This window comes from Phyllostomus discolor, chromosome 5, assembly GCF_004126475.2.
Source record: "Phyllostomus discolor isolate MPI-MPIP mPhyDis1 chromosome 5, mPhyDis1.pri.v3, whole genome shotgun sequence".
Taxonomy (NCBI): Eukaryota; Metazoa; Chordata; class Mammalia; order Chiroptera; family Phyllostomidae; genus Phyllostomus; species Phyllostomus discolor.
The window spans coordinates 79130663-79202751 of NC_040907.2; the positions used below are offsets into that span (position 1 = coordinate 79130663).

At 38.2% G+C, this 72089-nt stretch overlaps 1 protein-coding gene across 1 annotated transcript; it reads right to left on the reverse strand.

Moving 5' to 3' along the window:
• Positions 1-2840: 2840 nt before the first annotated feature.
• Positions 2841-13072, reverse strand: RBM24 (RNA binding motif protein 24). The gene is made up of 4 exons (XM_028513289.2): positions 12770-13072; positions 11486-11609; positions 10002-10056; positions 2841-3463 (listed from the first exon to the last, which is right to left on the reverse strand). Exons 1-4 carry the CDS (start codon positions 12935-12937, stop codon positions 3103-3105), a joined length of 708 nt encoding a protein of 235 aa, XP_028369090.1. The 5' UTR covers positions 12938-13072; the 3' UTR covers positions 2841-3102.
• Positions 13073-72089: the final 59017 nt, after the last annotated feature.

The following is a 72089-nucleotide window of genomic DNA, read 5'->3' on the forward strand; positions in this document are numbered from 1 at the left end:
GCCCTTCTCCCCTCTTTATTAGATATTAAGAACTTTTATTTATTTACTTTCAGAAATATATGTGTTAGTATCATAAAGTAAAAAAGTTCCCCTCTCTACAACTGCTAATATTGATATTATATAGATCAGAATTTTTTTTTTTTAAGGTACAGCCTTCTGGCTTTCCTGAGTATGGCTATTTTTGACAAGCTTTTCCCAGAACTGTGTGACCTATTTTTAATTGATAAATCAAATAATGTTTCATTTTAAAGTTCAGCAATCAATGTATGGCTTATTGAGAGCAAAAGTGACCTTGCATAAATCTGAAAAGTTAAATGTAGAACATATCCTTTGAAATAAAATAATCATTGATGCATTGAATGAATTAAATAGCTTAGATATCATTTTACTGATCCAAGATGATACCTTGGGATACAATAATATCTCTCCCTAGAAATAAGCTGGTGTCTATTTTTTGTTGGTAAGTAAAGGCAATTAAGTTTAAGACTGTGATGGCTCTAAATAGGATACGAGTTCTCATAAAGCAGAAAGTGTGATAGAATCTGTTATCAAAATTTCCTGCTGTTAATAATTTAAAAAAAATAATGGAGTTAATTAAAGATATCATGTTACAGATTTGGGCAATATTAAGACCAACAAACAATCCATTCCATAATTAACATAATATATACACTTCAAGACAATATGACATTCATTTGATGTTCTCATACACACCTTATTAGGATGCTGCCAGGTCATTGTGGCAAAACATTAAAAAATGACAACATCTTACTAGGTGACTTCTTTTTTTGCTAGCTTTCACTATTGGGCATTATAACAACTGCTACCAGTGATCATTTATCAAAGACTTACTAAATATTTAGCTCTGTGCCAAGTAGTTGATATACTCTAATATTCAAAGAACCATGTGAGATAGGTGTTATTGTCCCAATATTATAAATTAGAAATCAATAAAAACCTCACCCCAAAAGTGGATTACGAAAACAACTTGTTCCATTCACATTGCTAGAACGTGGTATAGTCTGGTGCCAAACCAGTTCCCCTGACCCCAGCATCACCACGCCACTCCACCTGCAGATCGACCAGCCCCTTCTGTAGCCCACTCCTTCCAGTCTGCGGTGACATGAAGAGTCTTCTAGGGTGCACTGTCAGGGAGGGCCCTTATCATTTGCTACATATAAGCTATATACTGAGTTAATGAAATTTACTTAGAAGGTACAAAAACAGCATGTCCAGGAAGTTTTCTGTTTACCGAAATTGTTATAAGTAAATCATGACCATTAATTTTAGTTAAAAAGAGAAATCACTCTACCATTATGACAAAATTAGAAACAATGCAACAGGAGTTTTTAAAAATTATATTTAATACAAGTGAATAGATTAGAAGATCTGAAATGTTATAAAGCAATGTACATAATGAATAAATAATCTGCACAGGAGAGTCATGTCTACATTACATAACACTGTCTAGGATGGGAATACTTAAAGTAAATCCAGTGATAATGGAGAAAGTCCATAAAAATGCTAACCTGTCTTCCCTTGTATGAAATTGTTCAAGTATAAAAATCCAATACAGTGTAAAATAGTATTCAATTTAGTTTAAGAATAAAAATTACAAGTATTGCAGTTTCAGAAGAAAAATGTAAAGCAGCATTTAAAAACTACATAAGAATAGTGTTATACTAATGAAGTACCAATAAATGAGATCTACACAAGCAAAAATTAGAGAAGCATGAAACTAGCACTATATCCTGTTTTTAAAAACCTAAAAGCTAAAATAAACTAAAATGTGTTAATGTAAGAGTACTCTCTTATACAGTGCACATATGAATTTAAATAAATCCAACTCAACATCTTTAGCTGAACAGGTTAATATTTAATATGCTACATCTAGACCTACTAAATAATTTATGCCATGAGATGAATACATAATTTTACAGTGTCACATCTAAAGTTCCTTTCTTTAGAGTGCAGCATAGTAAAACTTAAAAATAAATATCTTAAATAGCATACTATTAAGGCACAGTATAAACCACATTATCATTACCTCTGAAGAACTGTAATCTCAGTAACTCTGTTGTCTCATGTACTGTATTCACTAATAAATAGTTTTAAATAGGACTCTGAAATAGATACTAAAAAGTGTAAAATTATTCAAAAAGGGAAAAAAATAAATGTCCTTAAGACAATTCTTAAGGGTTTAGAGTCTGCAAACTTTGCCTGCCTTTAATCATAAGCCACAAGTCGACACAATAAATAGAAAGAGAAGGCTGTTGTAGTAAAAGCCTGATCCTATTTCAGAATCAGAATTGCTGACACCAGCAGATACAAGTTTCCCAAAATTGAAACAGGATGGGGAGAGGGATTAGAATGTGACAAGCTCATCAAACAAGCACAAGTGATGTGTTCTTTCCAGAACTGTGTGTGTTACTGATTGTCTGTACAGCTGTTGCACCCATCAATTCCACATCACTTGTTCCACAGTCCAGCTCATCCACAGGATAAGATGAGAAAATAGCTTTGGTGCCTGTCCACCATTTCACCCACTGCCACGTTCCTAGATTGATTGTTCGATGCCCATTTCTGAGAGAGTAAGAACATTACCTTCTTACTTGAAAAAGTTCTATAGGCCATAGCAACTTAAAAACGACAATCAGTGCTTTCACCATTTTTTAAAAATCTGCTTTTAAATGTAATTCAAGCTACATATTGCTCACTCTGTATTCCCTGGTTCAACTAGATTCAAATAACGTTTTCTAACTTGTAAAGGCAGTTTGCTTCCCTGATACTATAAAAAGAGCAAAAATAAAAACCCCATTATAAAAGTGAAGTTCCATAGTTACTCCTGCCATCATTTCCTAGCGGCCTTTCATTTACTCAGGCTCTTTGGGATTAGTTTCCAAAACTGCGCCCACTTCCCTCTCGCTTACCTCATTCTCACCTAGAACACTATTGGAGTATAAAAATAATAATAATTCTGCTTCACAACAGCATAGCATTTTTTTAAAGCTGTTTAAGTCAATGTTAACTCTGATTAGCTACTAAAAATCGGGAAATCGGGAGGGAAAGAGAAAACAATTCAACGTTGATCAGATGGCTGGTCTACTGCATTCGGTCTGTTTGCAGTTGCTGAGGCTGGTACTGGCCAAACGCGGCTGCAGCGGCGGCTGCAGCGGCGGCAGCTGCAGCTGTCCCAGGTGCGGCGGCGAGCGGCTGCTGCACCGCATAGCCGTAGCCGCCCGCGGTGACGTAGCCCGCCGCAGCTGGCGAGGCTGCGTAGGGGTACTGGTCGTAGGCGGCTGCTGCGGCGGCAGCGGCTGCGGCGGCGGAGTATTGCGCGTACGCGGCTCCAGTGTAATCAATGTAAGGTGCGGTGGAGGCCGCCGCTGCGGTCGGCTGCACGTGCGGAATGACCACTCCAGGCTGCACGAAGGCCTGAGGGTAGACATAGTGGGCAGGTATCCTGTTGAGAAACGAAAAACAAAGTCAGGCAGCAGTTGCCTCTTAGCTGTAGCACTGCTTGCTCAGAGATATGACAAACTCAAATTTAGTGGTTATTATGAGCATAGGGTTGCCACAATATCTGCTTTCCAGGGGCACGTGACAGGACTCTGGCAGTAGCCAAAGTGACAGAATGCCCCCAGAGGAATTCAACAACAAAAATGTGATACCCTCTCTGCTAGAATTTTTGTGAATGATCATTTTGAACCAGTAATTATCATTTAGCAAAACTTTGGAGAATAAATCAAGGTTCATGAGGGCTATGAACATAAGAGGTATTTAATAAATGCTTAATTGATGAAGCCTTTAGGAACTTGTGATGAGTTCATAAAACAAAACTGTTTAGCAGATAGAAAAGATTCTCAGCTGTGAGTAGAGGACTCAAAAAGTAATCCATGATCATTCAGTTCCAAGGGGTGATGGCTGGTTTGTCAAAGCTAAAAGTTCAACAAAATCCATGTTTGTTATCATGGCAACCCTACTTGAAGTTGCTATGCAGACTCAGCACACATTAATCCCTCTGCAACCTCAGTCACCCTTATTAAAAAATAATAATAAAAAAGAAGCAGGCGACAAAATAAAAAAGGAGTTTAAATAAAAGTTCACAAGTGTGGTAAACACAGCAGAATCACACTTCTCAAACGAACTGTAGTGCAGCTCACTCTATCACAAGAGGCTGTTGTGGGAAGCTACAGAAACGCTATCAACACTCATGGCAGTGACTCCCAAAGAGAGGTGCAGCACGCTTTTTGCCTTTCTTTCTTTATTTTTCTCCATAAAATTCATAAGGACACAAGGGTCAATCAAACCTGTTTGACTATCAGGCAACTGAAGGTCAGCCAGCTTGTTTATCTCTATGCAAGACAGACAGAAGGGGTTTTGGGGAAATGATGAGGTTGAGGGAAAAGGTAGGGACAGGGAAATACAACTAAATATTACTAAAATTAATAAAACTCAAAAGGTTTACATAATAGAATAAGGAAACATTTTTTGCGCATCTACTAACTCTTATTTTAGTATCCGAATCAACAGAAATAAATTAGCATATCTGCTTTAAATCTGCCTACAAATAGATATTTTATATGGATCATCTATTGTTATATATTATCCTGCAAAAGTTCAAGAAACTGAAACACAAACAAGTACCTTTTAAAATTATACATTCAGAGATCACATACAAGACACACTCCAATGACTGAACTTACACATTAAATTTGTTAAAAATGAAATCACAAGAGGTATTTTTAAAAACCCATGCATCTCAGTTCTCACTCTTGGGATTCATTACTGTCCACTTAAAACACTACCATGAACATCTGGTTTATTTCATCTTTCTTTAAAATAATCTCCAAAAACCCTTTATATTTTTAAAAATATGACACTACTGTATAATGCCATCTGGGTGTTGGCAAAGCCAACTTACAAGAAGTACAAACAACAACCTTCAAATTTTAAAACACTGAAAACAGAAAAATTCACATCTAGATATCCAAAACCAGATTTTGCTTTGCCTTTTCAGAGTTTTACTGAAAATACTCATTAATGAACATCCATGAAAAAGATGTATTTATCACAGAGGGTAATGAACTTTGACCCCAATGATAAAAATACATCCAATTTTACTAGACTTGCAGATCTTTCCCAGTGCCAGGAGAAACCACGTCATCGAGGGTTTCTCAGGACACTCAGCAATGTTCTTAATTGCTTGTTAGAAACCAGACGCATGGTCACGCACACACTCAAAGCTTCTCTGCAGGTCAGGTGACTGGTTCACTCACAGCGACAGGTGTGGCTTTATGAAGTGCTGTCCCTGGAGGCCACTGTGTCCACAATGTGCGGACATGCCTAAGAGAGCCTACACTCATGCCAGTTTACATGTGGTGATGGACAGCAGGGGCTGCAGCAGGGCTATTTTTGATCCTGTCATGCGACAAGGGTTTCCAGCGGGTAAAATGTCTTTATAAGGCCAAAGTAAAACATCTATCAGCTGCAAAGGCCAGCCAGTATGAAGCTCACTGATATGGAAATATTAACCCTTGTACTCCCAAAGTTTTAAAGACAACACCATGTTTGCTAGGTTCTTATCTTCAAAGAAAGGTGTTAAGTGAAAATAATTTCAGCCTACAACAAGGCTGATTAAAACTGTGTTTGTGTGTGGGCACATGAGGAATGCAGTAAAAGATAGGCAGGGTTGCTAACATGACTCTTGATTCTTCATTTATTTTACATTAATAGTTTTCATTGGATAATGTCAACTTATGAGAGTATAAAGTTCCTGGGACTGTTGGAATCCTACATGAAGTTTAGTGAGGGTTAGGAAGATATGTGGAAGACAAGTAAGACCCTGGAGTCCTTTAAGGCTTAGAGAAAGGAGAACCCAGAAAACAATGGAGAGCCTATAATATCTCAGTAAAGGGAGGAGGGCAGAACTGGACTAAAACATAAGGTTGCACTTCTGAAGGAATTCCTGTATTAGGAGTTCTTTCAATAGTCTAAGAAACCCATTAAGGCAGTTTGAGACTCTCCCTCCTACTAATATCTTCAGTATTCTTTCCCTCAAGTAATCACAGAATGCATACACCTAGCAGTTATAAAAGCACAAGAACATGGCAGACACTCTGGGCAATTTCCAAAGAAAATTTACTATGTTTTCCTATTCTTCCTATCTCTTCAGGTCCCTCTGTCATCTCTCTGTGATTTCTGGCATCCTAACTGGTTTCCTCTTCCAATCTATCACAAAACTACCATGCTTCATCTCGTTTGCTTGCCCAAGTAATTTATGGCCCCTGACATCTTTCTAAACTAAGTACAAATTTCCTAAACTTTAGTATGCTAGATCTTTAATGATTCTGGCTCCAAAATACTTGCTCCAATATTACTCCCCATCTTTCCTTGAACCCAAATCAGCTGGGCTCCTCAGTATTTCTGGGCTATCCCACACATTCCAATGCACTCATCTTCACTTGTGCCGTCCTTTTGCTGGTGAAGCCAGTCTTCATTCCATGTGCACCAGTTGAAATCCAAATCCCACTCACCCTAGGTCCCGCACTCACTCCGTATGGAGCCTTTAGGAATTTGCTTCAACCTTTTGCCCTCATACATTCACCATATGTGAAATAAACCTAATATTTCTAACCCTGAATTGTTGTGCATTAAATAAAAGTATGCAAAGAGCCTACAATGACGAACATAGGTAAGCACTCAATACAAGACTTCCTTATCATCTACCATACTTTAAAATCTAGGTCAACGTCTACCTCCATTCTGGATCCCGCCAAACTGATATCTCTCCCCCTTATCTGAAGATTCAGGAACAGCCATTCTGGGTGCTTTTCAGTTTTCTTATGGAATCACGAGAGTGGAGTTGTGTCTTATTAGCTACAGCTCGACACAGAGGCAAGAACATGAATTCTGAGGTTGGGCAGAACATGATGATGAACTTAGAATGAGACTCTACCACTTAGTAGCCCTGTGGTAAGTTCATTCACCTCTCTTCATCTCAGTTTCTTCACTCAATGGAAAGATCATTAACAGTGTCTTCATCAAATAATTATTGTGAGAATTAAATTATATAATTTATTTAAATCTCTTATCAGTAGCAGATGTTCAGTTAATGCTAGTTATTGTCCCTCCTGTCCTTTATAGCAGACAGTATAGTACCTAGTACAGTGTTAACACAACGAGCCTAAAATTTAGCACTTAAACGTATACTGATTAAGTGTTTAAGTGTATTTCAACTTGATCTAAACTAGCCTAGAAACTTTTACTCACAGATCTGCATTCTCTCTTCTCCAAGATTTTAATAAAATGCTTCTTTCAGACATAAAACACTTACGACATATTGTTCGGCACAATCACAAGTTTGTACACATCTACCCACTGTTACATCACAAATTCCTCTAGGCCAAGGTTTTCTCTTTAAAGCAACTTGGGGGCCATTTAAGGACCACGTTTTAAAAAAATAGTTCTGTTACCAGAATTTAAAACAAGTCAAATAAAACAAAAAATTCTCAGGCTTTTTTTCCAGGCCTAAAATAAGAACACATAGCATTCAAATAGAATTTAGGATGACCAGGTGTGATTTGTTAGGTACAGACTCTGGGAACCAGAGCAGTGTTGAGAACCCCTTAAAAAAGAAAGAGAAAGCTTGTTTGGTTCATTTGGAATGCTATCTATTTTTAATAAGAATCTCAAGTTCAAACAATTTATGCAAGCAGTAATAATCACCATCCTTTATAAAGACAGCTAATTTAAAAGAGATGAAAAACAAAAGGTTACTATCCAAACATGCTTGATTTAAAAATTCCATATGACACAATTTACTTTGGTTGTTCTTATTTTCCTCGTGCTGCTTTCTTTCTCAAAGACCTATAAGGACTCTGACAACTACTCCATATTTTTATGTCTAGCTTGCAAGACCCTCCATAAACATTCTTTGCACACTGAGTCTTTTCTCCTTTGTGCCTTTGCTTATGCTTACCTCATCCTACACCCTCGACACATGTCCATTCTTCCTTTTACCTGCCTAGGATACAGCTGTTGGTTCAAGTCTAGTTCAAGTCCCCACAAAGCCTCATTCACCTTCTCCAACTCACCTATTTTTTTGCTGTTGTGAATTCCTTTTGTACTGAAAATTATATCAAGTGATTTAGCAACCAAGTTCCCAATGGGTTTGTTTTAGTTCTGAAACTAAAGTGCAATGTCCTTATTTTGTATCACCCCTAACACAGAGAACAATAAACACGCTAATACCTGTTGATCGATTCGGTTGTATCACTATTTCAAGATTAGTGTGAGATCATGACCAAGTTCACCATCACTTCCTAAAATGTAGGTTTTCCTTCCCAATCCCTCCTTCAACAAAGTCAAGACCAATGAGAGGGGTGGGGCCCACCGAAGTAGTTGGACAGATAAAACCACTAATTGTTGTCGGCATCCAGGATAGTTTGGATGGGGCATTGATAAATAGCTATGGATGTGAAAGCCCTTTTAATGATATTGGACAGAAGACCATTCCATGATTTAAAAAAAAAAGCAAAAGTTGGCAGTAAGAGTGAAGTATTGATATGTTAAAGGGAAGATTAAAGAAGGTATTCATGCAATATATAACTTAAATCTTCCAAGTGAACATAGTATTACTTTTTTTGAGGGGGGGGATTCTATTTTCAAGACACATAAGGTAGGTATCGATATAGATAGAATCCAGCTACATTCACATGGAGATGTTTAGGTGTTAAGCTAAAGAAGAAACTATTGGTGAGGATAAAACACTCTTGAACAGCTGAAATATTTGAAAAGGAAGTTTAACTCTGGCATTAGAGTTACAGCAATGCTGATATGTAGAATTCAGCCAAAACAGACTCTCGGTATTCAGAATAAATGTAGGTGTTAGGGGATCGCCCCCGCATATCATGTCTGAATGGAAAGAAAATAAGGGGGCTCAGATGAGGAAAACTGGTGATCACAGAACCCAGAGATAACACAAACATGAGCAGGCTGTTCACCTGAGTTAGGTCTGAAAGATGAAAGTTAGTGCTCCTCTACTGAACAACTTGGCTAGTGTTAACAAAATCTGATGAGAGTTGTTGAACCTTTAAATTAGAAAGTCTAAAAGTGGATACACATTGCAAAAGAAAGAACCCCATTCCCAGAAAACTCCCCAGTAAAACAGAAACTTAGGACATGCAAGCAATGTATCTGTATTCTTACAGAGGGAAATCACACAATTTAGCACTCACTACAAAAGTATGGTTAAATGGAAGTCACAGGCTACAGCTTAAAAGCAAGGAAAAAAAAAAGAGGCCCTTTGCTTCCCATGGCAAAGTCAAAAGTCAACACTCCTCAACACCACCACCAAAACCAAAACACAAAGAGCCCCTTCCCCCGAGGAAAAGAAAACACTTTCACTACAGCTCTTTTCAATTAAGTAAAAAGCACACAGTTTAGCTATCAACACCACTTCATTACTGTAATAAATAAAATAAAGCACACGGAGGTCTATTGACTATTGTGAAAAATAAAACAACACCAACATCCATGCATCGTTAATCACCATCTGAGCTTGTGTGTCTGAGTCTACTGGTTACAGTTTAATTCCAAACAGAACTATTCCACCTCTTATCATCGTATCCTTCTGATCAGTTAGCTTAACTGTATACGAGCCCTGTCAGGTTAGAAAGAGATAAATAAAATTGAGTCAAGTTGAACAGTAGTAATGGTGTTGGGACACAATTGTCTTGTACACAAGTCATACCTGGTATTTTTGTTTTGTTTTGTTAATCATAATCTCAAAATCTGTCTGGCTTGAAGACTGCATACTTGATCAGATACCTTGACTCATCTAAAAATATTTATATTATCAGCATTAAAAATACACAAACATATATGAGTATGTATAACCAGGAACATTCTGTGACATGATGGTCTTGTCTGTACATAAGAAGCAGGTTAACAAATGAAGGCCATATTGAAAGTTAGGAGGGCATGGTTAACTGACTTACCCAAAAGGTCTTTGTATAAGGGCTGGATGAAGTTGTTGAACACCAAAGGCAAAACCTAACAACAAAGCATACCACATTCTCTATTTGTGCATGATTAGACAATTGTAACTCCAAAATGTAAAGAGTAATCACAACTTTTGCTTAGAAAAGAGAAGCATCCTCTTGATATTTTAGAGAAAATATATTTATTGTAAAAGTCAGCTTGATTAATGTTAACTTGTTGATCTAAATAAAAGCTTTAACAGGCTAAAGGTGGAAACTAAAAATTATCTGCAAAGTTTAGTTGACAGATATGGAATTCGACCTTAGAAAATTGGTCCAGGGAAAAATTCTCATGGACTAAAACCAAGAACCAAAGGACTTGATAATGAAGTTCCATGTCACAAGTATTCCTATAATTCTGAATCATGATCTATAAAAAGTCTTTGTAATTTGGAATATTCTGGAACACTCTGAACAATGCTTTGGAAGATTATGGATTTTACAGATTACAGTATAAAAATTCAGAAAATCAAACTCTCCTTTTTTGAATAGTATATACACACATTTAAAAAAATGTTCATGGATATTTGCACATACACCCACTTTCTTGTCAACCTAGTTTTCCAGTAAATTCATTTGGATGAAGGTATCAACCTCTTTCCAAAGTTTCAGATGGAAAGACTCCAGAATGAAGAATACATTATTTAATCAAAGTTGCTTACCGAAGAAAAGATTACATTTGTTCGATAGTTAACTCTCAATTATTTGTGCCAATGCAAAGGGCAGTGTTGTAAATAATGCAAAAGGTCATGTTTTCACACAGACAAAACTGTGTTCCCTCTTGGTGATTAATAACTGTGTGACTTTGGAGTAAACCACTTCTCATCTCTAAACATCAGTTTCTTCATCTGTAACATGAGAGTCTGGAGTATGTGAAATCACTCTATTTTCTTTCACTACTAATATTCGGTGACCTTACGTTAAACATGTATCATCTAGGTGCCTCCGCCTGTACCCTATGCTTTTCTGGGGTCAGTGTTCAAGTCTGCATGCTTGCTTTGAGCCCAGGGCAGCTGGTGGTGAAAGGAGAGACAACACTATGTTGGGAAGCGTAACCAGCTGAAGTTGACAAATGTGGCCCATATAATAATCCACATCCGAGTTTCTACAGGTGGCTGAAAACTGGAAAGTAGAGAGTGCACTCTGACTATGTCATAAAGAAAACAGGTGAGTCAAGCCCAAGTCTGGGTGTGTACAAACTCTCCAGACCTACAAGATCTATTTTTCTATGCAGGAACATTTCAAGTCCTCAAAGGAGTGTTTACAACTCTCATTTATTTATCTTGAATGACTTGGTAGAATAACCAGCCATGGTTTAACTTTACTAAACACATCTACAGGTTCTCGTAGAACCAGTGTATTTTAAATCAGGGATTCATTCTATGCAGTAGTGGGTGTCTCTAGTGGGGTGGGGCAGTAACCAAGGGACCCCTGTTTCTCACCTGGTTGCATTATCCTTGGTTTTGCTCCCAAGTATGCCAGATTCACGTTGGCTTTCCGGCCGTCAATGATGGGGTTGGGATCCTTGCAGGCTCTTTCCGCAGCAGCCCGGTCAGCCATGGTGACCTTAGCAACATACACACACAGACATACATACAAAGCTCTAAATCAACCCTTGAAGAAAACCAGAATGGCACTGGAAAAATTATTCATGATAAAACTAGGGGGGGGGGCTCTTAAACTTTTTCTTTCTTTTTTTATTTTTCTTCCTGGAACTTAACTCCTTGATCCCCCGTCCAACAAAAAAAGGGGGAAAAAGAAAAGAAGAAAACAGAAAAGAAGAAAGAAAACCACATCCTCCCACCCTCCGGGCACACACACACTCCAAATTCTTAAGGGTGCTAGTAGGGCCTGGGAAAAATTTGGAAGCCTGAATTCTGTCTTAGAACTCCTGTAGGTCCTCCTCATCCGTCCCCCTCTCGACCTGGGCCCGGGCCCCTAGATCTCTACCCCGCCTAAGAGGCGCTGTTAGGTAAAAAAAAAAAAAAAAAAAAAAGTCCAGCTTTACATCCGCCGGTGCTCCCAACCACCCGCAAACACTCCCCAACGACAATAGCTATTGTCCTACTCTGGGGCTCCCTGCTCTTGAGCAGCTGAATTCACACGCTTAAATCTCCAGGAAGCTTAATATGTTCTCTTTCAGGTCTGCAAAGGGCCGTAGGATCATCTTTTTAAAAAACCCATTTACAATTAAAAGGAAAGGGGAGGAGCAACCTGGCTTGAGAGAGGAGCCCCAAACCTCCCGGGCTGTCCCCTCCAGGCCCCAGCCGACAGCCAGAAGACACACGCAATTTTACAAAGCAACAGCGTGCTTAACTACCGGTCTCCAACCCGGAGTGCAATACCGTGGGATTGCGCCCCCTCCCTCTAAACCCTCCGCATGCCCCAATCCAATAATCCTTACAGCTCTCCCTTTCCACTCCTGCTCCGCCAGTCCCCTGACACCGCAAGGCGCTCGGTCTCCTCGGAACCCCCTGTGGCAGAGCTGGCCCTCCCTCCCCAGCTCCGCCGCGCACCAGCTTTCCTTTCAGCCCGGAGCTTGGGGGCAGCGTTGCTCACGCCCCAGGGGTTCCTCGCACGGCCTCGCCGAGCCCCAAACAACGATCTCCCGGACTAACCTACTCAGTGGCTCCGTACCCCGCGGTCATCGGTTTCGTAGCCAGGCTCTTAGTCGACCCCCACACCCCATTCTGCCACCGCCACCCCCTCTCAGCCGCGCAACTTACAAATCCGTAGCCCCGGGACTTGCCCGTCTGCCGGTCGGTGATGACGACCGCCTCCTCGATCTCGCCGAAAACCTCGAAGTACTTGCGCAGGCTGGCGTCGGTGGTGTGGTAGGGCAGCCCCCCGACGAAGATCTTGGTGTACGTGGTGTCCTTCTGAGTGGTGTGCATCTTCGCGCCCGCCCCGCGGCTCGGGCTCCGGCTCCGGCTCCGGCTGCGCCTCCTCCTCCGGCTCCGCGTCTCCCGCACCCTTTCGCGGCCGCCGTGGGCCGAGAGCGAGTCCGGGGGTGAGGGCGGCGGCGCGGCGGGGGCGGGCGGCCCGGGGCGGCCGAGGGCACCGGGCGCGCTGCTGCCGAAGTCTCCAGCAGCCCTGGAGACTGGACTTGTCTCTCTCCTCCCGCCCCCCCTGCCGGTCACGGTACAAATTCTCCGGATCGTCTGGGTTAGGATCCGGTTCAATAGAATGTGCAAGCGGTTTCCACTCACCCGGCAGAGAGGCCAAAAAATGAAAAGAAGGGTAGTCCTCAAGCGAAGAACAGGGTGCGTTTAGAGGTAGATTTCTCTTTCTTAGAAACTAGATGTCTCGGGTGGGGCGCTGGTAGGGTCGGTGGGGTGCACGGACGGGCGCGGAGGTGGGTGGGTGGGCGCGGCGGTAGGGTTGGGGGTGGGGGACTCCGCTCGGCTTCGGTTCCCGTTCCGTCCCTTCCGCCGCGGAAGCTGGAAGACAAGTGGCAAAGACGGCTCTCCCCTTCTCTGCTCCCTTCCCCGGCGGGCCGGGGGTCGGCGCCCGGCTGGGAGGGGGCGGGCCGGACGCCTGCGATTGGCCACGGCCGCACCTGGGGCGCCTGGCGCCGCCGCCCCCCAGCTGTTGAGAACAGCTGCTTCTCTCCCGGCGCAGCGACGCGCTGGGCAGCCTGGCTAGGGCTCTGGAGTCAAAGCTAGGGTAGGGCTGGGGACGGCTGGAGGCGGCCTTGCTCTGCGTCGCCTGCTCTAACCCATCATAGTCCCAGGATCCCGGCGCGGCCCCAGCCGGGACGGAGGGTACGGGGTCTGCTCCAGAGGAGGGAGCTGCGTAGCTTTTCAAAATGAAAATGCGAGCTCTTTGCGCTTGGCCGCAGTGACAGAGCCGGCCACCTGGACATCTGAGCTGGGAGCCCCGGGGCCTGGGGAGGTTCGCCGAGAGGCCAATGCGCACTCTGGCGCGGAGGGCCGCGAAGCTCGGGCAAGGATACCCGAGTTGGGTTACCTGTGGTCTGGAGAGTGAGAAGGAGGGCCCCCAACCTTCACTGACCCCAAAGAGCCAGTGCTGGGGACAACTGGCTGGGCAGACCCAGAAGGGAAAAAAAGGTCTAAGCTTGGGTGTGCTGGGGAGAACCATTAGCTTTAATTGCTCAAGTCCCAGCCAAGCTAAGTAACTGTAGACACCTAAATTTATCAGGCACCGCCTTCTGTTTCAGAGGATCATAAATTAGTACTTTAGCCCCCACAGAAACCAAATTTGTGTTTCCTCCCTAACTTATTCCTCCCTAACTATTGGGGAAGATTGGTACACATTTCTCATTATAAATCATCTTTTTTTCTTCCTAAGCAAAGAATGTATTTCCTTCTACTTGAACTGCGAGAATGTTTAGTGACTTCAGCTCAACTGTTTTATCAGGATGTAACTGTAAAAAGGTGCAGTCTTTTGAAATAGACTTGTTGCATAACCACTGGTTTATACCAGCAGACCTTTAATTTGTTGAAAATACACTCATGGGGTTTAGTGCACCCCGTGTATATTTATTTTTTTATATCAGGTTTTTGCAACTTCTTTTTATTAAGAATACATTCAATTAGGCTGAAATCATTGTCATTTGAGGTTTGGATGAAGATATTTAATGAGAGCTGAATGTTTCACCCACCACTGATGGCAGACAATTTGCTTATAAGTCATTTCCACCAGGAGTGTCCACTGAAGTCCATACACTAATTGCCCCTGGGCCATACCATTTATCCCCTTAACGTTGTTTAGTATGTTAACCTATTAGAGAGACACATACTAGTTCTGCTTCCCCTCCTAGGGAACCTTTACAGACAGCCCAAAAGGATGAGATGTATTGCACTTGCAAAAACTAATGGGAATGCAACTAATCTTGTATAAAATGTTAAATTCTGCTTTTCATCATGCTGACTTTGGCATAAAGTTGGCCTTTTAAGGTCACCATTTCTTTACATTTGAACTCCCAGTAGGATATATAGACAAATAAGAAATCTAAAGATTTTTAGAAAAATGTTTTTAAAACCCAATTGAAGAAAAATAAAGCATTTTGCAGGCATATGAGAACCAGCAAGTGAAGTTGTAAACACCCTCTCTTTGTTGTTCAAGTACTGGTATGAAAGAGACTGTGTGTACTACTATGATGAAGGATAATTTTTAAAAATTAGAAAACCAAAGCAGGCGGTGAAACAGAGGAGACATGTTTTTAAATATTCAACAGCCATCTTACAATGTCACTTAAGAATTGCTGTATTTGGATGAGGCTCAGGCAAAAACCCTTTTGTGAGGGGAAGCTGCTTACAGAGAAGCCTTAAAGAGAAGAGTAGCTTTGGCAGTTTCACCTCTTTTCTTACCTTGATGGGGAGCCCACCAGGAGGGGGAGGGGACTGTGATAACATCAAGGAGGGAGAGTGTCTGGGAGTGCAGCCAGCTCCTTGGATATTCACTAGGTACAGATCTACAAGGGTGGTGAGGGTGGTGAGATCTACAAGGAAATTTTGATCCCAGGTTGGAATACCTGTGTTGTAAAAGTCCGCTTCTGGAAATTAAATGCTTTGCTGCCATAGTCCCAGAGAAAATAATGGAGCCACTCTGACTGGTGTGCTTTTAGTAAAAGTCAATAGTTAATAAATAGCTTTGTTTGAAACTTCGTTCATTTGGTAGGAAATGCCTGAATATTCCTGATTTTGAATTCCAGATGTAATTAAAGCATCACTGATGATCTGATGTTTTGTGGTTCTCTCAAACAAAGGTTAAGAGGAATGGAGATTCCTTATTTCCCAAACCATTTTAAGTAGAAGGCATAATTCATGCCCAGTTCAGCTTGATGAACTATCCAGCGCCCCCAACAGGCAGGCACTGTGTTAGGACAAGACATTATTGACACTGGGTTTTGTTTTATATCAGCACAAAGGTGGGTACAGTTACAATAGCCAGACACATTCTTGGTGGATTTATGAACCTGAGCCATCAGGCCATGTAGCCTTAGAGCCATAAAAATCTTTTTGAATTCAAAGTTTCAAGGCTATTAAGTACCAAATATTTCTGTACAATTACCCATTGCAAATTCAGGTTGGAAAAACAATAGTGGGGTAATCCTTTTGCTTTCTCAGCTGCTTTTGGCAGAGAAGAGCACTTGTGTATTTACAGACCTTGTGCAATATGATGTGTGCTTCTTTGCAAAGAAAGAACCATAACATGCTTTAAAAATTATAAATAGGTTTTACGTTTGTCATGTCCAAATTAGTACATATGGATGGCCCTGAATCCTTGTTTCCTATTCCATGGCAAGATCGATATTATTTTATTACTCACAATAAATTACTGTCTACTTTGTTCAAGACCTTAATCTGACTATTAAAGGCCAGAACCAAACTTACAGTCTCACATTCGTTTATCTATTTTCTCCCTTTCTCGTAAATTAATCATGAAAATTAACTTCAGGTCCAAGGTTTATGAGGAATTTTGAGAAAAGAGAGTAATATTTTATGAAGGCAGAGAAGCACTACTCCTGCTCCTAATGTGCCTGCTCCAGGGCCAGCATTATTTGGACCTCAGGACCTCAACCCGGCAGGGTTGATCTCTCAGGGGTTACTGGATCTCCTGCAGGTCAGTTAGATCCTCTGCAGTGTTCTACACCCATGAACACTGAAGAAGTATTTACTGAAGAGATATGATATTTTAAAGATATCTACCTACAAGTTTGATGGGAAAAAAACATACTTTCTTGATTAGAACTGACCACTTGAAGAGTATGTAGGCCAGGCCCTCTTTTTTTTTCCTTAAATAAAAATATATCTTTGATGAAGTCTTTTGTTTTGGTTGTTTGGGAACATTTACCTTGTTTTGAGAGTGTGTGAGCATTTTAATGTAAACCAACAGGTTTTCTGCCCTTTGGAGAAGTCTCATGATCAGCTGTATTTCTGTGGGTTGGTAATTTTCTCTTAGTAACAGATAACAAATACATGCATACATGTAAGAGGTAATGCTGCTATTTTAATGTGCAGAAGAGTTGGCAGTCAGAAGCCTCATCAGTTCAGCTCAGATCCACCTCTGGGAGAATTCTATTCATGCTTCATTAAACCACATCTGAGCTGCTAAGCAAAGTGAAATGGAAATTTATAACTGTTATTCAATCACTGAAGTCATAATGTCTCTTTTGCATCAAACATCCAGAAAATAGAAAGCAGAATAGGGTTTCCTGGAGAATGAGGAAAGGGCAAACATGAAAGTAAGGGGGGACAAAACAGGTTCACGGTCAACTTCTCCCTACCAACAGTTCCACTCTGCCCATGTAGAGGCAGCTTTAGTGTATGCACGCTTTAAATTCTATTTTATACATTTGAAAGGCAAGGAAGAGAATGAAAATATTTTAAACCTATTCTGTGTTTCTTTACATTTTGAAGTCAGTGTGTACTTTGGTTTTAAGTCTTTAAATAATGATCTTCAGAGCTGCCAAGCTATTTTTGATGTGCTCAAAAAGTATTGCATGACTGTTGATGACAGTTTCATCCTAACGGTGTTGCTTGTGTGCTGGGCAGAGGACAGTGTGGTGGAAATAGCGCTGGATCCCAAGACAAGAGACCTGGGGCCTGGCCCAGGCAGTCATTAACCAGGTCCAAGGCTTGTTTGCTTTATTCCATTAAAAAGTTGGAAGGTGGTAAGAAAAACCGTGACAGTCTTCCCTGAGTAGACAGAACCTAGAAGGGAGGATGCCAGCTCGACACTTTATTTACAGATGTGTTTACATCGCCATCCTGGATTAATGAGACAGCACAATGTCAGTTAACACTCAAGTGTTGTTTATTTACTTTTTAATTTAAACTACTTGGGATCATTCTGTAAGATTGATATTTTTCTGCTAATAAAGGGAAAGCATTTGATAACAGAAATTATTAAAAAGCATAAAGATGTACTAAGAAGAAAATCAGAAGCACCCACAGTTTTACTCAGAATAATGTAACATTTTAGAGTGTCTAATAGGTGTTTCTTGTACATAAATATACACTTGTAAGCACACAAACATGAGTTACCCTTTGCATTCTTACTACCAGCTTTTTAACCTAATAGTATATGGCAAATATGTTTTCCTACTATTAAGTAGTTTCTATAATTCATTTTAAATACCTAAATAGCATTTCATTATGCCAATGCTGCCAAATTTAGTTAAGCAATCACCTTTTGTTGGGTATGTATATTATTTCTAATTGTTCTCTATTATGAAGGGCTGTGAGATTAACCTTCTTGTAGATAAATCTTTTTACACATTCATGATGACTTCTTAAAGCTGGTTTCATGAAGGACTCCTAGAATAATGTTTGGTAAATAAAAAGTGCTTAAGTATTTATTTAATGAATGAATAATTTCTTACAAGTTTATATATTATGTTAAAGGGTATGCTCATACTTAGATTTTTTGATACACATTATCAAATTACATTTCAAAAGGTAGCATCAGATTTTATTTCTACCAGCAGCATATTGATATCAGTTTTCCAGAAGCCTCATTGATGCTGCTAAGATAAAAATAATTTCGTTTGCAAGTAAGAAAAATCCTAACTCACAGTGAGTTAAGTAATAAAAAGGAATTTTTGGTCCCCTCTAATTGAAAAGCCCAGAGGCGGAAAGGCTTCCAATGTGGTTAGACCACAAGGGTCATGTCACCAAGACTCGGACTCCATTTGCTGAGGTCGTCTTGCCTCCCCGTCCTCTTCTGCTGCTTGGCTTTGTTCGCTCCCTCAAGGTAACAAGGTGGCTGCCAGCAGCCCCCAGAGCCATGAACCTCCTTGTTCACACACAGAGGAAAATAGATTTTTTCCCCCAACTATCAAAAGAAAGTCCAATCTTCCTTTAGGTTGTATCATCTTAGGTTGCAAGCTCACCTTTGAACTAATCTTAGGGCCAAGGAATGTGACTTGCAGGTTTGCTTAGGCCTGTTTGATTCCGTTTTCCTATGATGGACAAATCACTAGGGCCCAGCGATGATGACACTCTGACTTGCTCAGACCCAGTATGGCCCATTCCTGGAACTGGGGAACCCTACTGAATGTGGACAGGGGATTCTGAGTTCTTTGGGGAAGAAGAAATGGTAGAGTGAATGCTTTGGAAACAACACATAGCTACACTGAACATTAGTATTTAATTTTTAGAATGTGTATTCTCTAGGGTAAAAATGCTCTCTTGTCAATTTTTTTCCATAAGACTATAGACCATTTGTTTTTCTTGTGAGAATTGTCCTTTAAAAAAAAGATGGTGTTTGTTTTTTTTCTTTCAATTTTTAAGAACACTTTAAGGAGCTATTTTGGTAGACCCATGCCAGTAACTCAGATCATCCAGCCCAGCCCCTCATTTTGGAGTTCAGAAAACTGAGGCCTAAAGCGAATATGGCTTCTAAAAGGTCATACATCTAGCACAAGACTCAACTAGGATTCCAATTAATTATGTTTTACCTTTGGAGAAAAATTTGTTAAATTTAGACATAACTTAGATCTACTCAATTACACAAATCTAAATGTGTACATGTGTTCGCCCATGTAACCACTACCCAGATCAAGATATTGAACATTTCCATCAACTCAGAAGATTCCACTGGGAGCCCTTTCCCAATCAATAACAGTCCTCCCCTCACACACACTCACACACACACACACACACACACACACACAATTATAACCATGACTCTAACTTTCATTATCTGGATTAGTTTTGCCTGTTCTTGACTTTCATATATATGTAAATGAAATCATAGAGTACTTATTTACTCTTTTGTGTCTGGCTTCTTTTGCTTCAATCACAATCGTAGCTGAAGATGGTAACACCTCTTCCTCAGTTACTGAAGGGAGAAGTTGAGCTGCAGAGTTTTCAGCCATCCCTGAAGGAGGTTCAGTGATAGGTCACTGGATGAGGACTGCCTGGGGCTGACAGCTGGAGGCTTTCTGCAGGTAGCCCTTACAGCCCCTGGGGAAACAAGCCCTTCATCCCTGGAGGGATCACAAGCAGTGCATCACGGGGTCCTTCACAGTGCAGCCCTTTTGCCTCTTGGATTTGCTTTTCATATAAGTTATGGGAACAGCTCCTCCAGGATGCTGGTGCTACTTTTCTTGAAAGAACTTAGAAGTGGAAGGTCAGTGGGATAATCTACAGCCTCCATGGTTCCCAGAGGCTTAGGGGACGCAACTGATAACTCACCACCTTCTTCACTATACTAGATTCCATTCATCTTCACCATCACCTTCTTCATTACTCTAGATTCCATTCATCCTCAGCTAAAATGCTGCTTAGTCTTGGTAGTTTGCCTCCTAGAGTTCTCCAGAGAAACAGAATGATTAGGATATATAAGAATCATATAAATGGTTGGATGGACAGATAGGTTGATTTTAAGGAATTGGCTCATGCAAATGGAAGGCTGGAAACTCAGGCGGGACTTCTACGTTACAGTCTTGAGGCAGAATTCCTTCTTCTCTGGGAAACCTCAGAGCTTGCTCTCAAGCCTTTCAACTCCTTAAGGTCCACCCACAATGTTGAGAATAATTTCCTTTACTTAAAGTCAACTGACTGTAAATGTTAATCACTCTACAAAATACCTTTACTGTAACAAGTAAGCTAGCATTTGGCTAAAAACTGGGGACCAGAACTTAGCCAAGTTAACATATAAAGTTAACCATTACAAGCTGTGTTCAAGACCCTCAACTCTGAGGGTTTGAGTTCCTGGTCACCATGCTCTCTCACGATGTGGTTGCTGCACTTGTCCATTTATTATCAAAATAGGACAAGGAAGTACCAAGAAGCATCCAAGTGGATCACATGAGTGCCAAACTTATTCCTGTCCCTATAGTATACATGAGCCCTATTTCTTCCTGACAATTGTGGTCAAATATCTCTGTCAGGATGGAGACTCGTTTTCTTGTCAGTTGGTCACTGGACATAAGGAGCTTGAAGTGCTGAGGTGCCAGCTGTGGCTTTTAGTTCCATGTGACTAGGTGTGTCTTCTGGCACAGGAATTCTCTCTGTAACTCCATTTACCCGCTACATGTTTTTTTTAAAATATATACTTATTTATTTATTTTTCGAGAGAGGGGAAGGGAGGAAGAAAGGGAGGGAGAGAAACATTGATGTGAGAGAGGAACATTGATCAATTACCTCCTGCAGGTACCCCAACTGGGGACTGAGTCCACAAGCCAGTCATGTGCCCTGACCAGGAACCGAACCTGTGACCTTTCATTTGCAAGATGATGCTCAACCTACTCAGCCACACTGATCAGGGCTTTGCTAATTTTTTAAAAAATATTTTACCTTGACATATACCTTAAACCACAAAAAAGTTACTTTTTTAGGTCTTTGGGCTTTTGTATTTACCATACATTTACCCTTACTTGATGTTTTTTATTGCTTCTTGCATGTCTGTGCTCTGATTTTCAATAATTGTTTTTGCTTATCTCAATGAACTTCCTTAAATATTTTTTGTAAGACTGGTCTGTCCATGATGTACTTACTCTAAACTTTTGTCTTTATATTATTTTCATTTGTTAGGCATATTTTCTCTAATATAATCTGTAATTCAAGTTTGACATTATTTTTTTTCTTTTGGTGTTTTAATGATGTCTCCTGGCATCCATAGTTTATGTGGAGACATCAGCTCTTATTCTTGTTACTTTTCTTTGAAAGTAATGCATATACTTTAAAAACTGCTTTTAAAATTTTATTTCTGTTCATTTATTTCTGTTTTTCAATAGTTTGACTATGAAGTAAATGCCTAGTTTTCTTTGTATTTCTCCTGTTTAGGTTTTGTTGAACTTCTAAAATTTATGACTTTCATCACAGCTGGAAAATAGTTTGAGTATTATCTCCTCAAATATGCCTCCTATGTCATTCTCTCTTCTCCACTGAGAAAACACCACATTTTCTCTTAAATAGCATATATCTTAGATGCTTTAATCATGTCCTTGAACTTTCTTCTTCTCTGTTTTGTTTTTCTTCTTTTTTTATTCTGTGCTCTGGTTGTATTATTTCTAGAAACCTGTCTTTGGTTTCATGAAGCTTGTCTTCTGCTGTGTCCAGACTTCTGTTAAACACATCAAGTGACTTTTAATTTTAGGTATTGCACTTTAAGTTCTGGAATATTTACTTAACATTCTTATCAATTATAAAATTTTCTGCTAAAAGAGTTCATATTTTATTCTACTAGTCTATAATTTCCTTTTTTCTTTAACTTATTATTTGTAATTATTTTGAAGTTCTTGTAAGCTAACTCTAATATTTGGATATTTTTTAATGTCTGCTTCTATTGATTGTCTTTTCTCTTGATTATTATTCTCTTTTTTCTGCTTCTTCACATGCCTAGTAATATTTTATTGTGTGCTGGACTGCATTAGAGAAGCTCTGCTTTTTGTGATTTTCCTCTGAATTATGTTGAATTTTTAACCAGTAGACATTTAAATTGCTGGCAGATCACTTAGATTCTGTCAAAATTTGATTTAGAATTTTTAGGGTTAGTCATCTTCAATTATTTTCTTATGCCTAGAAAGTAGACCTCATTTTTAAGCATGAGCTTTCTGGAGTCTCAACTAAATGAGTGGAGTGTTCATCAAGATTGCAGTTTGAATGGGCTGGAATTTTAAGATCTTCGTAGCATTTTGCAACCCCTGAAATCTTTCTCATTAGCTAGCCTCCCAACAGCTGTATTTTCTTATCTTTTTTTTAAAATATGGGCTTTTCTCCTTTAAAAAGCATATTCTAATTGGGATAAAATCCCAGAAGAACTTGTATACTTTTTTTCTTTGCTCCTTATCTTTAGTTCTTCCTCACCTGATACCTGCCCCCTAGTCCCAGCATTCTTAGCATGTATAAGCTATGATCTCTGTTTCTGTTACCCAATGAAACTAACACTTTGTGCTTTAGCCCTATTTCCTGGGTCAAGGATTTAAAAATAACTTCAGAAAAAAATCTGGAGTGAATGTAGGACTCATCTTATATACTTCCATTCTTTTTAAGAAGTATACTCCTGAATTGCTAGCTGTCTGATGCACTTCAACAATTGTTTGATGTATTGTACTCAGCCTTATAGTTCATATTTAATGATAGGAGTTTGATTCCAGCTACTTCATCACAGTCTGAACCAGAATTCCTTTAGGTCCAATTATGTATATGGATATTTTGGTAAAAACTTCTTTACACTAAAAATATTAATGTATTTCTTAATTTTAAAAATTCATCTTTAGGCTTACTGTGGAGCAACTAGTGTTAGTTGCTACAAAACAACCAACACTTGGATTGTCAGCACACTTTTACCAAAAGTGCAGATTTTTCTTTGTTTGTAAGGTACATTTTCTTGTGGAGAAATGTGTTAGAGTAAATAAATATCTTCTTCACACTCAACTTTTGCCTTAGCCAAAAGACAAATAAACTGTTCATTTTTAATAACAGGATTTTGGAATACAGAAGAGTTTTTAAAATCATGGGTTCATCAAAGTTAGCTTCCACATTGATTTCCTTATCCATCAATTTTTGGGCAAATTGTATAAAATATCTTTAAGTTTAGCCTGGAAAACGTTTATGTTAATCACAATGCTTAGAAACAGTGTAAATAAACTAAGATCAACATAAAGAAACAAAATTACAACTCAAATAGTTTTTTCAAGAGATCCACAGGCTCAATGCATAAATCTTCACTTCCTCAGAATTCTTTCTCCTTCTTCATAGATATTGTGGGTTTCTTCTTTGCAAATGTAATTTTTGGCTTCCAAGTACAGAAATTTTATGCTTATTGATATAAGCACTTACAATCATTGTCTAGATGTACGTATGTGGTTTTCTTTTTTTACAAAGGCATGTGAGGGAGGGGGGAACAAGTGTTTGGCAAGACCATGCACAACCACTGGACAGAGAAGGGACATGAAAATGGGGAAATGGAGATATCTCTGTTTCTAGATGTGTTGATTGCCAGAAAGTCATAGTGCTTTATACTGGCTTGGTTTTCTCTTTCTAGGTAAAAATTTCTGGACCTGAAAATGTCATTCCGGTTGTTTCTCTGATACTGGAATATTGATTTTTCCTCACCCAGCAATATTTTTGCATAACAGCAGGTATATGTACTTGTTGTGAAAGGCAGCTCAAGACATTCGGAACATGGAAGGGAGAAACAGAAGAGACAGCATACGACCAGTTGATGGAGTGCAGGAGTGCCAATTAAGGAAGGCAGGCAGTCTATCTCTGTACTTCAAGTATTCCAATTAGAAAGTAATTCATCAGACTTTGCCAAAAGACAAGTGCCAATAAATTAGCTACACTGCAATCTGTGGAGTCGAGCACAGTCAGGGTATCTCAGAGTCTGGCAAAGATCCTGAGGGGAACTTTGTGTACATCAAGAATCCTTTTTGTACAGTATTTTAAATCACATAAATAGCGGGAAAGTAATGTTACGAAGATTAATATACATGTACATGTGTATAATTATTAAGACACCTATTTCTTTCTCTTTACAAAGCAAAATGATTTATGTAATTACACCCAGACAAACACAGTAAAACAAGCCAAAGATTTTATGAAAATAATTTATTTGGGTTTATCTGTTCTGTTTTTATTTATGCTACACTTTGTGAAAGTACTTAGCCCACATTTGCATATGGAAGTGTCATTTTCAGTTTGCATCCAAAATCCATTTCAATACTGATTATCATAATTAAAGCAGTTTTCTTTTAACTTAAAACAATCAAACAGATGAATTCAGTGGCACAAAAGTTATTTAATTTAAGTATCTAGCTGTACAGTTGGTTAAAAACATTTATAAAATATTTTTACTCACAACATTAAAAACAGATTTTTGCCAGCTGTATTTTTCTTCCAATGTATCTTTCCTTTTCTTTGTCTTGCATACTTACAAGGAAAAAAAGTTATCATTTTTTCCTTAGAAAAATAAGACCAGCAAATATTTCACATGAAAAAAGCAAATAAACAGTTTCTTTGGGTGCCTTATTTTTTGAAAGAAATATCATAATACTAGGTACCAAATAAATTAGAACAGCTCCAAATATTAAATACATAGATGGACATTAAATATTTACTTTTTCTTGAAAATATGTTTATGTATGTGTGTGTATATTTTTTCCCTGTCAATGTTGAGATGCCATCATCTCAGCCATATTGGTAAATTTGGAAAGAATAAAATGTTTATAACTAGTAAAATATTGTAGGTTTCGAGATGTTTTGAAATGTTAGAAAACCCAAATCTCATTATTTTCCAGGAACCATCTTGGATACTTCTTTCACAAATCCCTCTAAATGCCAAAATTTACTAGTTAAAGATTTTTAAAACTATACTCAGATCATATTGATGTATATAAAAGATGAGTTGAAAAATAGATTAGTCTATTTTATTTCTTTTTGTTTTAGGGCAGAGAAGAACTTTTCTGAGAAATAATTGTGTGTCTGACACGCATCAGTATCCTGACTTCTCTGCCACTCTTTTATTAATCTTAGGTGGACATACCTGAGCTATTTTATACCTCAGCAAAACCTTACTGAACTACATAACCAGGAGGACTGAGGGAGAATATTAGTTCAGAAAGAAATAATATTTTAATGAACTATAAATAGCAGCTAAAATGTAAGAAGGAAGGACTGCTTTTTCCTCAGCCGGAAAACGATAACCTGCTCAGCATTATCCATTTGCACATGCCAAACCATAGGATGGATCTGCCATGACATGATTCTGTCTGGAGAAGTTGCCTATGACAGTGTAAACTCTATAAAATGTTCCATGTATTAAAACAAATGAACAGAACTTCTAAAATGTGATCTATTTTTGAGGGAGAGGGGGTTAATAGGAATCAAAGAGTCTAAACATCTAGTTTAGGAACATATCAATTTTGGTTTTTCATGAACAAAGGTTGACTAAGAAACCATTCTGCATTTTTGCTTTTAGTGTTGGAGACCTTTCTAAAATGCCCTAGCCCACCCCCAATCTCCCAGAAGCAGCCTTGAGCAAACACCAGCAACTCCTTCGGTGATGATTCAGGACTTTTCAGTGTCCTGTCATCATCCTGCTAAAGATGAATGTCCACAGGGCTGGGCTGCTGACGTTGAAAGATGCCGGTTGTTGAAGTGATGTACATCAAGCCTGTGGTTTTCCCCAGGCATTCTGTTTTACTATGAGTCAGCCCACAAACTGATGCCTACATTTTTTCTTTTACACATGAGTACAAATAGCAAAACTATAAAAGATAAACATTTAGGCCACTCAGCACCAACCTCTTTATATAAGTTAGTTTTTTGTAGCATCAGAATGACCCATTGCAAAAAGAGGAATTAACGTCTTTAGACTCAGCTAGAGCAGAAAGCTTTTAAGCCTATTTTTAACCAGTGCTTCTTGTTTCAAGATACTAACAGAATGTGGGGAGACCCCCCTCCCTTCTAGATAACCACAAATATATTAGAATACCATTTCATGTATTGTTAAACCTTTCTTTCCTAAATTATTTGTACATTTTAAAGATGTTGGAAAATAGACTAAATCTATAATCAGATTGAATATTTTAAACAAGAGAACATACTAGAAGAGAAGTACTTCAGGAATGGCAGAATATGGACCTTTGACAATTTGTTCTTACATAAGAGCAGTGAGAACATTGGTAAAAGAAAATTGTCAAAATCAGTGTTTTCAGAATTCTGGAAATTGAACACTTGCAAAAATTTGAGCCCTGTTTATAAAAACAACAACAACAACAACAAATGAATCTTGATAAGAACAATTAGCTTTGTGGCATTCTACCTTACCTGATTTCCATCTTCTTCCCCATTTACAGTAGTCTTGGAAACCTATAGCCTTGTGATCACAGTAGGCATGAAAAACAGCAGCCTAGCATCCATTGGAGGGGGATTAAGGGGGTTGGAGCATCTCCAAAAAGCACACTTCCCAGAGAATTATCATTATTTGACCTGCCTGACAGCTCCCTGAAAATCTCCACTCATACAGCTTGTCTTTATTTGACCTCACACATAACTCAGTGGAAGCAGCCTTTTTCCTGGGGCACTTGTCAAAAACTTTAAGTGGCAATTGTTTAATGTTGTAGTTGCCCGAGGTCATGATAATCAGTGACGACTAAGAGACTTAAAAGAAAGATCTGAGAATAAGATGGTCACAGGGAGCTTTGAAAAATTCTGTCATATTCCTGAGAATGCAGGAGGCCACAGTGCATATGTAAGGCTAATGCACATGCCCAGGAGAGGCCTGAGAAGACCCTAATCTCTCGCCATAAGGCTTTGTGTAAGCAGGAAGTAAAGGCTAAATAGAATTTTAAACTGTTGGAGCACTGAATGTGTATTTGTTCAAGGCATTATGGGAAATCTATGCCCAATTGTTAGATGACAAATAAGCTAACCAGGCAGAGACTTTAGTGGCTACACACAACAAATGAAATACACTTTACAGAAATCATTCAGCAAGTCACCAAACAAACAGTAGTAACAACAGCAACACTGAGGAATGGGAAAATAAGAATTCCAGAGTTGCCACATTATATTATCTTAAAAGTCCAGTTTCAGCAAATTTCTAGCAAAAAAAATATGTCATTAAAAAAAAAGAAAGCTCATGCACAGGAGTAAAAGTATTCAAAATAAACTGTCTCTGAGAAAGCCCACAAGTTGAACTCACTAGACAGGTACTTAAAATCAGCTATTATAAATATGTTCAGAGAACTAAAAGCAGCTGTAACTAAGAAAATAAGGTATAAGAATGATGTCTTACCACATAACAGATTTTCAATAAAGGGATAGAAATTATTTTAGAAGCATCAAATAAAAATTATGAAGTTGAGAATTGCAGTAATGGCAACAAAAATTTGCTAAGGGACTCAGCAGCAGAATCCACTGAACTTGAGGCTAAAAGCAAGATTATTCAGTTTGGGAGGCAGAAGGAATCATGAAATAAGAAAAGTAAACAGAGACTCAGAGACTCAGAGACCCATGGATACCACAAGTATACAAATGTATACATAATATAAATCCCAGAAAAAAGAGAGACATAAAAGAATAGATAGAATATTTTTTAAAGTTATAGCTAAAAACTTCCCAAATGTAATGAAAAATACTAATCTACACATTTAAGAAACTCAATACACTTCAAGTAGGAACTCAGTGAGATTCACACCTATCCATATTTCATAAACTGCAAAGCCAAAGCCAATTGTAATAGAGTATAAATACAATACAAAGGCAATGACAATGAACAGTCTAAAAATAAAATTAAGAAAACAATTTTATTCAAAGTCATATCAAAATAAAGTACTTATGAATAAATTTAACAAAACTACTGCAAGAGCTATACATTGAAAGCTATAAAACATCATTGATGGAGCTTAAAAGAAAATTGCATAAATGGAAACACATCTTATGTGCATAAATTGGGAAACTTAATTAGTGGCAATGCTTTTTTAATTGATCTACAAATTCAGCACAATCTCTTAAAAAATTCCAGCTGTCTTTTTTGCATAAGTCATTGATAAGCTGATTTTAAAATTCATATGGAATTGCAAAAGACCCAGCATATCCAAAACTATATTGAAAAAGAAAACAAAGTAGGAGGGCTCATATTTCCTGATTTTAAAACTTACTACAAAACTATATTAATCAAGACAGTGTGGAATTGGCATAAAGCTAGATATATAGATCAATAGACTAGAATTCAGAGTTCAGAAATAAACACATACATCTACAGTCAATTGATTTTTGACAAGTGTGCCAATAAAATTAAATGGGAAAAGTACAGTCTTTTCACAAATATGCTGAGAAAACTGAACAGCAAAATGCAAAAAAAAAAAAAAAAGAATTCCTATCCCATACCATATACTAAAATCAACTCAAAATATGTTATAGCCCTAAGCATAAAAAGAAAAGAATAAAACTCTTAGAAGAAAACATAGGAGTAAATCTTCATGATCTTAGATTAGGAAACACTTTCTTAGATATGACATGAAATTTACAAGTACCGAAAGGAAATATAGGTAAATTGGACTTCATCAAAATTAAAAACCTTTATGCTTCAAAGAATACAGTCAAGAGAGTAAAAAGACAACTCACAGAATGGGGAAAAAATTTGCAAATTGCATAGTTATAAAAAATTGTATGGAAAATATATAAAGAACTCTTAAAACTGAACAATAAAAAGACAAATAACCCAACTTTAAAAATGGGAGGACTTAGACATTTCTCAAAAAAATATATACAAATGACAAATAAGCACATGAATAAAGGTTCACTGTTAGTCCTTAGAAGATGCACTCAAAACAACAATAAGATATCACTTTGAATTCATTAAGGTGGCTAAAATAAAAAAGACAGACAATGACAAGTGTAAACAAAGATGTAGAGAAACTTAAACTCTCAGACATTGCCAGTGGTAATATAAAACAAAGCAGCCAATTTAGAAAAGTTGATAGTTCTTCAAAAGTTAAACATAGAGTTACTATATGATCCAGCAATTTCACACTTAAGCATATATTCAAGAGGTCTGAAAATATAAGTGCTAAGAGAAAACCTGTACCTGCATACTTTCGACAGCATTATTCGTAATAGCTAAGACATGGAAATGATTCACATGTCTATCAACTAAGTGAACAATAAAGAAATGTTGTATTTGTATATAATTGGAAATATTTAGCAGTAAAATGGAATGAACTGCCCTGACCAAGTGGTTCAGTTGGTTGGGGTATCATCCCATACACCAAGAGGTTGTGGGTTTGATTCCCATTAGGGCAAATACCTAGGTTTCCAGTCTGATCCCAGGTCAGGGCATGTAAGGTAGGCAACTGTTCAATGTTTCTCTCTCATATTGATGTTTCTCTCTCTCTCTCTCTCTCTCTCTCTCTCTCTCTCTCTCTCTCTCTCTCTCTCTCTCTCCCCCCACCCTTAAAATCAATAAAAACACACCCTCAGGTAAGGATTAAAAAAAATTTGTTAATGGAATAAACTGCCGATACATGCTATAACATGGATAAACCTTGAATACATTAAACTAAGTGAAAGAAGTCAGCTGTAAAAGTTTACATGTTATACAATTCCCTTCATATGAAATGGGCAGAAGAGACAAATCCACAGAAACAGAAAGTACATTAGAGGTTGCTAGCAGGAAGGAAATGGGGAATGATTGCTAATGGTCTTAAGGTTCCTTTTGTGTAAAAAATAGTATTCACAAATGTGATGATGATGATGGTTGTACAACTCTGTGAATATACTAAAAACAATTTCATTGTGCACTTTGAAAAGGTGAATTGTATGGTATGTAAATTATGCCTTAATCTGTTATTTAAATATATTATATTGAGAGAGTGATATGTTCATGAGCATGGGCACTGTTTGGAAGGGATCCACTTGGGTTATTGAGCATCAGATGGCAATCAGAATTGACAGTCTCAAATGACTCTTTTAAACAAAAAAGCAAAAAAACTTACGGAAAATAATGTATTATCCCCACAGACACCTTTATCAGTCCAAGTTCTCCAGAGCACTAGAACCAATAATAGATACTTTTATAAAAATGTTGCTGCATGAAACATCTGAGATTTTCCTGCATATGTTATCTTCTAGGACTTTAGTGATGTCATGGCTTATATTTAACTCTTTTATCCACCTTGAATTTATTTTTTGTATGGTGTAAGTTGGTGCTTGAGTTTCATTTTTTTTGCATGTAGCTGTCCAGTTCTCCCAACACCATTTGTTGAAGAGGCTATTTTTACTCCATTTTATGTTGCTGCCCCCTTTGTCAAATATTAATTGACCATAGAGACTTGTGTTTATTTCTGGGCTCTCTGTTTTGTTTCATTGGTCCATGTGCCTGTTTTTATGCCAGTATCAGGCTATTTTGATTACAGTGGCCTTGTAATATAGTTTAGAATCAGGTATTGTGATCCCTCCTACTTTATTCTTCTTTCTCAAAATTGCAGCAGCTATTGGGGGTCGATTATGGCTCCATATAAATTTTTGAAGTGTTTGTTCTACGTCTGTGAAATATGTCATTGGTACTTTAATAGGTATTGCATTGAATGTGTAAATTGTTTTGGTTAGTATGGACATTTTAATGCTGTTAATTCTTCCAATCCATGAACATGGTATATGTTTCCATTTGTTTGTGTCTTCCTTGATTTCTTTCTTCAGTGTTATGTAGTTTCCTGAATAGAGGTCTTTTACCTCTTTGGTTGGGTTTATTCCTAGGTATTTTATTTTTCTTTTTGCTATATCAAATGGGATTTTTTTCTTGATTTCTGCTTCTGCTGTTTCATTGTTGGTGTACACAAATGCATTTGATTTCTGGATATTGACTTTGTATCCCGCTGTTTTGCCAAATTCATTTATTTGGTAGAGTTTATAGGATTTTCTATGTACACTATCATGTCATCTGCATGTTTTGTTTCCTCCTTTCCAATTTAGATGCCTTTTATTTCTTTTTCTTGTCTGATCACTGTGGCTAAAACTTCCAATACTATATTGAATAGAATTGGTGAAAGTGGACAACCTTGTCTTGTTCCTGATCTTAGTGGAAAAGATTTTTGGTTTTGCCCATTGAGTATGATGTTGGCTGTAGGTCTCTCATATATGGCCTTTATTATGTTGAGGAATGCTCCCTCTATTCCCACTTTGCCGAGTGTTTTTATCATGAATGGGTGCTGTACCTTATCAAATGCTTTTTCTGCATCTAATAATATGATCATGCGATTTTTGTCTTTGCTTTTGTTTATATGATGTATTACATTTACTGATTTGTGACTATTGAACCATCCTTGCATCCCTGGGATGAATCCCACTTGGTCATGGTGCACTGATATGTCCCCTAGAGCAAGGGACACAAAGGAAAGAATAAACAAATGGGACCTCATCAAAATAAAAAGCTTCTGCATGGCTAAAGAAAACAGTATTAAAATAAAAAGAGAACCAATTGTATGGGGAAACATATTTGCCAATGATACCTCAGACAAGGGTTTAATCTCTAAAATATATAAAGAACTCACACAACTCCACTCTAAGAAGACAAGCAACCCAATTGAAAAATGGGCAAAGGACTTGAACAGACACTTCTCCAAGAAGGACATACAGAGGATCCAGAGACACATGAAAAGATGCTCAATATCGCTAGTTATCAGAAAGATGCAAATTAAAACCACAAGGAAATACCACTTCACACCAGTGAGAATGGCTGTCATTAGCAAAGCAACAAACAACAAGTATTGGAGAGGTTGTGGAGAAAAGGGGACCCTAGTGCACTGTTGGTGGGATTGCAGACTGGTACAACCACTGTGGAAATCAGTATGGAATTTTCTCAGAAAACTAAAAATAGAACTGTCTTTTGACCCAGCAGTTCCACTGCTAGCATTATATCTTAAGAACCTGGAAAATCAATCCAAAAGAAACTATGAACCCAATGTTCTAGCAGCACAATTTACAATAGCCAAGTGTTGGAAGGAACCTAGGTGCCCATCAGTAAATGAATGGATAAAAAAACTGGTACATTTACACAATGGAATTCTATGCAGCAAAAAGAAGGAGTTCCTACCCTTTGCGACAGCATGGATGGAACTGGAAAGCATTATTACTAAGCAAAATAAACCATGTGGTGAAAGACAAATACCATATAATCTCACCTTTAACAGGAACCTAAACAACAAAACAAACAAACAAGCAAAATATAACCCAAGACACTGAAATAGAGAACAGGCTGACAGTGACCAGAGGGGAGAGGGGAGGGAATTTCAGGGGAAAAGGGGAAGGGTTTACAAGAACAAGTATAAAGGACACATGGACAAAAACTAGGGTGGGTGGAAATGGGAGGGAGGTGGGGAGCTCTCAGTGGGGGTGGGCTGGGATGGGAGTAAAAGACAGAAACCTGTACTTGAACAACAATTAAAATTTTAAAAAGAGAGAGATACATCTCTCTCTCTCTCTCTCTCTTTCCCTCTCTCTCTCTCTCTCTCTCTCTCTATATATATATATATATATACCAAATAAAATATTGTATATATATACCAAATAAAAAATTGTTAAAGAGTTTTAAAATTTATTTTTAGAGAGAGGGGAAGGGAGGGAGAAAGAGAGGGGTAGAAACATTAATGTGTGAGAGAAACATCGATCAGATGCCTCTCACATGTCCCCAACCAGGGATCTGACTAGCAACCCAGGTATGTGCCCTTTCTGGGAATCCAACTGGCAATCCCTCAGCTTGTGGTATAATGCCAAACCCACCGAGCTACACCAATCAGGGCTAAAAGAAAATGTGTTATGAGTAATTGGTTCATACAATTATGGAAGTTGGGAAGTCCCACCATCTGCCACCAGCAAGCTGGATACCCAAGGAAAGCCAGTAGTGTAATTCAGCCTGAATCTGAAGACTGGGAAACCAGGGAGCTAATGATGTAAATTCCAGAACAAGGGCAGAAGACCAAAGTCCCCACTCCAGTGGTCCAGCAGGAAGAGAATGAACCCTCCCTTTCTCCACTTTTTGTTCTATTTAAGCCCTCAATGAATTAAATAGTGTCTACCCATGGTGATCTACTTTACTGAGTCCACTGATTCAAATATTAAGCTGATCTGGAAATGCCCTCACAGACACAGCCAGAAATAACATTTAATCTGGGTACCTCATGGCCCAGTCAAGTTGACACTCAAATTTAATCATCACAGCATCATTTTGATAGTGAAGGATATAGTTAATTGAGTGATGTTGCCTTTACTGACAGCATTTCTTAACCTCTTTCTCTCTTTTTTTTTTTTTTTGCAGTTGCCTAGTTTGTTAAATCTTCATCAGTACTGTCACACATTTCATTGACTGTTTTTTCTACAACCAAGTTAAATTCTATTCATAGCCAGGTTAATTAATAAAGTGAGAGAAGAAAATGATCAAATTGAAAAATACTATTTTATGTTTAAAATGAAAATTAATGGCTATTTTTCTTTATGGCTTATAACCTGACTTTTAAGTCTGCAGTAGATCAATCCCAGTCCACAAACTCTGGTGTAACTTTCACTAGTGTGTAGCATAGTTGGTGCTGCTAGACTGCCTGGGTTCAAGTCCTAGCTCGGCCTCTCATTGGCTGGAATAAAAACATTTGTTAATGTTTTTTAAATAGTATCCTGCTACAAAGAAAAGCCAAAATAGAAATGCCAAAAATGTTTTGAGCATTGGTAGCATCATTGGGAGAAGTCAATAGCTTATTATGGTGACTTCTCTGATCATATTTATTATCATACATAACTTCTAGTATATTTGTAAAAATAGTCTCTTTGTGGTCATGTTTTTATACAGAATCACAGATTTTTTTAGAAATATAATGACTCTTATAATCTTATTATGAAAGTGAGATATTTGATATTGAGTCATTCCTTGATTATCCCAAGGTCATATAAGTAATGTCAACAGTTAATTGGAAAGGACAACTAGAGGTCAGGTATGTGGATAATCTGTGTCTTGTTCCCATTCTCCATATAGTACTTCTTCAATGACAGACTATACGTGACTTCAGACTCTACCTTTCCACTCAATATGATTTCTCCCACATATTTTTCAGCTTTGGTTTTGGGACTTCTTATTTTCTTTTTGCACAACATTATAAAACCCAGTGCTTAAAAGTGGATTACTGGTTCTCTGCTTTATTAAATTGTGGATGGTATATTTAGCTTGTTTCATTTGAGTGGTTTTATTTTTGACAATGTGCTCTTCCTAAAAATATTTTTTAAAAGATTTTATTTATTTATTTTTAGAGAGGAGAAGGGAGAGAAGAAGAGAAACAGCAAAACATCAGTGTGTGGTTGCCTTTCACATGCCCCCTACTGGGGACCTGGCCCACAACCAAGGCATGTGCCCTGACTGAGAATCAAACTGGCGACCCTTTGGTTCACAGGCTGGCATTCAATTTACTGAGCCACACCAGCCAGAGCTAAAAATATTTTTAATGATAATATAAAACCTTTGTCATGACAAAGTATCTCCAGTTAGCTCAAAATACCATTAACATTGGAAAACCAAATTAAGTTAATTAAAAAACATACCATATGTAATGTTTCTTGTGATGATGATGCCAGGTACTGTTCTAAGTTAAGATTGCCAGATTTAGTGAATAAAAATAAAGCATGCCCAGGTAAATTTGAATTTACACAGGACATGCTTATACTAAAAAAAGATTATTCCCCTGGCTGGCGTAGCTCAGTGGATTGAGTGCGGGCGGGCTGGGAATCAAAGTGTCCCAGGTTCGATTCCCAGCCAGGGTATATTCCTGGGTTGCAGGCCATAACCCCCAGCAACCGCACATTGATGTTTCTCTCTCTGTCTCTCTCTCCCTCCCTTCCCTCTCTAAAAATAAATAAATAAAATCTTAAAAAAAACCTTATTCAGTGTTTATCTGAAATTCAAATTGTAGTGGGTATCCTTTATTTTATCTGGCAATCTTAACTTAGGTGCTTAGGGCACATTACTTAATAGAAGATTCATGCTCTTATAGAGCTTATATTTTAGAGGGAAGAATTTGAGAAGACAATAAGCATAATTAATAATAATATGTTAGAAGATAAATGCTTTGGAATAAAGAAGGGAGTAGGATCCCTTAAGCTGTGTGTGAGCATATATGGAAGGCAGATCTTACATTAAATAGGATTGTTGGTGAGATAAAGGTCATTAAGGGCAAGATTTGAACAAAGACTTGAAGCTTCTTTCCAGTATTCAGGGCCAGAGTGTTCCTGGAGGAGGGACAATGTCTAAAATATTTGAGGAATAGCAAGGTATAGAAGAGAAACTGGAAGCCAGATCATAGGGCCTGCCAAGCCATTGTAAGAACTTTGGAGCTGTTGCAGGGTTTTGAGCAGAGGTGTGATGTGACCTACCTTACCTATTTAAAGGACCACTCTAGACTATAGGGTGGTAAGTATAAAAGCAGGGAGGCTATTAGGAGGTAATTACAATTATCATGGTGAGAAGGGAAGGAGCTCAAACTATGGTGATGGTGGTAGAAGTGATGAAAATTGTTGGGATTCTGAGATATATTGAAGTTTGTACTAATAGGATTTTCTAAAGATTGAATATGGAATAGTACAGAAAGAAAAGACATAGGGGTGATAGTAAGGAATTTCCCTAAGCCAGTGCTTTATGAGCAGAATCATTATAGTGGCTCTTCTCTATGAAACTGTGGCAAATTGGTGAACTACAAATAAGTTAAAAGTTCATTTGGTGCTATTGACTGAGCTCCAACAGTTGTTTCCTGACAATTTTTTTTTTTTGCATACAGCCAAATGTAGAAAATAAGCAGCTAGAAGGCCTGTTCCATTTGTCCTTCCCATTGGAGTTTCCTTGTTGACGCATCTCTCACCTTTGCCACAGGTGGGAGTTGAGAGGCACAAAGCTGTTCCTGTCATTAGGATTTTAGAAGAGTCCGCTGAACAGAAGCAACATGCTAGTTGTGTCAGCTACCAGGCAATTACTAGCAATGGAAAGCTCTGATCTTCAGGCTGGGAATATTTGTCAGGAGATATGTGTTAAAAGCTCTAAGGACTGTTGGTGATTACCTCCAAGTATCATTTAAATAATATATTAATATACATCTATGGACACAAATTAGAGCATGACCTGCTGCTGCTTTGGGAAAACTAAAGACAACAAAACACTATCATGTACTATGAATAGATTTTTATGGAGACATTTTATTTTATTCCACCTGTCAGGATAAAGAGCAGGGCAGACTGCCTTCCAGCTTACCAAATGTTACCAAGCCCTGAATACTTCAGCTTCAACGTAATTATATCCTTTTTATTTATTGATAAACACCATATGCTTGTCATGTCAGAGATTAGAGAATGTCAAGGAGTCGCTCATTAGAATCTACTACAAAGACTCACTCATTATGTTCCACTTCATTCAGTTTTGCTAAGCCTTCACTTCTGAGGAACTCTGTCTTGAGAGGATTCACAACAGGATATTTAACTAAAACAGCATGTCTTTGATAGGTGAGCTATTGGTGGTATCACTAATATGCAACTCTCTTCTTTCAATTATTTGCCCTGATGTGAGGGAAGCCATGATTCAGATAATTCAAAATATATATATAGAGAGAGAAGAAAAAATTACTTATAATTAGCTCAGAAATACATATGCAACTCTTGAAACAGTCTACTCTTCCAATTATAGTTTACACAGACTAAATTTAAAGTTGCTTTGCATCCTCTAAGGCTTTGTGAGCTAGAGATGAGGAAGTCTTATTTAGTTTGACAAATGGACTTAAAAGGAAAATATATTGTACAAAGAGGCCCTGTGTTTGTTATAAACACACAAGAATACATGAGATAAGCATAAGAAAATAATGATAATAGATCATAACTTATTGAACTTGTAATAGTTGCCACACATTACTTTGGGTACTCTACTTATTTAAGCCTTATAACCCTTATATGAAGTAGGTATTGTTACTGACATTTTACAAATGAGGAAACTGATGTTTAAAAAAGATAGGTAGTTTGCTCAAGGTCACATAACCAATAATTGGTAGAGCTGGGATTTGAATCCAAATAGTCTGATTTCACATATTAAATTTCTATATGATATTAAATTATATAAAATATCAGTAATAAAATATAATACATTGCTTAGCGTGATAGAAAGGGGAAAACCTAGGTACCAGAACAGAGGAGAAATGCAAAATTGGAATCATAAGAAGAAACTAAAGAAGTTAAGCCCCAGGGAATATAAGACCCAAATATAGACCTTAAGAACTGGGCAGGATTTTAATGTCTACATGGGAACTGGATACATAAATTTGGACCTGTGCAGGGAGGGAGCGCTTGGAACGAATCTCCTTATTAAAGCTAGGAATGTTGGAGGTTTGCCTGGTGTGTAAAAGGCACCAGAAAAACTTTGCCCAACAACCCAGAAAGCTAAAGGAGCTGTTGTTGTCTTTTTAGAGCAATGGGGAACAAAGATATTTGTAAATGAATGAGCAAATCCAAATAAGAAAAAGACCCCCACAAAATTCCAAACCTGTGTCACATGCAGATATGAAAGTCTACATTTTTATTACCCACTGTGTTGGTAAACATTAAGTTTAGAAATAATGTAGAAAATAGTTCATAGTCAGTGAAAAACTCTGGAGCTTTGACAGAAGGAAATGCAAATGGCTCTACAGGTCAGTTCCACCTTCAGGGTATCCTTGGGGGTGGGAGGGAAACTAAATGTGAACTCCTAGTAAAAAATTACAGATTACAAAGAAATGAACTATGTGAGGATAAGTCAATAGATAAAACAAGTAGTGCTCCAGGTACTGGACATAAGAAATAATTGGAAAAATGATATAAGTATGTTTAAAATTATTAAAGAGATGGAAGAACAAAAAATGCATTAAAAGGCAGGATACTGTGAATTAAAAAATGGACTTTTAAAAGAACCAAATAGAATTTCAGGAAATAAAAAAATTAAAATAAAAACTCAGTAGATAAGTAAACAGGAGGTTTGATACAGATGAATGGAGAAGTAATGTGCCAGTAGCTAGAACAGAGAACTTCATCTAAAGGGAACAAGATATTGAAGGGGAAATTATTCCCAGAGGTAAAGAGATGAAAAGTGAGAAGGTTAAGAAAGATGGAGGATTGAGTCAGGAGGCCCATCATATGCCTAATAGGAGTTCTAGATAGAAGAAACATTGTTTGAGGAGATGAAATATTTGAAGAGATAATAAACATATATTTCTTAAATTGAAGAAAGACATTCAGATGCTTACCAAGTTATGAACAGAATAAATACAAATAAATCCACATTTAAATACATTGGAGTAAAGCTGCAACACACCAAAGAAAAATAGAAAATCTTAAAAACATGCAGTTAGAAAAGATATGCAATAAAACATTGTAATAGGGCTCTTCCTGTCTTGATTTTTGCAGAGGCCACTTCAGACCAATAACAAAATAATGAGCAGGTAGGTACTCCCTTATTACAAAGAGAAGTACTCAACTGCCTATGCAGGATGTGGGAAGAGAGTGTTAAAAATCATGGCACAGCCCAAACCCACCTAAAGAGTATAAAGGTTTGAATTAAAGAAACCAGGAGAGCATTTCTCAGGAAAAATTAGTGAAGGGTGGTGACATTTTCCATTCCTTGCATCTGAGTACTGGGTGTGTGGAGGGGGGAGAATCACACCCCTCTTAAGTCTTCTAAAGGGGCTTTGAGAGGATCACTTGGAGATCCAAATATTGTTCCTCAAGAATTTGCAAAAATACAACGAACTAGTTTTGTCACTCAGTCTCAAGAAGCCTTGGTGTAGATAGATGAAAGGCTTTGGCTGTAAGCACTTACAGGGCTAGATGAGGCAAAAAGGGAGAGGTAGTTGGACACTTCTCTATTTGGGCTTAGGAAATACACATTGTTTTCTAGGGCTAAAAAGACATTTTGGACTCTTGAACTGGAGCCATTTTGAAGGGAACCCGCTCAAGATGGAAGCCTACCAGTTGAGGAAACCCCAGCAACAAAAGACTATGTGATAAACTACTAGGGGCAGTGGAGTTGGGCAGGTTGCAAGGGGTTAACCAGTGTATTGCTTGTGTGGGAAATGCAATGTGGAGTCTCACTGAAGGGCTCAAAAGCCCACACTGTCCTGTGAAGGAATCACCACTGAAATCCACAAATCCCAGAAAGCATGCAAACCAGATCATGACACAATTAACGAAGTGAAAGATTTCCTGCCAGACCTTCCTCCTGTTCCAGGAGAAACCAGGAGAGCATTTCTGAGGAAAAATTAGGAAAGGATGACATTTTCCATTGACATTAGCAAACTAGCATTGGGCCCCCCACTCCACCCCAAGGGTCTGGAAATCAGGAAGCAGGAACAAGAATTAGAGAAGCTTAAGGAGGAAAAATAAAGAAGTCACTCCCTCCCTTTCCTTCTGCAAGCTTCTAGTGTGGAGCAGGCCCTGGCTAGAGGGCTTTACCTTTTAATACCTTTCCAATAGTTTACTAGCACAGAAGGAAAGACATTTTATTTAGTGAAATGAGATTGTCTATATTATTAATTGAAAGTAACCAGAAAATCTCATTAATTAAGGATGATGAAAAAAGTCATGGTTCTTTCCTGAGATTTCATCTAAAGGGTATGGAAAAAACTGGCTCCACAGGATGAGTTTGAATGCCTAAGAAGATATTAATGAAGTAATTTTCTGCTTCTACTATATCACTCTGTTCTATGAGTGCACTTGTTATGAAGAGACTCTCTATAAAGATATGATGATTATACCAATAGCAGACTCTTCATGAGTGAATTAGAAGTTAGAAGACTGGTGGAAATAATAGAACTCTATGCCCAACTAAACCATCATCAAAGATGAAGGCTGAAATGAAGGCATATTCAAATACACACACACAGTAAGAATATGAATGTACAGACAGAGCCTAAATAACTACTAAGGAATGTATTTCAGTAAGAATAAAATTGAGTGCAAAAGGAAAAAGTGGCATGCAAGAAACAATAGTAAGCAAAGAAATTGATAACACTGGTAATTCTAAGTAAGCATTGATTCATTGTGGATTCAGTTGTCAGCAAGATGCAAACGACATACTAGACAACAATATGGAAAATAGAACAATAAGAATTCAATATTTGAAGATCTCTTTGTGTTTCAGGAGGAGTATACAGTTATAAAACTTAATTAAACTGGATTAACTAATCAGCCATTGTTAACTCTATTTCATTTTTATTAAATTTGGATCATAAGTTGTATCCTTTGTTCTATTTACATTGGATTTACTCTCCTAATCTTTTTCTAACTACGTTGAGCACTTAGGTTATTGAATATAAATCTTTTCTTTTCTAATAAAGGCACCTAAGATGATGAACTTCCCTGTAAGTTCCATTGTAGTTGCATCTTAGAAATTATGACATATAATACTCTCACTGTCATTCACTTTGAAACATCTAATTTATGTTCAATTTCTTCTTGGCCAATGCATTATTTAAAGATTTCTTTTTCTCTTTTGTTACAAACATGTAGTGGGTGGGGGGAGAGCTTGGCTATCTTTTTACTCTTGAATTCTGTTTTTATTGCATTGTCATCAAAAAGCCTGTCAAAGAATCTGCTAATATTAATTCTTTGTTATTTATTGAAGCTTTGTAGCCTAGAATGTTGATATTTTTTTGTAAACTTTTTTTTGCTGAAATCAGTGTGTGTGTGTATTTCTAATAAGTATGAATGCATTTACTTGGGAGTCATAAAGTATCCATATGTTTAGCTTTAGTAGACACTGCCAGGCATTTGTTACACCAATTTACACTCCCACCAGCAGTGCATGAGAGTTCCAGTGTCTCCACATCCTCACCAACATTGGTGTAATTAATCTTTTTTTTTAAGATTTTTTTTTTATTTATAGAGAGGGAAGGGAGGGAGATAGAGGGAGAGAGAGAGAGAAACATCAATGTGCAGTTTCTGGGGGCCATGGCCTGCAACCCATGCATGTACCCTGACTGGGAATCAAACCTGCGACACTTTGGTTCACATCCCGCACTCAATCCACTGAGCTACACCAACCAGGGTAAGTAATCTTTTAAAATAACATCAATACTGGTGAGTAGATGCTGATAACTCTTTATGGCTTTACACTGCATTTTCCTTGCTACTAATAAATTGGGCTTTAAAAATATCTATTTGCCACTGAATATTCTCTTTTGCAAATGTTTTATTCATTTTTTGCCCATTCTTCTATCAGGTTCATTTTTTTATTATTCATGTAAGAATATATATTTATTACATCTTGCTGCATAACAAATTTCCCCAAAACTTACTAGTTTAAAGTAATACTTATTATCTCTCAATTTATGTGGGTCAAGAATCTGGGTGCCACTTAGTTGGGTGCTCCTGGCTCATGATCTTCTATGAGGTTGTAGTTAAGCTTTGGCTAGGGTTATAGTCATCTCAAAACTTGACTGATGTTGACAAACCTGCTTCCAAGCTTACTCATGTGATTGTTGTTAGACTTCAGTTTCTCACGGGCTGCTGGCCTCCCAATAGGGTTGTTCACAATATAGCAGCTAGATTCTCTTCCACGGAATGAATGAGAGAGAGAGAGAGAGAGACTTAAGATGGAAGCCACTCTTTTATTTGACTTGCAGAAATGACATCCATTACTTCTTCTGTATTGTATTTGTTGGAAGCAAGCAATAAAACCAGTCCAGAGTCCAGGATGGAGGATTACACAAGGCCATGGATATCAGGAGTCTGGGATTACTGGGAGCCATCTTTGAGACTGCCTCCTAGGGAGTTCTTTATTATGTACCAGGGACATGTCTGTTGTTGTATGTATATATTATAAATATTTTCTTCAGTTCTGTTCTTTCTCTTAATATCTTTTGATAAACAGAAGTTCTTAATTTTAATGTATCCCACTTTATGGTTGGTGCTTTTTGTGTCCTCTGTAAGAAATTTTGACTACCCCAAAGTCATGAAAAAATTCACAACATAGAATGTGTAAGTGAATAGGCATGGCTGTGTTCCAATAAAATTTTATTTGCAAAGCAGGTTTCAGACTGCTTTGATCTGTGGGTTGTAGTTTGCTGACCTTTGGCCTATGTACTTCAATTGTTAACATTTTTTCAATTTTCTGTTTGGGTACACACTTTTTCTCTCTTTCAGATAGATGATAGGTAGATAGATAGATCATCTATATGCCTCTATTTTGATGAATCATTTGAGTAAAGTTTTACAAGTTGCATACATTATGACACTTCACCTCTAAATTCAGTTTCCCGGCCTTTTATTTTTCATCTTTCATGGTGCTCACAATTTTAAGACCATTTGTTAGGCAGAATATCCTTCAGTATAGATTGATCTGAGGGACCCTTGATGTTTATATTCAGAATGAATATTTTTGACAGAATGAATTTTATGTGATAATATGTCTCTCTCAGGCATTACAACAGGAGGCACATGATGCCATTTTGATTTTTTTTTGGTGATATTAATTCTGATCACTTGGTTAAGATGATGTTTGCCAAATTTCTCCATTGTAATTTTTTCTTGTTTTTATAAGTAATAAACAGATCTCTGGGTCAACACTTTGACCTGTGAATATTCTGTCCCCCAATAATCATTTCCCCAAAGATTTTAGCTTCTGTTAATACTTCTTGCTTGAACTGATTATTACTGCAATAATTTATGCCCTTTTTTCCTTGCACTTGCTAGAAAATATAACACAATATTAAATAAGTGTTGATAGAAGGAATGTATCTCTATCCTGACCTCAGAGGGAAAATATTCATTATTTCACATTAAGTATGATATTTGCTGTGGTTTTTGTTTATTTTTTCTAGTCATCCTGCATGGGTATTAAATTTTACTAATTTTTTTCTGCATCTGTGAGATAATTATATAATTTTCCTTCCTTTTCTGTTAATATTATGAATTATACTGGTGGGTTTTCAAATTTTGAAATTAATTTCTAAATATTGAAACATTTTTAGTTATATTTTTATTATTTCCTAGTTTAATTCTAGTGTAATCAGAAAACATACCCTGATTAAAATCTCTGAATTTTGGTGAGACCTGATTTATGGATCAGCAGATAGCTAATTTTGATCGATGTTCCTTACATATTTGAATATATGCATGAATTATGTGTTCAGCTGTTGTGGGCTGTAGTGTTCTATAAATCTCAAATGATTCAAGTGTGTTAATCATGTTGTTCAGGCTTTCTATATCCTTACTAATATCCTTTCTGCTTGATCTTTCAGTCTCTGAGAAAGAGGTTAAATCTTCTTCTAGTGATTGTGGATTAGTATACAGTTGGATTTCATTTATTTTAATTCAGTTTGAAAATATTTTTAATTGAGTAGTCTATTTAATTTAAATGTGATTACAGATACAGATATATTGAGATTTATATTCACCATTTTATTATTTGTTTTCTATTTGTCCTATACCTGTTCCATGGTCTCCACTCTCTACTTTCTTTCATTCTTCTCAACTCATCTAGTATTTCTATCATCCTTCTATCTCCATCACCACTACCACCCCCTTATATGCTACCAGCATAAAGTAGTACTTTTACCCCTGTGTAGGACAATGATAGGACTTAGAGCATTTTAACTATACTTACCCTTTCTGTCTTTTGTGTTACTGCATTTTAATTCTGTGTATATGTGAGTGCCACTAAATATTGTTATCGTTAATGTTTTTTACAGTAAATATTTGCCTAGATTTACCTACATTTTCCCACTACTGTTGTTCATTTCTACTTACATTTATGTATATCCACATGGGATCATTTTCTTTCCACCTGAAGAATTTCCTAGCCCTGGCTGGCGTAGCTCAGTGGATTGAGCGCGGGCTGGGAACCAAAGTGTTGCAGGTTCGATTCCCAGTCAGGGTACAAGCCTGGGTTGCCGGCCATGACCCCCAGCAGCCACACATGGATGTTTCTCTCTCTCTCTCTATCTCCCTCCTTTCCCTCTCTAAAAATAAATAAATAAAATATTTAAAACAAACAAAAAAAAGAATTTCCTTCAGTATTTCTTCTCTTTTTAACTAAGGTATAATTGACGTAACATCATAATAGTTTCAGATGTAGAACATAATGATTCACTATGTGTATATATTGTGAAATAATCACTACAGTAAGGTTAGTTAATATCCATTACCATACACAATTACAACATTTTTCTTTTTCTTGTGGAGAGAAATTTTACTATTTACTTGCTTAGCAACTTGAAATAGGCAACAAAATATTATTAACTATGGTCACCATGCTATACACTACATTCTTATGACTTGTTTATTTTGTAACTGAAAGTTTGTACCTTTTGACATCCTTTATCCATTTTTCCCACCCTCATCCATCTGTCCTCTGCATACATGAGAACATACTGTATTTACCTGTCTCTGTCTGACTCATTTCACTTAGCATGATGCCATCAAGGTCCAGCCATGTCATCACAAATAGTAAAAAACGATTTCATTTTTTTATGGTTGAATAATATTCCACTAAATATATCACATTTTCTTTAGCATTCATTCTTTGATAGACATGTAGTTCATTTTCATATCTTGGGTATTACAAATATTACTATTATAAACATGAGGGGGGTGCATCTCTTTGAGTTAGTGTATTTCTTGTATTTTCTAGTGTTTTTCTTTCCACCAAGGGGTGGAATTGCTGTGTCTCAGTATTACTTTTATTTTGGGTTTTTTGGTGACAAGTTCTCTCCATTTGTATTCTGGAAATTTGTTTATTTCATCTTCCCTTCTGAAAATTTTTTTTACAGATATAAAACTTTAATGGCAGTGAATTTCTTTCATTGCTTGAAAATGTTATCCCATTGTCTTCTGGTTTTCAATTTTCTGAGGCAGCTTAATATTTTTTTCTGAGACAATTCTTCTCTTTTTCCACCACTGAACACAAATACGAAATAACAGCAGATCTTTTTGAGGATATTAAATAGATACCAAGACATCGAAGAATTATGGGACAAATCGGGAAGAAAAAAGAAACCCCAGAGAGTTTAACTCAGTACTTGTGACTGTTTTGTCTTCAAGGGATCTGTTGAGGGCCACAGAGACAGCTGAGAATCTGAGAAGAGCTCTCCACTGATTCATAAATCTAAAAGGACCATACAAAATGGACCATGTCCTGTCAAGGATGGGCAATAGCCTGGTGACTCTCAACTAGGCTTTGTAATGGCACCCTGAAGAAGTATATCTTAGGAGAATGGGTAAACCAGAAACAGACCAGTTTTGAATTATCTCAATATTTGGTTGAGCTAAGGTGATCTAGGAATGCTAATTAATATCTTAGCCTAGCTTGTATAAACCAAATATACATATTTCACCATGTATAATATGCACCCACGTTTTTGTGCACATTGTGCACAAAATGTGCACAAAATGTCCACCAAAATGTCCATAATAATCCCATGCACAATCAGTCATTGTGCATGGGATTATTATGCCTATTATTATACCCATAGTATATAATCATTGTACCTATGAATAATGCACATCCTTATTTTTCCCTAAAAATTTGGGCAAAACGTGCACATTATACATGACAAAATATGGTAAGTCTTTCTGGGGAAATATAATATGATCAAAAACCTGAAATCATATTTTCCATCTTTTAAATGTAATGTTACATTCAATAAAAATTAATCACTCACATGAGGAGACAACATAACATGGCAAAAACACAAGACAAATAATAAACATAGAAATAAATCTACAGATAATGGATAAAGTATTTAGAGTTCAGAAAACTTTTACAAGGCAGAGAATTTTGATAGATGAGTGGAAAACATATAAAGAACCAAATGATAATTTCAGAAGTAAAAAAACACAATGACTGATATTAACAATTCAATGGATAAGTTTATTGGCAGGTTAGACTCCAATAAAAAGAGAATTAACAAATGGAAGACAAACAAACAAAAAAAATATCCAGACCAAATCCCAGAGTAGTATGAGTAACAAATATAGAAAACACAAAAAGAGTATGAGACATAGGATGTAGAGTAAAAACATCAAAATATGTATTATTGGAGCTATGAAAGGAGAAGAGGGACATGATGGGCAGAAGTAATATATGAGGAGATAATGGCTGAGAAATTATTTTTAATGTGGAAAGACATCAAGCCACAGATTTAAGAAACACTTAAACATTTCTGGAAGGATAAATATAAAGAAAACCATATCCAAGCATATCACAGTAAAACTGCTGAAAAGCAAGAAGAGAGGGAAAAGTCTTGTGAGCAGCCAGAGGGAAAACAGTAAGAGTGACAGTTGAATTTTCAACAAAAGAGTGAAAGTCAAGAGCCAGTAGGATGCTATCATCAAAAGTCTCAAATAAAGTCACCAACTGCTGGTTTGGGCTAGACTCATTGGACATCTGGAGCTGACTGGAGTTGGCTCTATTTCAATGCCTCTCATTCTGCTCTTGGATTTAGCAGGCTAACTTGAAAATGTTCTTCTCGTGGTAATGGCAGAAACATAAGAGAATAAGTGGACACAAGAATGCACCTTTTAAGCTTCTGCTCATGCCATAGCTACTAAGATCCCATTGGCCAAAGTAAATCACATGACTGAGCTCCTAATCAAAGAATAAGGAAATATGTTCATTCTGCCACTTGATAAGAAGGGTGGTAAAGTCATGTGGGAAAGTAGACAGCTATAAGAAGGAATAAAGAAGTGGCGCCATCAATGCAATGTGCCGTAAGGTAACTATTGAAAAAGACCTATCAGAGGAATTTTTGTAGGCTATTTCTCTGGACAAAAATGAGTCAGGAATAACTACCTAACAAATTCTAGATGTTGTTCTGACCAAATCTAGAGATTTGGTAAGGGGTATGAACAGTGCTCACACACTCTCAGTTTATACTTTCAGAAAGCAGATGCTTGATACATGTGTTTAAACTTTAAGAGCAACTTCTTTGCAAACCAGGAAGTAATTAGGTGAGGGGAAAAAGTTGTATTTACTTTTAAAAATGGGAGCAATAGTAAACTGCATTAAAAAACAATTAGATATGGATTTGGGTAACACATTTGTTAGCAAAATTAACAAAAGCACTATGTAGAATTAAATGAGAAGACAAAATGTGTGTGTGTGTGTGTTTATGTTATTCCTTCCCAGGTTTAGTATTACTACAGTTGACCTATGGTCCAGGAAGAATATGGCAGAAAAGGCAGAAAAGTGATTCAAATTTCAATGTTTTAAGACCTTGAGATCATGTTTCCTGCTTTATCCAAGAAGGGAACAAAGCAGATTTCAGTATATATGGATTTGAGTCACTTGTATTTGCCAATGTAGGGAGAGGCCAGAACAAAGAAGTTCTTGGAGGAATTTCCTGGTCCTTAGAGACAGTGTGGGGTAAAAGCAGTGCTTCTCAAACCAGTCCAGGGGGTGCCCTGAGCAGTGGCAACACATTGCCTCTGACAGTCTGAATGGGCTACACTAAGCATGGATTCCTGTGAAAATTATGTTCCTTTTAAAAATTCTTGTGAATTTTATTTTCTCCTGTATAATAAATATATTTTTTAAAAAATGTGTTTTAACTTACTTATCTTAAGGCAATAGTCAAAATTTAGGAAGACGTGGCATAGGAATGCTATATCTTTGAGTGTTTTCTGGCACATGACATTGTATTCCCTAGGATTAGGTAGTTCTTAAGAACCTCAGATTATAGAATGTTGGCTTGGGGTCAGGAGGACTGGATTTGCTCCTGCCTTTGCCCCAAGTTCAAGCTAATTTTGGAGAAATTATTTGAATTGCATCAACTTCAGTTTCCTTGCCTGCAGGAGGAGATTGGACTAGACCATCTCTATGTTTCCATCTAGTTCAGAGACTCCAGGAATTTGTTTCATGTCCTCAGCTAAGTGAAGCCTTGGTATTTGTGTATGAGCAGACATTCTCCTTGAGCTCCTCTACCGTCATTCAAGCATGTCTGGTGCTCATTTAATGATCCACCTAGAGAATGAGCCAATTTTCCCTTAGAAGCTGATCAAACAGATTGGTGGAGTCCACTTTACCTACAACCAGACAAGGTTTCTCATCAGACAATACAAAAGCAGCAAACAATGGATAGGCTAGGAAAGGAAAATATGAACCCCAAACAATCAAACTAGGGACAATGCCAATGGAACTTTTTTCTTTAATATACCAAAGTAACATACTTTTCATGGGGAGACTGATGGACTTTGGCCTAGTAACAGATGCAAGGTTTTTTGTTTTTGTTTTTTTTTCCGATTCCATCAGCTTTGAAACTGAGAATGGAAATGAGACACCTACATTAATAAAACAACAAGGTGGCGTTTGGACACTTAAACTAAACAAAAGAAATTGGACCTGGGAGTGAATTACTTATTTATGGGCATCTCCTGTCGAGCTATCTACCCTCTCTGAGGCCTGGGATGCTCTCTTTCGTTGTCCTTCAGGAAAAATGAGGAGGGCTCTGTGGTGGTTTGTGGTTTAGGTCAATGATGAGCTGATTGGGAGCAGGGGGGTATTTGGTCCAAAACTTCCTTACAAGGAAGTATTCTCCCTCTCCTTCTCCTGGAAGATATTTTGAAATCCATTTCATGACAAGCAGGAAAAACAATTGGGAATTTCATGAGGTGATATATCCAGGAGGCAGTGACAAAATTAAATTAAAGTGAAACACGGCCAAAGGTCTTACTAAACTCTGAAAAGGAGAAATTCCTAAGGAGCTTGTAGCAGACTAATTTCTTGCATCTGTTATAGTTGACCTGGGAAAAGCACAAGCAAGCACAGGCATTGGGCAGAACTTCTCTGCCAAGGAGCTTGAAATGCAGAGCGACCCTAGTGGTCTCACCCATCTCTGGTTTCCACTTCTGTCCCCCCATACAGCAGTTCTCATGTCCCCTTGTGTGATGCCATTTAAATAAAGATCACATGTGTCTCAAAAAACAGAAGTATTTCACAATATCAAATGAATTTTTCATAGGCTTTTACATATATGTATATATGCAGTCTGAAACATACGTCTTGTTATTGTCTCCAAGTTTACTTAAATGTAAACTCATTGTTGTATATGGGCATATCCCACACAAAAAGCATTTATATGGACACACACAACTTTTGTCTTGGTATAAAATCAGTCCTGCCATAGAGCGTTTTCTCCTTGTAACTAAAGGGTTTGGTGTTAAGAAAGGGCTTGGATGGAAGAGAATGTCACAGAGTCAAAGGTAGTTTCCCCTGCAGCACTTTAGCAAGTCATGCTTTCCCACTAGAATCTACAAAGGTTGCGATAAGTAATCTCATGGTGCCAACAGCAGAGAATATGGAGGCCCAACATTAAGGGGAGGTCAAAGAATCAATGAGGCCTGACAGAGGGCATTAGAGAAGAGAAATTTTGTCAGACTCAAGGCCTGATGGGTCAGGGTGATTGCTGTCTTCTTAGCCAGGAGGGCAGGCAAGAACAGGGAGATCTGAGCCCTGAGATCATAGCTTTTGCAAAGGCCCAAGGTAGAATTCATCTCACTTCAGCGGCCTTCCTTATTTTAGTCCCTTCCAGTCTTCAACATAGACCAGATGTACCCCTGCCTGTCTTTTCTCTCCTTAGCTATACAGGCTTCAAGATCAATTATTACAAGCAAGTTATCATCACTCATTGTTTTCCCAATTTGGTCAATTCCTTATCTAGGACGAGTACAACCATTCATTTCTTCCTTTCCTGTCTCTGAGGTGAAAAACATTATTGTGGAAAAACCCAAACCAAAAGTGAAGCCTAAACCAGTAACTAGATCAGGACTGACTCCACATCATTACTTGTTTTCTCATTCCTGCCCAGCATATTTACCCATGTCCAAAGGCAGTAATTTCAGAGCATCATTCCTTATCTCGAACCCTGCACCTGTCATTCTTAGCAGAAGACTAGACTCCTGCTTCATCAAGATTATAAAGGTCAGGAATTCCCTCAAGTGTTCTCCCTCCAACTCTCTCTTCAGTCATCTTTTCTTTTTCCCCTCTGGAAGTGGTTTTCCTGTCCCTCCCAACACTCATCTTTACACCAACTCTCAATTCTATAGTGTCTCTCTTTTTCAGTACTTTTTAAAATAAATTACTTTTTCTCTTGTGTTTTCAATATCTTTATTTAATTCTTCCTTTATTCTACTAATATGCTCAAATCCTGACCATTATTTTAAAGAGTAATAATCTCTGCATCTCTTCTTTCTTTTGTCCTCACTATCAGCTTTTCTCCTCTTCACTATCTTGCTTAACAAAGTTTATGTTTTCTGCTTTTGCCTCCTCATCTCCCATTTTCTCAACACACTGTGGCCTGGCACTAACCTCATCATGGTCATGGAGAGGCACCGTCCATGGTCACACCTGGATTGACATCCATATTTTCCCTCTCAGTGACGTGGGAGGAAGGTATTAACGTCCCGGCTTGACAGATTGTAGTGGACCCTATTGTTACCAGGCAGATTCCCCCCTCCACCCCCAGACTGAGGCACTTGTTCCCCAGCTGCTGGGGTGTTGCCTATGAGGGTTACACCTGATTTCTTCCCCAGTGATTGCTCTCAGCAGAAAGGAGCTGCTGCACTTGCAGTCCCTCTCCTCTCTAGAGGCAGCCAGCATTCACTGACTTGTTGGTCTGGAGTCAGTACAGGGCCCCCTTGCCTAAATGAGGGATACCTTTGAAAAAACATCCAAGCTTCAAACCTTCCCACGACGATGACTGAAGCCTTTGTTGCAACTTTTCTGCAGACTTAATTTCTCCACAGAAAGAAATTTCTGCCCAATCTGGCTTTCTTCTCTTCCACGACAGGTATTGTTTTTGAGAGCATGCCCCAGTAAACGTCTAACTTCCTGCCAGCAAATGTCTATTTCAGAGCCTGTTTCCTGGGGAACTTGATGTTAAGACACAGGAAAAGCTAGTTACTTCTTCAGAAAAAACTGGTAATTCCTTACTCTTAATCTTAGCCTCCACCTATCAGGCTCCTTTGCTGGCACACATCTACTAGAAAGCTTGGGTCAGGGTGAATACAAAAATATAATTTTCCCAGACAACAAATGTTATTAAATATCAACTTCTAAATTTTTGTTCATTTTTAAAAATTTTCTTGAATAACTGTTATCTGGGACAATACTGGATCTAAGCCTTTTCTTCAGAACCATAGTCAAATTTCTAGAAATTAAATTTTTAATGGCACTCTATCACCAGGATGTGCTCCCTTTCAGAAGATCCATGCCCTTCTCTCTGCTTCTCTGTTTTTGTTTTTGGTTCCTGCCCCATCAAAAGATTTGCTCTAGGATGACAGTGTTAGCTTCCTCAAGTCTCCACACTGCCACTCTGGAAACATCATAGAATTAGATGGAGTTCTCGGTTCCACTTTCATCTGGACTTTCAAAATTGATGGAAACACTATGACTAAAAATGTGCCATTTATTAGGATCATAGAATATATGATCTTTTTTATTTTGCTGGATTTAAACCATTCTGATATGTCCAATTACATGTATTTGAGGGTGGACAACTATTCTCATCATGAGCAATTCTGCCTTCCCTAATTCCAAAATATATTCCAAATCCAAACTTCTTTCCATACTTTTTTTTTAGTATGTTCATTGGTTGTTTAACACCAAACAACAAGTACTCGAAAATGTAATGGCTTTAAGCAACAACCAGTTCTTATTTCTTACCCTGTCCTTGGTTTGTTTGGATATTTCTGCTGATCTGGACTTGGCTTTACTGAGCTCAAATGGGCTTGCTTTTGCCTCTACACTAGGAGTTAGGCCTGGCTTTCTTGGATGGCCTCAGCAGGGATGGTACAACACTGCTCTGTGTGGTATCTCTCTCCCTAGTAGGCAGTTAACCTACTGCCTGGGTCTATTCTCACACCACAACAGGGTCCCAGGAACAAGCAGTATGGGAGATGAGAGTAAGCCCTAGTACAAGCCTCTGCTTGCATCTCATTGCTCAAAGACCAGAGTCAGAATGGAAGGGGATTATAAATTGTAGACCAAAGGGTTTGGATTCATGAAGTCTACTAATTTGAACCATTGATGCAAGGACTCTACCACATTACCTTGGGGCAAGTCACTATCACAATCTAATTTGATGGCTTCAGGAGCCCTCATTCTAACTATTGTCCTTCTTTTACTCTTGATCATTAGGGACCATTCCCTACATGCTAGCCAGAATCATCTTTTAAAAACATTAATCAGAGCATGTTACTCTCCTGCTCAACACTTCAGTGGCTTCCTATTGCTTTTAGACTAAAATTCAAGTGGCTTACCATGACTACCAGGTTGTCAATGATCTGATGGCCCCTGCCTATCTATCTCTGTGCCCTCAAGACACAACCATACTCCTCTTTCCCACTTTACTCAGTCACTCTGTTCATCATTTTGCTCCTCTAGCCTCAGGGATCTTGTCCTTGGAGCTCTCTCCTTCAGACACTTTCTCTCCTGGTGCTTTGCCCCAGGTGTCTGGATGACTGACTTCTTACCTTGCAGCTCATTCATTTTGTCCCCACAGAGGCCTTTCCTGGTCATCCAAGGTAACAGAGCTGTGCCCCATCCCTCCATGCTACAACTTAACATAGCAACTTAACATCTGAAATTATAGGTTTTTAAAATCTTTTTAATTTTGTTCTCTTTCAGACTAGAATGTGAACTTCATGGGAGTAGGAACTGTATCTATCTTGAGACTTGTTTTCTCCCTCACTGATGTTAATACTTATAGACATGCATATAGAGACAACCAATAATCACTGAAAAATATGTAAGCAATTTAAAATCCAGGCATATTGGCCTAACATGTAAAATATATATGTTCTACTTCACTGACTTAAGGTACAAACTGTGACCATATCTCTTTTAATATTCAAAGCAATATGATTCTAGGCCCTTTTTTCCCTCCTCATTACAAGGCCTTTTCAGTCACATATTCTGGTTAATTCTGTCCTTTTTTTTAAAGATTTTATTTATTTATTTTTAGAGAGTGAAGGGAGGGAGAAAGAGAGAGAGAGAGAGAAACATCAATATGCAGTTGCTGGGGGCTGTGGCCTGCAACCCAGGCACGTGCCCTGACTGGGAATCGAACCTGTGATGCTTTGGTTCACAGCCCGTACTCAATCCACTGAGCTATGCCAGCCAGGGTTTATTTCTGTCCTTTTTTAATGCACTCATTTCATATTTCTCACCCAGGTAACTGGATGCTTCATGGCTATCCCTGTTTCTCCTCTGGTCTTTGTTCAATAGCTTTCAGGGGACAATGCAGTGGTCCACCAGAAAAAGTGGGGATACTCTTAATGACAGCTGGGAGACTCAGTGAGTATGGAATGGGCTGGTTGTAGGAGCAGAATATCTCTCTGGCATCTGTTATTTGCATCTTGACTTTAGAGGACAAGATAGTTTTTTTAATTTAAAATCCCAGTTGGAGTAAGCGTCTCAAGAGATCTGCTATAGTTTTTCTGTACTCTCCTGAGCTTGAGCTTAGCAGATTATTCTCCAGTGGAACATCATAAGAGCATTTCAACAGAATAATCTAAAGTTTATATCTATAGATGGCCTTAAGCAACATATTTTCAGGAGATAGAACTTCCCTAGTCTACTATTTGGGCTGGCTTTGCTATATGGAATTCTGTCTTCTAATGAGATGTACATGTTTTTCTTTGGGCTTTCACAGATAACTAAGGCTCAGTAGGTATTCATTCAAACTAATATTTTTAAATGCTTTCGTTTTGCCTCTCCTATGCCAAAAGCTTTTCACTCCATGTTCTTTCCCTGCCTGCCCTTGAAGGTCCTCCAGGAATGGATTTTATAAGCCTATTGATAAAGACTCTGCTCATATCCAGCTAGTTGCCCAAGAATCCCATCAGTCCTCACCACTTCCTCAGAGCCCTTGCTCGTGTTCTTTTTCACATCTGGAATAAAAGAACTGAAAGAACTTTCATGAAGGTAATAAAATTTAGCTTCAGAGCCCTTCATAAGCACTGGTCCTTTCTAAGACCCTGGGAGAGTCCTAGCTATGCATTTACCTGGTCATTGCATAGTTAGCAAAAACAAGGTAGTCTGACCACAATTGACAAGACAACTCTCTCTTTCCCCTAGTGCTGAGTAATGATGGATGACCATGGGTGATCCAGCAGAGAGAAAGTTAAGTTGGAAAAACATTTAGTTTACATTTAGTAGAATATATTGATGTGGTAGGCAGTCACTTCCATATATCTTTAGGTTATTTCTGGCCATTCTGGTAGAGGAATGGTTCCTAGGAATCTGCCTATTGACTGCTCTGCTAACTCCCTGGGCAGAGCCAGAGGTCATTGAAAATACGCATGCCTACTTGTGTAGTTGGCACCAGAAATACATGGGTGGCAGAAGAGGAGCAAGGTTTGAAATGGGCAAAGGCAGAAGGCAGCGTGTAAAAAATTCTTCCAAACACCAACTGTAGAAAAAATGTAAACCAAGTATTTGGTGTTTATGGATGTCTACTCAAAACAGAAGCCCTGTCTGGACAATACTCTATGACACAGTGATAAAATTACACATGTACTATACATTTTCTTCTTGTTTTATGGTGACTAATGGAACAGAACAGAGAGCCCAGAAATAAACCCAAGCCTCTATGGTCAATTAATATTTGACAAAAGGGGAAGAAGCATAAAATGAAGTAAAAATAGCCTCTTCAACAAATGGTGTTGGGAGATCTGGATAGCTGCATGCAAAAACAATGAAACTTGATCACCAACTTATACTATACACAAAAATAAATTCAAAGTGGATAAAAGACTTAAATATAACTCACAACACCATAAAAGTCCTAGAGGAAAACATACACAGGAAAGTCTCAGACATTCCATGCAGCAATATCTTTACTGATATGTCCCCTAAAGCAAGGGACATAAAGGAAAGAATAAACAAACGGGACCTCACCAAATAAAAAAGCTTCTGCATGGCTAAAGAAAACAGATTTAAAATGAAAAGAGAACCAACTACATGGGAAAACATACCTGCCAATGATACTTCAGACAAGGGTTTGTTTTCCAAAATTATAAAGAACTCACACAACTCCGCTCCAGGAAGACAAAAACCCAATTAAGAAATAGGCAAAAGTGCAAGCGGCAGCTGGCGGACCCAGTGAGGCGGCGATTGTGGACCAGGGCAGAGCGTGCAACCCAGGATCCCAGAGAAGGGACTGAGGTCCCAGGAGAATGGAGCTACTGCCATAGTTCCTTCCCAACCCCATCCCCACCCCCACCCCCACATACAACATCACAATCTAGTGCTTGGGGTGCCCAGCCCCAGTGGACACCTAAGGCTCTGCCCCTTACTGTAACAGGAATGACCAGACCAAAAAAAAAAAAAAAAAAAAAAAAGAGAGAGAGAGAGAGAGATGTCTCAAACAGAAGAACAGATCAATGCCCCAGGACTCATCCTTTTGAGTGACTAAGAGATAGCCAATCTATCAGATGCACAGTTCAAAACACTGGTGATCAGGATGCTCATAGAATTGGTTGATTTTGGGCACAAATTAGATGAGAAAATGCAGGTTACCATAAAAGAGATGAAAGAAGATGCGCGGAGAACCAACAGTGATGGGAAGGAAATTGGGACTCAAAACAATAGAGTGGACCAGAAGGAACTAAAAAACAACCAATCAGGAAAGAATGGAGAAATAAGAATTCAAAAAAACGAGGAGAAGCTTAGAAATCTCCAGGACATCTTTAAACCTTCCAACATCCGAATTATAGGGATACCAGAAGGGGAAGAGGGAAAGCAACAGATTGAACATGTATTTGAACAAATAATAAAGGAGAACTTCCCCATTCTGGCAAAGGAAATAGACTTCCAGGAAATCCAGGAAGCTCAGAGAGCCCCAAAGAAGTTGGACCCAAGAAGAAACACACCAAGGCACATCATAATTACATTAGCCAAGGTAAAAATGAAGGAGAGAATCCTAGAAGCAGCAAGAGATAAGGGGACAGTCACCTACAAAGGAGTTCCCATCAGACTGTCAGCTGATTTCTCAAAAGAGATCTTACAGGCAAGAAGGGGCTGGAAAGAAATATTCCAAGTCATGAAAGACAAGGACCTACATCCCAGATTGCTCTATCCAGCAAAGCTTTCATTTAGAATGGAAGGGCAGATAAAATGCTTCTCAGATAAGGTCAAGTTCAAGGAGTTCATCATCACCAAGCCCTTATTTTATGAAATGTTAAAGGGACTTATCTAAGAAAAGAAGATAAAGAAAAAACATGTATAGTAAAAGGACAACAAACTCACAATTATTAACAACCACACCTAAAGCAAAATGAAAAGAAACTAAGCAAATAACTAGAACAGGAACAGAACCACAGAAATGGAGATCACATGAAGGGTTAACAACAAGGGAATGGGAGGAGGAGACAGGGGGAAAAGGTACAGAGAATAAGCAGCGTAGATTGTAGGTTGAAAATAGATGGGGGGGGGTAAGAATAGTATGGGAAATGTAGAAGCTAAAGAACTTATAAGTATGACACATGGTCATGACTAAAGGGGGGGATATGGGTGGGAGAGGGTGTACAGGGTGGCAGGGAGTGAAGAGGGGGAAATGGGACAACTGTAATAGCATAATCAATAAAATATATTAAAAAAAGAAATAGGCAAAAGACTTGAACAGACACTTCTCCAAGGAGGACGTACAGAGGGCTCAGATATATATGAAAAGATGCTCAGCATCACTAGCCATCAGAGAGTTGCAAATTAAAACCACAATGAGATACTACTTCACATCTGTGAGAATGGCCATCATAAACAAATCAACAAACAAGTGTTGAAGAAAATGTGGAGAAAAGGGAACACTTGTGCACTGTTGGTGGGAATGCAGACTGGTGCAGCCACTGTGGACAACAGTAAGGAATTTCCTCAGAAAACTAAAAATGGAACTGCCTTTTGACCCAGCAATTCCACTGCTGGGATTACATCCTAAACCCTGAAACACCAATCCAAAATAACCTGTGCACCCTAATGTTGAGAGCAGCACAATTTACAATAGCCAAGTACTGGAAGTAACCTAAGTGCCCATTAGTAAATGAGTGGGTCAAAAAACTATGGTACATTTACACAATGGAATTCTATGTAGCAGAAAGAAGAAACTCCTACCCTTTGCAACAGCATGGATGGAACTGGAGAGCATTATGCTAAGTGAAATAAGCCAGGTGGTAAGGGACAAATACCATATGATATCACTTTTAATTGGAACCTAATCAACAAAAGAAAAAAAGCAAGCAAAATATAACCAGAGACATTGAAATTAAGAGTACTCTGACAGTAACCAGAGGGGAGGTGGGAGGGGATAATAGGGGGAGGGTGGAAGGGTTTTCAGGAACAACTGTAAAGGATACATGGACAAAACTAAGGGGGGGTGGAAGCAAGGGAGGGAGGTGGGTTTGTTTGGCTGGGGCAGGGGGTGAGGGCGGTGGGGGTAAATGCAGACAACTGTAATTGAATAACAATAAAATAATTAAAATAAAATAAATAAAAGAATTTATCAGAATCCCTGTGTTTTTAGTAGTACTATAAACAGAAAGAGTATCTGTATGTAAAGTCATGTTTTATGCATATTAATTATAAAAAATAAAAAGCAAATTTTAATTAATGCTGCTAGAAGAATAACTAAGTTATCTTTGTATTTGTTCTATGGAAAATGCTACAAAATCCATGTCGGATAAAGAGGCAATCAAATAGTATAGACTCAGAAAGTGTAGTAAGAAATATTAAAGACATGTATAGGGCAATTAAATAATGTTATACAATATTTTTAGGCCTTGGCTGGGTAGTTCATTTGGTTAGAGTGTTGTCCCGATATACCAAGGTTGTGGGTTCAATCCCTGGTCAGGGCACATACAAGAATCAACAAATGAGCTCAGGCTGGTGTGGGTCAGTTCACTGAGCACCAACCTGTGAACCAAAGTGTCCCTGGTTTGATTCACAGTCAGGGCACATGTCTGGGTTGCAGACCAGATCAGGACCCCAGTGAGGTACGCGTGAAAGGCAACCACACATTAATATTTCTCTCTCTCTCTCTCTCTTTCTCCCTCTCTTCCCCTCTGTCTAAAGTAAATAAATAAATAAATAATTTTTTTAAAAAGAGTCAACCAATAAAAGCATGAATAAGTGGAACAACAAATCAATGTTTCTCTCTTCCTCTCTCTAAAATCAATAAAAATGTTATATTTTTAAATTTTTGTGTGCTTTTTAAGTTTTAAATTTATAGTGCTTCCTTATATCTGATTTTGCATTCATGGGTTTTTATTATGTTCTTAAAACAAGGCCTAAAAATTGTTTAAATTTCAATTCCCATTAAGCCTGGGTCTTCTGGCAAAAACAAAACATAACTTATTATCTCAATGCAAAACTAATGATTCCCATTAACTGAGTGCTTGCTATGAATCTGACAATAGTCTAGAAACTTTATATAATTCTGTTATTTAATCCTGAAAATAAACCTATGGACAGATACAGTTTTCATTACAGTGAGTCATGGAAAAATAATGTGTTCGAGGCTGCACAGTTCGAACTCGTTGTGTCTCATTTTGCAGCCTGTGCTCTACCCAGCATGCTTCACTTCTACAATCCTCTGTGTTGCAGAGTTTGGCATTTAACCATGTTTTTATTTTCTTGTGTTGCCTGTCTGCTACTTTATGTCTGTGCTCCTTGACTCTAGGTATGAGTTCCTTGAAGAGAAGAATAGAACCCATATTTCTTTCATATCACCCTCAACATATGGCAGAGGGCTGAACCTGAGGTAGAATCTCTTTAATATTTGACAATCAAAATTGTTTAGAAATCACTTCTGTCTGGAAAATACCTCAAGAGAAATAGCGGAATAAATGAAAAAAAAGTTCTTCCTTAATATAATATGCTTTCACATAGAATTGGTGGGGAAAGTCTCGGCTTCTCAATTAAAAATGTAAAAAGTTAATATGCAATTTGTAGCTACAGGTAGGCTTTGGGCTTCTGTTCTGAGCCCTCACTGCTGGCTGGCGGGTACATGTATAAAATGCTAGTTACCATAGCAACCAGCACAGCAAGCTTTTCCACCTCCATTTGGTTTATGAATCCAAATCAATAAATGTTTATAAAGAACTCTCCATTGGCCAAAAGAAGTGAAAGCTTAAGCCAGAAAAATCCTTCTGTCCTGTGAATGTTAGTCATAGATCTATTGGCCATATTCTGGGGACCAAAAAAAAAGGCTATTCATGGAATAAACAATTGGCTACATCATTTTCTTTGCAAGAGCACTTAGGAAAAGCTCACCGAGTGAAAATCTATTTTATATGCTTACTGACAACGAAAATACAAAGTGTACACATCCAAGGCGAAAGACAAAACTGCGCAAGTCACAGATTCTAGGTCTAAAAGGAACATTGATGTAGTTGGACCTAAATGATTACACTGAAGTTCAAATAGAGTAGGCAGAGACATTATCGTGCATTTGTAGGTATGTTTTCAATGATGTGTAAGCAGAATTCACTCCAGAGTGGAATTTAGTATGAAGAGTTCCAACAAAGTCAAATCAGGCCGCCAACTATTGTAAGGATTCTTTCTATAGCATTTCAAACAGCTTCTCCCAGGGTATTTTTAGTGAAAGGGAAAGTCATTTTCCTCTAATCTCCATCTAGTAGCTGTTAAATTTATTTAAGCCAAAATCTCCTCCCACTCCTATCCTTTAAATTCTAGCCATTGGTCTTAATTTGTTCTTCAGAACAGCAAAGAGCTAATGCATCCTGCTCCCTCTTGGGGGCAGCCCTTCAAAGTTTTCAGGCAGCATTGAGTCTTTAGTCTTCTCTTATTACTGTATTAGTGTAGTTCTGATCAATCTCTCTCTCTCTCTCTCTCTCTCTCTCCTAGTTTCTTTCCTCATAATGCTCTTAACTTGTCAGCATTTTTCTCAAAATAATCTTTAGGAATCTCCAGGTGTGGGTTAAGATTTCAAAGAAATTACTTCCTATGCTTTGTGTGTCTATGTATGGCATGGCTAAGTTTATGTTCATGTGTGTGGTGTGTTTACAGCCACCCTGCACTGTTGGCACAGATTAAGCTTCTGGTTGGCTAAAACACACAGGGCACCCCATCCCAGAATAGGAATGAATTAAATAAATATTTTTCCTAGGGAGAAGCAACTAGAGCAGGGATTCCCTGGCAATCCACTAGTCTGAAAAGCAAAAAGAAACAGATGATTTTGGCAGATATTTTAGCTGGCTGATATAAATTGGGGAAGGAGTAATTGTCTCCAAGATGCAGTTAGAGGGTCTTAGAGAAGAGACTCCTACCCCTAAATATCTCTTTCATTCAAGTGCCAAATTGGCTGGAGTTTCACCATTTGAAAATGTTAAACATCTGGCTATTTCCACCCCCCACCCCCAAAGGATATTTTGAATCACCAATGTAGTATAAGTTAGATTACCACATTTTTTCTTTCCAGAAAGGGGAGACTCAGGAGCAGTAGGAAAGCGTGAACTTTCTGGATTTGGAGGGAGGGAAGAGGCATTAAAATAGGGGGAAATAGTTTAGAAAGAAGTAGTGGGATTCTCTGAAGTCTTGCTGTTTTGTTTGGGGTCAGCCTATGGTTAATTCCATGGCCAGCAGAAGGGTTAAATAATCAAATGTACACCAATGGAAGAAACAAGAAGATAGTAGAAGTGAAAGTGCTGGTGTAACAGTAAGTGGATCTGAGACAACAGGGAATAGTGGGAACATTGGAACCTGGAGGGTCGAGTTGAAGGGGTGGCCATTGCCCAGCCCCAGGCACACATTGCAAAGGAGGAAATGGAGGCCCTGTTGCTGTCAGGTCTTTCAGATTCTCAGGAAGCTGGAAGTCTATGTAAAATTTAGCTTGGGAATGCTGACCAATCTTCTGAGAGTCAAACAAAACATCTCTTGTGTTTTTTAAACACAATTTTAAAAAGATGAACGCAGAAACATAGAGTAGTGTGGTGGTTACCATTGTTTGGAGACTGAGGGAGATATTGGTTAAGGGTGTGAACTTCCACTATGAGATTAACAAGTTTGGAGGTCTAAAATACAAGATGGTGATTATAGCTAATAATACCGTATCATATACTTGAATGTTGCTAAGATAGTTGATCTTAAATGTTCCCACCACAAAAATAAACAGTGATTATGTGACAGGAAGGAGGTGGTAGCTAACTCTATAGTAGTGATCATTTTGCAATTTATAAATATGTCAAATCAACACGTGTACACCTTAAACTTACACAATGCTGTGTGTCAATTATATTTCAATATAGCTGGAAAAATTAAAAACGAAACAAACAAAACCTCTCTGCCACGAGGTCTAGACAAGGCTACCAGTTTGTGGCCTCTAATTTTAGGTCTACATCAAAAAGATTTATAGCTACATTTATTTCAATGAAGCAAGTAGCAGAGACTCCAGAAATACTAACTTAAATAACATAGGAGTTTCTGCTGTACCACTTTTTAAACCTGAGGGGCTTCAAGGAGTTTACTTGGAGAGCTTATAGTGTCTTTTCTGGAGTTCGAGGGAAAATGGAGGATGACACCTGCAGATTCCTGCTTGAGAAATCCAAGGGCAGGAGCTGTGACCATCTGCCTGCAGTGACAGAGCAGAGAAAAAGAGAGTTGCACTGGAAGCAAACAGTGCTTTCCTGTGTGCACATGCATGATTTCCAAATGTGTTTGGAAAAGTTACGAAATTATCTGTCTGAGATAGAACCTGATTACAGAGCAAGTTTGAAAACGTAGCAGGGAGGGAAAAAAAACCCACTTGTGTCTTCAGTCCCTTCTAAAGCAATTCCAGCCACAAATTATGTGGTTTCTCTTGCCTGAAACTTTATAAAATCAAAATACTTTGGTACTTTCCCCAAGATATTCGATTATACGGATAATATATTTAAATAGTCCCCTATTGAAGGATTTTCATATTGCCTCTAATTTTTTACTACTACTACTGATTCTGCAGGAAATGCCCTACTTTGCACATAGCTTTACATGTATGTGTATATTGCAGGGTAACTGCTAATACGGAGTTGCTGACAACCAGAAGGTGCACTTTTTATATTGAGAGATGTTGCCAAATTGCTCTCCAGATGGGCAATATAAATTTACATGGCCACCAATAACGTATGCTACTCAAAGTGTTGTCAGTGGGCCAGCAGCATAGGCCTCACCACAGAGCTGGTTAAAAATGCAGGTTCTCAGGCCCCACCCCAGACCTTCTCAATCAGAATCTGCATGCTAATGGCGTACCAGGCGGTTTGTAAGCATGTACCGTTTGAGAAGTCCTGTAGCCACTTCACAGATAGCTGTCAATCTGTCTCCTTACGGTTTTATTTTGTATTTCCTGTAGTTAAGTGAGGTTGAGTATCTTTGTATGTGTTTAAGAGTCATTTCTAAGTCTTCACATATTAAGGAAATTATAAATATTTTTGTAGATATCTTTCTGTTTATCAGTTGTCTTCAACTTCTGTTTTTTCCTTTGTGCAAAACTTTTGTTTTTATATAGTTAATTTTTTTGTAGTTTCTGTGTTCTGAGTCATACAAATCTCTTGCCCACTCCACACTTATTTAAATTTTTTGTTTTCTTTATGTATGCTTTATAGTGCTTTGTTTACATTTAAATATATTTTCTATCTGGAATTTATTTTGGTTCAAGGAATATGATGTGAATTTATTTTATTTTTTCCAGATGGTTACCTCCTTGTTCTTATACAATTTATTGAATACTTCATTTTCCCCATTTATTTGAAATATCACTTTTAATCAAACACTAAATTTCCCTATTTGAACTCTATTAATTATTGACTGCATCATGCTTCATTATTAACCAAGATTTTCTACTGAACTGATGAATATATCTACCAGGTTCATGCTCCTGATGATCAAAATGATCAAAATTTACTTGCCTTATATCCCATTGTATCAAAGTTCTTGTAGGTGATCACCCATCTGATAAGGAAATACAGGATAAAGGCTTATAGTGTAAGGGCTCAGAAAAGGGTTCCCAGGATGTGCCACTTCAGCACATGAGTTATTTTGAGCTGAAGGCAATGGAGACTGTGTGGGTTTGTGAGAGACTTTTACCTCTCCCTGAAAGCATTGCAGTTAGTAGCCTTGCGCATAATAAGAGTTATCAGCAGAGATAACGTTTTTTAAAGACCTGTCTATATGGGGTGGGGCAAACTGTTAATTACTTAACTACTGCTCTTCTTATTGTTGTGCAATGACCTTCCTCCCTTCTGAAGCCCCAATAGACCTTATTTTCCCCTTTGCTCAGGATGCCACTTATCCCTCATTTCACCTTTCTATCTCAGAGCCTCTTGTGTACGTGGGATCTCTGATCTATCATGTATGTGAGGCTCCCATTCTGTATGTAATTAAATTTGATCATTTTTTTCTCATTAGTCTACTCATGTCTATTTGATTATTACAGCAGCCAAAAGAGCCTTCAGGTAGAGGAAATCTTCCTCTCCCGCACCAGGGTTTGGAGGTGTGCTTTTTCTTTTTGCTTTGTTTTTAATGATGCCTTTAAACAGAGAATTAACTGAAGGGGTAAGAAATTCTAGAATAGGACAGATTTTTAGGATGTATTATCTTATATCACAGAAGCAGCAGATGATTGTGTTTTTCCAGTCCTAGTTCTAAATTAGGAAATCAGACTTCAATTCTCCCCTCCTCGACTTTTTTGAATTTTCAGAGCTATTCATTGGTTATGTAGAGTTCTTTCTATCACTGTTTCATTATCTTTATTGCATTCTCATCTCTGATTCATTCATATTTTTGGAATCAAAACTTAAAAATATTCAAAGATTCTTGACACATTTCTTTTAACATCCCTCTCTTTTAAGAAGTTTGTGTGTCAACCCTGATAACAATTAAAAACAAGAAATGGAACTCAAATATATTACTTAAAAATAGGAATATCCATTTTCACTGTATATTTTCATAACTTTCCTTTAAAATAGTTATTTTCTCTGATGACATAAAATGAGAACACATTCTCTGGGGTTATCCACTGGAGAAGTAGCCAGATAGTACTCTTTGGCTTGAGTTCACTTGATCAAGGATTGATCTAAAGGTGTTGACTCCCTCCCATCCCAGGCCTGTGCAAGTGGCAGAAAAGTTGGGTGGTCCCCCTCAGACATCCCAGATGGAAAGGTGCAGGCAGTCAACAAAATAGGTCACTCTGCTGAGGCTACTGTGTCAGCTACACATGAGGGCACCTGGTTGCCACAGCAATAGGCAAAGCAAAAGGAGATGCTGAGAGGGTGTAATCCAGACATTACAGATGCCCCCACAAACCCACACACCAGGAGAAATATTCCTCAATGAAGCTGAGCTTCTAAACACATTTTATCACCTGCCCCTGGCATGGAATTTTGAGATGGATGTGAGTATGATGTTTTCAGGTGGCCACAGTGAGATGGTGAGTGACAGTGGACCACACTTCTTATGGACTCCAGCCACATCAGTCAGTGGCCTTTGGCTGAATTTGCAGAGTCCCACATGGGGCCTTCCAGCTAACCAGTACCTACCACCTTGCCCACTCAGGAAGTATCGTTGGTCATCTGTAACACCACAGAGCACGTCTGCCTACTCAACCTTGCCAGGCCATGGTGCTAATAAAAGAAATCACAGCACAAGGAGATAAGCTCTAAGGTTGTGTGGTTACCCACTATCGTGATGAGCATGGTTAACACTGTAGCGGGCTCTTGCAGAATTCATCAGGGTTCGTTGAACTCGCGCTAAATGAAGCAACGAGTCACAGAGCTGGTTCTGCAGGTGTAGGTACTAGTAGTGCAGGCTTTGCAGAAAATTGACACCATGTCACAAAACTTTCTCCAGTATACATAGGTACATATATAAACATGTATATGCCAACAGCAGTCATGGTACAAAGACAGAGACACTTCTCTATGAAGATTTTTTTGGTTTGCTTCAAGACCCAAGTTGAAGGAATATCAGATGAGGGAACATAAGGATATGTGGCCTTTCAGACAGAGATGAGTTTTACTTCTCAGGGCGGACCAAGAAAAGGACCCAGCCTGACTCTGATACTCAAAGAAACACTAGATGCAATGAGTAGGCCAATGTGGACGTGCAGACCCGCTCAGCAATACCAAGTTGGCTAGGTGGCTCCCTTTTCATCCCGGACTCTCTTTCCCTCTTTGCTTTGTGTTAGCTGACAATCTCAGCCCATTTGTCTTCAGTTTCTTTAACAAAATTTGGGGCATTTATTATACATGCAAAACACTAATCTAAGAACCTCACAAACATGCAGTCATATAGTTCTCATAAAAATAGCTTGAAATACATAGTATTATCACCCCCATTATACAGGTGATGGAGGCACAAGATGCTACATAGTTTACTCACAGTCATGCAACAACGGAGTGGTAGAGCTGAGACCTAGAGTCTGTGCCCTTTTTTTTGTCTGCTATTGGAGGTTGATAAATCTCTGTACTCCCTTCCTGAACTCCAATGGTGTTTATTGTTGAACTGTTTGATTCTAGTTTATCCTATATGATTCTCTAATTGTTTTGCATGTTTGCTTTGTTTCCTCAACTATACTGTGAGAAACCTACAATAACAGTGTGAGCAGAAGCTTCCTGAGTCATTGACATTGTCAGACAGAATCTGAGGAATATGACCTTTCAAAGAGCCCCCAAGTCGTTATTCAGGGTGTATTGACTCCACTCATGATCTTCGGCAGCTTAGGCAGCTTATTTTACATGAAGAACAGACCATAGGGAACAAATCAGAAATTCGGAGTTTGTAAGAGGCAAACACACTAATAATGGCAGGAGGTGAAATGGAGAAACCAAAAAGCTTCAAGAGAGAGGCAAGAACTGCAATGTTGCTGTGTCACAAATGTCTACTTTGTTCCCTCAATAAAAACTTAAATGATATTTTGTTTTAAAAAGTAGCCAAGTGTTAGCTTCTCTTCCTCATAAAATGGTTCAAATAAAATAATTATTGCAAGCCCTGGATGGATAGTTCAGTTGGTAAGAGAGTTATCCCCATATGCTAAGGTTTTGGGTTTGATCCCAGATTAGGGCACGTATATGAATCAACCAACACATGCATAAGTAAGTAGAGCAACAAATCCATGTTTCTCTCTCTTAAATGAATTTAAAAAATAACTTACAACTTTAAAAAATAAACTTAGTCATCTGAACATTTTTTGACAATGCTGGCCAAATTCAAGGTGCCACTGCAGTTCCTCTTGTCCCTTTAGTATCAGTTTAGTGCCAAAGCCCCTCATGGGCCATCTCCTTCATTAAAAAAAAAAAAAATATCTGATGACTATACAGCTAAAAAGATTAATAAAAACTAGGCTGAATTCATTATTATATAATCATTAGATGAGTGTTATTATTCATGTTCAGTAACATAACATAATGATATTATCATTCAATATTATTTTATTTAATGTTTTCCTTCTGACTTTAAAAGAAATTAAGATTAAGACATGTGTGTGAGCCTTAGGCCCTGGGTCTACTGTGCCCCCCCCTCCCCCAGGGGAGATGGATGATTGTTAGAGTATCCATAGTCCTCCTGAGGACTTAACAGATATCATAACTTCTGAAAATAAGTATTAAAAGCAAATGTAACTGGTATAGAAATTAATTTTAAAAAGCAAAAGATAAATTTCCTACATTTTCTCTTTCTTCCCTTTCCTTTCTTTTCATTCCCTTAGTCTTCTTTCCATTTTTAATCTTTTTACTTTATTGTTATTCTGTTACAGTTGTCCCAATTTTTCCCCGTTTGCCTTCCTCCGCCCAGCCCACTCCCCACTCTCACAGTCAATCCCCACACCATTGTCCATGTCCATGGGTCATTCATACATGTTCTTTGACCCTTCCCTTCCCCTGCTTTCAACCATTACCCTGCTCCAATGTCAATGGCCAATGTCAGTCTGTTCCATATTTCCATGTTTCTGGTTCTATTTTGCTTGTTATTTTATGTTGCTCATTAGATTCCTCTTATAAGTGAGATCATGTGGTATTTGTTTTTCACTGACTGACTTATTTCACTTAGCCTAATATTCTCTAGTTCCATCCATGCTATTGCAAATGATAGGAGTTCCTTCTTTCTTTTGCTATGTAGTATTCCATCATGTAACTATACCAGAGTGTTTTGATCCACTTAGTTATTGCTGGGCACTTGGGCTATTTCTAAGTATTGTTATTTTTGGTTATCTTTTCAAAGAACCAGCTCCTGGATTCGTTGATCCTTTAAATTGTTTTTTTTTTTTTTTTAAATCTGTATGTCATTTAATTCTGCTCTGATCTGGATTATTTCCTTCCTTCTGCTCATTCTGGGCTTTGTTTTTTGTTGTTCTTTTAGTTCTTTTAGGTATAGGGTTAGGTTGTTTATTTGAGATTTTTTAATTTTCTTTAGATAGTCCTGTATTGCTAAGAACTCCCCTCTCAGGACAGCCTTTGGTGTGTCCCATAGGTTTTGTGTTGTAGTGTGTTCATTTTCATTTGTTTCCAGATAATTTTTTACTTACTCCTTGCTCTCATTGTTGTCTCATTCATTACTTAATAGTATGCTATTCAGTCTCCACAAATTTGAATGTTTTTGAGTTTTTTCCTTGAGGTTGGTTCCTAGTTTCAAACCATTGTGATCCAAGAAGATGCTCGATTTGATTTCAGTTTTTTTGAATTTGTTGAGGCTTGTTTTGTGTTCTACTATGTGGTCTCTCTTTGAAAATGTTTCATGTAAGATGGAGGCATAGGTGGACGCACCGTACCGCCATGCACAACCAAGATAGGAACAAAAACTTAGGAACAGAATAAGATCCAGAAATGACAGAAAATTTATCTGAATGGAAGTCGGATAACCAAGAAGTTGAATTAGACCCATACATCCAGACCAGTAGGAGGGGCAGAGATGAGCAGCCAGGCGCAAGTCTCCGCGCAGAGAGCAGAGAGAGGTGATACCAGGCACATAAGGCATCTGGGGCACGCAAGACTGCAGGGGGTGGACCCTGAGTGTGCAGGTGGCAGCTGGCAGACCCCAGCCCAGGGGTGGCAACTGGCAACCAGCAACTGGCAGACCCAGTGAGGCAGTGATTGCAAAGCAAGGCAGTGCGTGCAACCCAGGATCACAGTGCTGGGAAATAGAGCCTTGGGACACTGGTTGAGGAAACCTGTGGGAGTTGAGGTGCACAGAGAGACACTCAGCCTCACAGGAGAGGTCCTTGGAGGGTCCCATGGCATGCACAAGCCCACCCACATGGGAATTGGCACCAGAGGGGCCCAGTTTGCTTGGGGAAAGCAGTAGAGGGGACGGAGGTCCCTCAGAGAATGGAGCAACTGCCATTGTTCCCTCTCGACCCCACCCTGATATATAACGTCACAACCCAGAGACTGGGCTTACCTGCCCTGGTCAACACCTAAGGCTCCGCCCCTTACTGTAACAGGTGCGAGCAGATCCCCCCCCAAAAAAAAAGAGAAAGAGAGAGAGATGGCTCAAATAGAAGAACAAATCAAAGCCCCAGAACCCATCCTTTTGAGCAACCAAGAGATAGCTAACCTATCAGATGCACAGTTCAAAACACTGGTGATCAGGATGCTCACAGAATTGGTTGATTTTGGTCACAAATTACATGAACAAATGCAGACTATGATAAGAGAAATGAAGGAAAATGCACAGGGAACCAATAGTGATATGAAGGAAACTGGGACTCAAAACAATAGAGTGGACCAGAAGGAAGAAAGAAACAACCGATCAGGAAAGAATGGAGAAATAAGAATTCAAAAAAACGAGGAGAAGCTTAGAAACCTCCAGGACATCTTTAAACACTCCAACATCTGAATTATAGGGGTACCAGAAGGGGAAGGGGAAGAGCAACCAGTGGAAAACTTATTTGAACAAATAATAAAGGAGGACTTCCCCAATCTGGCAAAGGAAATAGACTTCCAGGAAGTCCAGGAAGCTCAGAGAGTCCCAAAGAAGTTGGACCCAAGAAGAAACACACCAAGGCACATCATAATTACATTAGCCAAGGTAAAAATGAAGGAGAGAATCCTAGAAGCAGCAAGAGATAAAGAGAGAGTCACCTACAAAGGAGTTCCCATCAGACTGTCAGCTGATTTCTCAGAAGAGACCTTACAGGCAAGAAGGGGCTGGAAATAAGTATTCCAAGCCATGAAAGGCAAGGACCTACATCCCAGATTGCTCTATCCAGCAAAGCTTTCATTTAGAATGGAAGGGCAGATAAAGTGCTTCTCAGATAAGGTCAAGTTAAAGGAGTTCATCATCACCAAGCCGTTATTTTATGAAATGTTAAATCTACTTATCTAAGAAAAGAAGATAAAAAAACATGCATAGTAAAATGACAGCAAACTCATGATTATTAACAACCACACCTAAAGCAAAACCAAAAGAAACTAAGCAAATAACTAGAACAGGAACAGAACCACAGAAATGGAGATCACATGAAGGGTTAGCAACAGGGGAGTGGGAGGAGGAGAGAGGAGGAAAAGGTACAGAGAATAAGTAGCATAGATGGTAGGTAGAAAATAGACAGGAGGAGGGCAAGAATAGTATGGAAAATGTAGAAGCTAAAGAACTTATGGCACATGGACATGAACTAAAGAGGGGGAATGTGGGTGGGAGAGGGTGTACAGGGTGGAGGGGAGTGAAGGGGGAAATGGGACAACTGTAATAGCATAATCAATAAAATATATTCAAAAAAGAAAATGTTTCATGTGCATTTGAGAAGAATGTATATTTTGCTTCTTTGGGGTGAAATGCTATTTTGCAACAGAACATGCATTTCACCCCAAAGAAGCAAAATATACATCTCTCAACACATGAAAATATACTTTCTTCCTAAAGTCCTCCAAGATTTTTCTTATGTATTTAGGTGCTCCTTTGTTGGGTGCATCTATGTTTACAAGGGTTATATCCTCTTGTTGGACAGCTCCTTTAAATATTAGGTAGTGACCTTACTTTGTCTCTTGTTACGGACTTTGTTTTGAAGTCTATTTTGTCTGATATAAGTATTGCTGCCTCAGCTTTTTTTTCAAGTCCAGTTGCTTGGAATATACTTTTTTCCATGTCTTCACTTTCAGCCTGTGTAGATCTTTTGTTCTGTGATGGGTCTTGTAGACAGGATACACATGGGTCATGTTTTCTTATCCATTCAGCTATCCTATGTCTTTTGATTGGATCATTTAATCCATTTATATTTAAGGTTATCATTGATAGGGTTTATTCATTGCTATTTTTTCCCTTTGTACCTATGTTACTCTCTTTCTCCATCTTCTTTTTTATCTGTTTTTTTTTTATTTTAATCATTGTTCAAGTACAGTTTTCTGCCTTTTACTCCCATTCCAGTCTGCCCACCCATCCCTCCCCACTTCCCTCCCATTACCACCCTCCCCCTAGTTTTTGTCCACGTGTCCTTTAAATTTGTTCCTGTAAACCCTTCCCATTCTCCCCTGAAACTCCCTCTTCTCTCCCCTCTGGTCACTGTCAGCCTGTCCTCTATTTCAGTATCTTTGACTATATTTTGCTTGTTTTTTTGTTTTGTTTTGTTGTTTAGGTTCCTGTTAAAGGTGAGGTCATATGGTATTTGTCTTTCACCACCTGGCTTATTTCACTTAGCATAATATTTTCCAGTTCCATCCATGCTGTTGCAAAGGGTAGGAGCTCCTTCTTTCTTTCTGCTGCATAGAATTCCATTGTGTAAATGTATCATAGTTTTTTGATCCATTCATTTACTGTTGGGCATCTACGTTGCTTCCAGCACTTAGCTATTGTAAATTGTGCTGCTATGAACATTGGGGTGCAAAGGTTCTTTTGTATTGGTGTTTTAGGGTTCTTAGGATAAAGCAGACCCTTTAGCATCTTTTGCAATGCTGGCTTGTACTCTTTTAGCATTTTTGTTTGGGAAGCTCCTTATTTTGCTTTCCATTTTACATGAGAGCCTTGCTGGGTAGAGTAGTCATGGTTGTAGGTCTTTACTTTTCATTACTTGGCATATTTCATGCCATTCCCTTCTGGCTTGTCATGTTTCTGTTGAGAAATTAGCTGATAGCCTTATTGGAGCTCCCTTGTAGGTTGCTAGCTGTTTCTCCTTTGCTTTTTAAAGATTCTTTCTTTGTCTCTCAAATCTGTCATTTTAATTATGATGTGTCTCAGAGTGGGCCTCTTTGGGTTCATATTGATTGGGACCCTCTGTGCTTCTTGAACTTGCATGACTTTGTTCTTCTCCAAGTTTGGGAAGTTTTCTGTCATTATTTTTTCAAACAGACTTTCTATCCCTTGCTCCTTTTCTTCTCCTTCTGGGATCCCTATGATGTGAATATTGTTACATTTCATGTTGTCCTGAAGCCCCCATAAGCTATCTTTGTTCTTTTTGAGTCTTTTTTCATTTTGTTGTTCTGACTAGATGTGTTTTTCTACCTTGTTTTCCAACACTCTGGTTTGATGTTCTGCTTCATCTAGCTTTCTTTTAATTCCTTCTAGTGTATTCTTCATTTCAGATATCGTATTCTTCATTTCCTCCTGGTTTTATTAATAGTTTCTATGTCCTTTTTCATGCTGATGAAATTCCCACTAAGTTCCTTATAGGTCTCA

Excerpts from the sequence above, each read along its gene's own strand:
- RBM24 (XM_028513289.2), bottom strand. The coding sequence starts at position 12,937 with ATGCACACCACTCAGAAGGACACCACGTACACCAAGATCTTCGTCGGG. Across the intron at positions 11,610-12,769 it reads AGTCCCGGGGCTACGGATTT|GTCACCATGGCTGACCGGGC; the intron begins GTAAGTTGCGCG and ends TATGTTGCTAAG. Across the intron at positions 10,057-11,485 it reads ACCAAGGATAATGCAACCAG|GTTTTGCCTTTGGTGTTCAA; the intron begins GTGAGAAACAGG and ends CTTTGTTGTTAG.